Consider the following 68,896-nt stretch of genomic DNA (forward strand, 5'->3'; position numbering starts at 1 on the left):
AGGACCAGTTCCCCTCTGCCTGGCTATCCTGGTGAGGGTGGGGGTTGCCCGGGCAATTGCCCAAGGGCATCAGAGCGCAGGGGTGCAACAAACACGCTTTGCGACCAGCCGCCGCTTCCTCGGAGCGCTTTGGTACCTTGTGTTGGCCTGACGGTGTCCCAGGAGCATTTGTGGTTCGGCAACAAAAAAACCCAGCGGGGGAGACACAGGAGCAGGTGGGAACACTGGTCCCGTAGTCCCAGAGCGAGCACGTGTCAGTCCCAGAGCACGTACGTGTCAGTCCCGAAGCGTGCGCGTGCACCGCTGTGCTGGGATCAGAGGGATGTGCAGCCCGGAGCCCTCTCCCAGGCGGGTACAAGAGAGACCAACTGTCCCGTGCTCCCTGGCATGAGTGCTCTGGCAAAGTCAGAGCCAGGACAGCTTGTCTTGAAGGGCTGGAGGAGAAGGGTCAGGTATTTTTCCTTCTTCTTGGGCACTGATTGGTTCAAGTTTGTATCACAGTGAAGTCTGAGCAGTGGGGAAGAAACCCAAACCACCTTCCCTGAGAGAGAAAGCGTTGATTGCCCGCCTCGCTCAGGCTGGAGAGGACAGCCGCTCACAGCCAGGCACGTCCGATCCGCTGCTGACCACGGAGACGTCCATCGCTCGGTAGCAGACTCTGGACCTTTGCCGTCCAGCCAGCAGTCATGCCACAGGAAAGCAGGCGGACAAACCAGCCCCGTCCCACCACCCGCCCGCGACACCACCAGAGCCCATCCCCAAACACAAGTAAACAGAAGGAGAAACTAAGAGGCACTAATAACGCAGATATGGGGAGACTCAGGCTTGCTACCATCAAGCCTGGCTCCAGACGACTTCGTCCAGCTGGAGAAAAGCCGAGTCCCTGTTTCAGATCTCCTGCAGCGAGTAGCCAGGGTCGCTGCGTTCCCGTTTCACCAGCGGCTCCCCCATGCTCCGGGATTCTGTGTCCACCTCGCTGCCCAGGTCACTCATGTCATCTGTAAGGGACAGGTCTCGGCATGAGAACGGCGACCGGAGGGGAAGAGCTCCTTTCTCCTAACAGAGCAGGGTGGAGGGGCCAGCACGAGGTTCCCCCTCCCACAGTGATTCAACCCTGACCCAGCAGGATTCCCCTTGAGGGAGAGGAGGTACCTTTGTCCAGCGGTGTTGGAGACAGAGGTGTGAGGTCACCAAACTGAAAGACAAAGGCATTACAAGGTGAGTGAGGCTTATGGAGACCAGACCTGAAGTTGGCATCTATTTCCAAGCAATTTTAACAAGCAGCCTAAGTGCTCCAGAGGAAGCACGAGCATCAGCAGTGCCGGCGGTGAAAAGCAGAAAGCAAAACCAACCACATATTTTGGGGAAAAGTCTGCCGCTGGCATTGAAGCCTCTGGGCAAACGCCACACGCAACAATCCAAGGCAGGATGGAGTTGTGGAACGAAGGGAGAAATTTTTCTGTCTGCCATGTCAGGGCCAAGTGCTGCCACAGACTGAAGGATGGTGCCTTTTCTCCAGCCCTCTGCATCTCTCGGGCAGCTGCTCAGGCATGCCAGCTATTCCCCTCTCCTGGGGCTCTACCATCGCTCCACCCTGCGCAACTCTGTGCAAAGCCTTCGCATTCGCGTCACGGAAGTGCTTTGCCTTGCAAGGCCGCCGTGTCAAGTGTAACCAGAGAGCTGGGGATATATTGGGTTCTGGAGACGTGTTGTCTCCCTCTATGACGAGGTCTGAAACACTAAATTGCTATAACAGTAGTGTTGAAAAGTCATGCAAAGTTGGGCAGCGGAAGGCACTGAGGAGAGCAGGAGTTTAAAAGTGAGCGATGGAAATGGAAGGACACGATTCATCCTCTCTTGCTGGGAAGATCCAGCCTCCTCCTGGAGAACAGAAATATTGCAAGAGTTGAAAGAAGGCAAAACCTGACGGATGAAAGCCTGCCACAGCTGGGTCTTGCTGGAAGCCACTCTCTGCCTTTCATGTTCCTTGAATACCAATAAAGACAGAGGTTTTGCAGGGAATAGCAGGAACTTACAGCGCTGCTGACTTGGGGCAACAGCATGGGCCTAAAGGGGGTGGGGGGGAAGGGACAGGCAGGCAGTTGATTTGCCTGGCTCCCCTACATGAGCTCCAGGGAAGGAAGAAAACAGGTATGAGCTTCAAGGAGCAAATGAGATCAGTTTCAAACTAACAGTAGTTGCTATATTGCTATCACAAGTTGATGAGGGCTTTTTAAATCTAGGCATTTTTCAGAGGGAAAGAGCAGAAGTGACCTCAGCTAGGCAGGACAGGACCTGCCTGCAAGCCAGGCACCGGATTTACTGGCTGATTGGTTAAAAGAAAACTCCAATCCCCACACACCCCCCAACACAAACAACCCACCGTTTCTCTTCTTCAAGTCAAAGACAGAGAGAGGGGCTGACTGTGCGTGTAACTGGAGCTTGCAGAGGCCTGAGCAAGTTCCGTGAACAGTACCACCGAAAGCTGCAGGGAAAGTACCTTTTGGACCTTTCTTTGCTTGGTTTAGTTTTTTTGATGGGTCTTTGCCCTGGCAGGAATCCCGCCATCAGGGTTGGTGCCCACAGGTAACGGAGAGAAGTAGGGAGATCCTTTTCCTCCCTCCTCCAGGCCGCCAAAGGCCAGCTGATGCTCAGCTGCCCCCAAACCCACCAGCTCAGCTATTAGCAAGCCAGGATGGAAGGGGCTCAAGGAGCTGGATTCTTGTGACAGGCACTCAAAAAGCTCATACCTGCTTTGGCAATGATGGCTACAAAAACACATTCAGGGCACAGCGCTGTTTGTGAAACACACGAGTTCCAACCTCTTAAAGAGCTGCGTAGTATGGGTTTGTTTCTAGGGAATTAACAATTCTCACCTCTCCCATTACAGCAGTCGGCCTCTCCCCTGTTGCCTGGGCAACACGATGCTCTACCAGATAAAACATATATTCATCATAGAGCAGGCGAATCAGGTGGAAGGAACCAAAGCTGGCAGCACTGCGCAAGGTGAGGTCCCGGATAACCATGGAGCTGGAAAACGGCCGGGAAACAAAATATTTGCATTGTGTTTTATACGTGCATCACGGCTGATGTGAATTCTGGACCCTGAAGGCACTGTGGGACACAGTGCTCTGTTCCTACCTCGAACCCAAGAGTATCAAAGCACTTTCAGAAATTAGTCCTATCCCCATCCTGAAAGGATGCAGGAGACACAACGCTCTGTTCAGATACCAGAGCAGATCAATAATTAACCAGAGTTGCACGGGAATAAAGAACTTGGCCTTGGCTTTCCAAGGAGCTATTGACGTGCCCTGAGCCCGATGCAGAAATATCTCCAAAGTGAGAAAGAAAATGTACCTATAGAAAGACCATCTCAGCAAGACCTGTCTGGCTGCTTTGGGGAAGCTGGGAGTGCCCTCGTGATGCTTCAGGACTTGAGTAACAACATTATCCAGCCAGCTAGCCCACTGGTCCAGAGAACTCTGCTGCTGCAGAGTGAGCTTGAAATCCCGCTCCAGCTTCTGTACCATGCCTTCCTCGCACTGGCACACCCACGAGGCTTGCTCCTGCTCGGGAAGAAGGGCTGACAGTTACTCACGCCAAGCCTGCATGGTTGGTCCATCCCAACCTAGGAATTCAGCTGCATTTCTAGTAGACAAGGACCCCAGACCAGCTCTGAATCATGTCTCCTCCGAGCTGCCCTGACCACAATATTATTATGAGAACTATATTATTATTGGTAGCACTGCTTCTTACAGAAGCTCCTTAGTACCTTCTCCACTACTCACAGTGAGATGGCAGACTTACCCGGGAAAGTAACACCCAAACCATTTAATTGTCCATTTAATTGCCTTTTAGTACTGGCAATAAGATGCTGGTTACCAGCAGACAACCTCATTAGAGACTCCCAGTTCTAGACAACACGACCGAGGAGCAGATACCGTAAGTTACCTGCACGTTGGTGAAGTCGACCCGATTGAGATCGCCGAGCATCTGGTTTATCTGGGAAGTGTTCTGCAGCACCGCACGGGCGGCCTGAGCCAGGCGGTTCAGCGATGCGTAGCTCCGTAACGTCTGCGCAAAGGCACTCACTACCCCCACCTGCAACACAGCAACGCAGGGCTCCGCGAGCAGGAGGCCACGGGGCTGGAAGGCAAACTCTTCTCAATGCTGAGCTCAAGCACACGGTGCGCATCAGCTGGGATCACCTGCACAGTCCCACCCACGCTGCTGCCCAAAGCATACCCGAGTGCTCCAGAGCACCACTTTTGCACCACCTATCGTGTCTCGCAAAGCAGCCTCTGCATTTCTTTTCTTTAAACTAAGAGGTTTCCTCACTCTGCCTCTAGCAGTGACCGGCAAGGTGAGAACCGGCTGCAAGAATCCATGGCTTCAGGAGAGGGGCAGTAGGAGCCTGAGGTCCAATCTCTGCAATGCCATTCAGTCCATGGGGTGTCCTGCAATTTTTAGTAGGACAGCTTCATGCCATGCAGAGATTTTCTTCCAGAAATCTTATCTGCAATCCCGGGACATGGGAACAGCTCAACGGACAGAGCACCATCAGCCTCTGGTACAAAGGGATTGCCCTGCCTGTCCTCCCACTCCTTGCCGATTTGCATGGATAATTATTCATTATATGGTGCTAGTCTGGAGTACATGTGGCCAAACCCCAGCAGTGATTTCCAGTCCCTGCGGAAAACTGCAACGCGCACACACTCAGTTCCTACCCCGGACCTGCCCCGTGCTCCCTCTGCTTACCTTGGCCCGGACAATCTCGGGGGGAAGTTCACTCATTGCGTTCATCAGCCACCCTTCCAAACTCTTGGCAAAATTACCAACTGCTTGTGTAAGCGTGCCTGCAAAGAAGTCTGCAGAGTTAGAAAAGCTGCTCCATGTCGTCTTGGGACACCACTTTCTAGCTGAGAGCTGCTGTGGAAAGCACAGCCGCTGATCTGGGTAGCTGTGAGCTCAACTTAGCGTCAGGGAAACCAGCTGCGTCCTGAGATGCACTCAAACTTCTTATTCTCTAATGTTGTAACTCAAACTTTTCTTACCCTTACTCTTCTGCTCATTTTTATTCTTACTCTGACTCTCATTTTCTTAGTCATCTTCTTTCTTATCCTTTTCTTATCCATAGTCCTTCTGAGTGTTTTCCAAGGGTGAAATATGCTCTGTAAAGATACCCATGTCCCCCAGCATGGAGACTGACAGCAGCAGCCCAGAGGGACGTGGCTTTCCAGAGCTATCGTGGAGGCCTCGGGGAGGCTGACGCACGCGCTTTGCTGAGGAGGAGCCCAATCAGACAGAAAACCCTCAGTATCCCATCGCTAATCTCCCAAACAAAAGTTGACCCCAGATTTCCAGGAGGTGCAGTAGGGGACAGGATGGTTCTACACAAACAAAGGTACGATCTCCAAGGAAACACCTCGCAAGGATTAGCCGCGCTTCACTGTGCATTAAGCTTATGCCTTTACCTTGACTCCGAGCCAACGTCAGAAGTGATACGCAATCAACCAAACTTTAAAAAGCATGGAATTTCCAGGGGTCACAAAGTACCATCGACGTAGAGCAACGCGGCAGGAGAACTTCTGCTGTTGCCATCATATTTTAGCCTGCATTCAAATCAAAACCCTCTACTTCAGCTTTTACAATGGAAACCCTCGTGGCAAGCGGTAGCCAGACCGAGTGAGTCACGGATCGCTGCTTCTCACACGCAACATCCCGTGACTCAGCCCAGCGAGGAGCAGGAGCCGAGCCGAGGTTGGGACCACCCGTGTCCTCCCAGCCACGCCGCAGGGTACTCACTGGGCACCGGCCTGAGCACGTCTGGGATGAGAATCTCCACCAGGGCCTGGTACAGGATGTGATCACAGTCTCTCATCCGTTTGAGGATGGGTTCGTATTTGCACAGAGTGATCAGCTGATCTCTTGGGAGGGTCCCTTTGTGTTCTTCATCGCTGTGGGAGGATGAGGAGGGAGGCAGCGTTAGCAGCAGGTTTGCCTTCAGGGCATTCACCCTTCCTCTTGATTTCTAACCCTGGTTTTCAGCAGAAGAAAATCAGCTCGTCATGTTTCTTTCAAAAGGAAACGTTTGATCGCTTGTACAAGTCTCTGCCGACTCTGCAGCGCCTCTCTGTCCACGGGGTCAGAGCCCTGACCACAGCTTTCCCTCAAATCCCTAGCAACCAGTGCTTGGCCTTTGCTCCTTCCAGCTTTAGCTTGAGTTGCCTTTCACACACTCACGTTCATGTGCACCTGGGCGTTGTACTTCACTAGAGTCGTTTCAGCAAGCAAAGGCTTAGCTGGTTCTTCCTCACGGACCCAGCTCTTTCCAAAACCTTCACACTCTCTCCTCTGCCCTCAACCTCCTCACCTGTAGCAGCAGGGACAAAATGTGTGCGGCGAATGGTTTTTGAGCAGATTAGCCGGTGTTGACAGATCCTACAAATAGCTTTGAGGTGTTTAACACCTTCAAATGCTGAATGTTTTCAGAAGGAAAAAGGTTTTGTGTTTTGATGAGAACAACGCATATTGTCTCTTAACCGAATGAGGTCAAACAAGCTGGTGTTATTTTCACTTTATAGGGGTACGGAAACTTATTCTGCATGATTAAGGCATAAGCTATTTGGTTAAACTGCAAGCAGAGAAAATTTAAGGCTTAAGCACTGCCAGAGCATCAAAGCAGGATTTTCACATCATTCGGGGTGACCCCTTCTTGTAAGAGGATGTTACCTAGATTAGGAGCTGGGAACTCAGGAAAGACATGGGTTACATCCAGGGGATAAAAAGGGTGGGGAAAGACGGTGAGAGTTAGGCAGGACTCAGTGACACTGGACTACTGATGAGGGCAAGGTGCTGCTGTCTTTCATGTTTCAGCTGGGGATGAAACAGGAGAAAAGAAGCCAATAATCTAGTGCTGTCCCCATTCACGCTGCTATACTGGGCAAAAAGCAAACAATCGCAGCCTGCTTTATTCAGTGTGGAAAGGAAAATGTTTTCTTTCCCTTTGTAATAAAAGGAACAAGAATACGTTGTCCTCATCTACTGCGCCTCCCATTACATTTTCTCTGGAGCTTGAGAAATGTCTCTGTGGTAATTTGAGGGTACAATGGAAAATATAATTGGACAAAGACGTACCAGCAGCAGTTGTACTTCAGAGGAGGCTCGGAGATGGCCAGAACAGGCAGATAAACGCTGTTTCATAGAATCATAGAATAGTTTGGCTTGGAAAGGACTTTTAGAGGCCACCTAGTCCAACCCCCCCTGCCATGAGCAGGGACACCTTCCACCCGATCAGGTGGGAGGGAGGGGAGACGAGGTATTGGGGGAGTGGCAGGGCGGTGTTGGTGGGTGGCAGTGGGGGTATGGCAGGGATGTGGAGGAGATGGGGGGAGTGGGTGGTGGTTGAGTAGGGGTGGTGTGCTTTCGGGGTTGGTTGGGGCAGAAGGGGATGTCGTAGGTTTGCTGGTATCTGTTGTGTTGGTTTCTGTTTCCATGAAAAGCTGTTCCTGCAAATGGCTGTGTGCCTGCGTGGGAGGGGGAGGGAGCACAGGGGCCACCGGGAAAGGGCACCCAAGGGGTACAGAAGCCCTGCTGAGCCCCAAATCACAGCCAGCGAGCCCCAAAGGGCACCAAGACACAGCCAGGGCCGACTCACTGCCCACAGGGCAGGCAATGGCAGGGGGGACAGCACGGACACAGGCTTCCCCGGGCAAAGCAGCCCTTTGGTGGGGGAGCCACGACAGACAGCTCCTTGCAGGACTCACGGACACAGCCCCACGCAGAAAGCAGCACGGGGCCCCTGGGACAGGGACACAGCTCGGGGGCTGGGGAGGGCACAGACACGCCCCAACAAGGCCTGCAAGGCCTCCGTCTTGAGCACGACCAGCGTCCCCTCCAGCAGGGACAGGGCTCGCTGCAAAGGCCCTCAAAGCCAATCAAGGCAATCACACCCTTCCTCACTCCCACCTCACTCAGCTCCAGAGACTGGCTTTGCCTCCCTCACCCACCAAAATAACCCAAATCACCCCCAGAATGGGGAGGGAGGGAGCTGCAGGCCAGCCAGGGAACCCCCTCCCCTTCTCTGCCTCTACCGTGGGCAGCTGCAACACCAAATAGGATTGGGGGAGGTTTGGGGGTGAGAGGGTTTGGGAATAATAAAAAAACTCACTGCAGCAGCCAGAAAGTGCCTGGAAGATTCGTCCCTCTTTATTGCCTATTTCCCATCCGAGAGCCACAACGTGGGCCAGTGCAGCCAACGACGACTTCGGGGAGCCACCTCAGCTTTGCGGGTAGGGCTTGCAGAAGGTGCGGGGTGAGGTCCCGTCAGAGCAGCCCCAGCACCGGTGGTCGTAGGGGATAAGCCCCTTCCTTCGGGCATTGCCGTGATGCCACTGGGGTGCTGGGAGCCCCTCTGGAGCCTGCACAGGCACGCTCTCGGTGACACCAGCATGGTATGGTGCAGCTCCCGGGGTCACGGCTGCTCAGCATCTCGTCTCACATGCTGACCTGCTCTGAGCATCGTCATCAACCGATAACTGCCGTCCCCTGCACCAGCTGCACCACCACTGCCCGCAGCTCTCAGGGCCCACACAGAGTTATTCTGATCGAGTGAAGTGGAAACGAAAAGAAAGAAAAATCCCCAAACGCAAAGGTAAATGAGCCTCAGTGCCAGAGGGTGAGCTTTCCTCTCCCCGTGCTGCTGCTGAAGCCCTTGGTGCCATCAGGGCCATTGGGAGGCGAAGCACCCCACCCCGCAGGCCAAGGGGCTCAGGCACCCGATTTCCTGCCAGGGAATTTCTGGGAGGAGGTGTGGCATGCAGAGCAGGCCTGCTGCCCCTGGGTGCCCACGTATCCACCCCGCTCCCCCAGCCGCAGCCATGGGGCCACTCCCTCCTGGAGCGGAAGCCGTGGCAGCCACCGGTGCCCAAGCCCATCCCGAGTGGGGGGAAGACTTTCCTGGTAAGGAGCGATCTTGTAAAGGTGTTGCTGAAGTCCCTGGGCTGGAAGGTGCTGCATGGGCAGGTGGGTGCCGAGGGTTCCGTGTTCAGGAGCAGGGACGGTGACACTGGAGCATTGCCTGACTCCGGAGAGCGGTAGAGCAGGGAGCCCCCAATGCCATAGGGGAAGATCGTGGCCGCCGCCTGCACCTTCCAATCGCACTGGTGAACCAGCTTCTTCGCCACCTCCCTCTTGTTCTGAGGTTCCTTCTTGGAGACCTTCCAGCAGAGCCAGACCACCCTGATGCTCTCACCGCACCGGTGGCTTCGGCGGCCGAGGTGCTCAAAGGCCCTGCGGGCGCTCCCCAGCCTATCGTACTCCACCAGGGCACAGCGCTTTCTCAGCAGCTCGGGGAAGAGCGACGTGTATTTCCGCACATCCGAGGGCAGCTTGCGGCCCGGCCGCAGGATGCGGATGGATACAATGGCACCATAGGGGCTGAACATACTCACGATGGTCTCGATGAAGTTATTCTGGATCGGCGGCAGCAGCTCCCAGGCCAGCAGCAGTTTGCTGGGGGAGAAGCTCCGCAGGCACTCGGGCAGGGGGACCCGCCGCCTCACTTTGGTGCCCTCCTTGTTCACTTCCAGCAGCTCCGAGAACTGCAGGGCGTAGAGTGTGAGCCGCCAGTCACGCGTCAGGTATTTCATCTGTGGGAGACAGGGAGCCACTGCGTCCCCATGAGTGTCCCCAGGCAGGGACCACCCTCAATCCATCATCCAGGCACGCTGAAGTCACGGCAAGGCACCATCCCCCTTTCACATGAGCAGATGTGGGTCTGCAGCAGGTGGTCTCCAGTGCCCCTGGATTGCAGCAACAAGCTGCCGCTTCCCAGTACCTCACACCACCAGCACTTCACTGCGCTTCTTTGGTTAAGGGATGGTCTCTCCCAAAGCAGCGCGGGGGGACAACGGGCAGAAGAGGCAAATCCAGCACTGAGGACTGTTCACTGCTTCCCCAGCCACCCTCCCTGGTTGCAGAACTGCTGCAGCACATCGAGGGCAGGGAGCAGAGCCCAGCTCTGCACCACCAGCACTTCCCTGGGACACAGACAGCCTGAGGGGAGCCTGGACCTCCCCACACACCCCTCCAGAGACAGACAGAGCACACCCAGACACCCTCCACACAAAGGCCCTTTCCCACCCCAGCTGGCAGGTGCCATGGACTGCCTACCTTCTTGAAGGATGTCAGCAGTTTGATGCTGACAAAGCCCATCTTCTTCTTTTGGACATGTTTCAGAAGGAAAGCATCCTTGGCCAGGTTCTCATCAGAAAGGTAGAACTCCACCTGGGACACAATCCTGCGGACCAGCTGCGGGTCGGGGGTGGAGGAGCTGCAGTCCAACAGATCAGCCCCCCAAACATCACTTACATCAGAGAAGCTCCTGGCAGAGCAGCAGAGACAGGGGTGTGAGCTGGTGGCCTTTGGGACGCACAGCACTGCCTGGTCTCAGCTACAACAGTGCAGATGGCAGAGACACCGCAGAGACCCAGGGCCATCAGCTACAGGGGAGCAACGCCAGCCTGCACCCCGCGTGCCTCCCGATGCTGGGAGCACCAGTGCCAGACCGTGAACCCAATCCATCCCAGACAAGGGACACATTCCCCTGGGGACAAACACAAGGCAAGAGCAGGGCTCAGCCCCCCCACTCATCCCAGCGGCCACATACCCGTTGAAGCTTCTTAAGAAGTCCTCCTCTCTGATCAGGGTGAGCGAGCGGCTCTGCGGTGGAAGGAGATGCCGCGCCGGGAAGGAACTCCTTTGTTCCAGCTGAGGGGTGCTGCAGCTGGGCTGGGAAGCGAGCCCTGAGGCCACCCCAGAACTACCTGATGACATTGCCCTTCACCTGGGATATTACAAAGGAGAAGCACAGTGCTAGGAGGCTTCCCAACTGCAGCCAGCCCCAGGGCAGAGCCCTGCTCTGGGCTGCAGCCCCCAGCCCAGGGATGGGGGAGCAGACGCAGCTCATTGCTGTGCCCTTACCTGCTTAGCAGTGCTGAGAAAGGCAGAAAGAGCCGGCTTTACCTCCTAGAGACCTGCAAGCAGCAGGCCCCAAACCTCCCCTCCTCCAAACTAAGGCTCCTAAAAGACAAAGTGAAATGAAGAGAGGTAAAACCCTTAGAGCACCCAAGCTGCTGGCTTATAAAGGCAGCCACTCAGAATGAGCTGCAGCAGGCAGTTATGGGCCTGCCCCCTCTGAGACCCAGCAGGCTCCAGGTGAAACCTGTCTGCTGGTTAAACAGCCCCAGCTCAGCCCCGGGAGCAGCCATGATTGCTAAGCCAGGCCAGGTGGGCAGGGGAAGGGCAGAGCCACTGGCACTGGTACCGGTACCCAGTGGTACCCGGTGGTGCCCAGCAGGGTGGTGAACTGCTGCCATGAGGCATCTTGATCTGTGCCTCAGTTTCTGTGTCTTGTGCAGAGGCAGTAAGAGTGACCTGGAGGTGGAAGGAGGGTTGATTCCAGGGCACTCTTTGGGCTCCTGGTGCTGCCAGAGTGACAGGCAAAGGTCTTTCTTCCTGCAGCAATGTTCCTCATCCCAAGGAGAGGGAGCAGAAGAGCCCCAAGAATGGGCTGAAGCCCAGGGAAGGGCACAGGCCCCCTGGGAGGGGGTGACACTGTGGGGCAGGATGGCCCATAGCTTCAGTATGAGATGGGGAAGGAGGCCCGCGATGAAACTCATCCTTGATGCTTGACCCACCACCATGGGCAGCATGGAGATGGGGACATGGCTGTCAGAGCAGCGGGGGCTTGGGCAGGCAGGGTGGCCGTGCCAGGGCATGGTGGGCTGCCCAGGCGGCCGAGAACCGGAGCTGCCCATCTGTGCAGGCATGGGGTTTAGCCGATGTTGCTCTGTGCGCTGTGGCCACAAGGACCAGCCAAGGGCTCACCACGCGTCCACCCTGAGCTCTCAGAACCACCTGTCACCAGACTGTCAGCACCTCCCATGCGGGCAGCCTGGTCCCCGGCTGCAGCACTGCAGTCTCCCCTGCCCAAACACCCTGCCCCAGCCATGCAGGGCTGCTGCCGATGAACCCCTGGGCTGTGCCGCACTCTCCAGCTCAAAGCTCGTCCTTCTGGGATGACTCCCGGGGACCGGCAATGCCGAACCTCTTCTGGGGTGTCACAAGCCCCCCGTTTTCCCTGGGGGCGGTGCACTTGCTGTCACCCCCGTACCACCTCCTGCCACTCTCTGCTGGTTGGGAAGCGTGTGTCGGTGAGATGGTGGGTGGAGGAGAATGTCCTGGGGTGAGAGGTGGCCTGCCTGGCAGGGGAGCTGGCAACAGCCACGGTCCCTGAAGGGTGGTGGCACTTGGTGGCAGGGGACAACGAGGGCACACCTCACCTGAACTTGCAAAGGGTGGCAGGACACTACAGGGCCGAACTCCACCCCCCCCCCCAACCACGTTGCCTCTAGACTGGAAGTACCTGCTGCTGCCAACCAGCCTTTGCCCACGCGCGGGCACGGCCTGTCCCTGGCAGGCAGCAAGGGGCCGCGCAGGCAGCCCCGCTTCCCCCGCCCTTCGCTGGGGTCCCATTGCCGAGCCCGGCAGCTCCCCGGCCTGCCAGCCCAGCCCCGCAGCAACGCTCGCGCCGGAGTCTCTGCAGGGATTTGCCCCCCGGGGAGGGGCGATGGAGCCAGCAGCGAGCCGAACGGGGCCGGGGGCGCCTTCTAACGGCAGCATTCTGAGCTGCGCTTCGCTTTCCACCTGCAGCCGGGTACGCTCGGGGTCAGGAGGGGCTGCTCTGCTCCCCAGGGGGAAATAAGGCCCTCGTTCCCGCCCTGAGAGCTGGTATCCGAAGGAAGGTTCAGGCTGGTCCAGCCGTCCCCGCAAGATGGGATAATCCAGAGGGGGAGTGAAGCGAGCAAGGACACAGAGGGAGAGGTTGACGGTAAAGCTTCCCCTTCCCAAGGGGTGAGAGCAGGAATGACCTGTCAGCCGGCACACCCCTGTCTCGCTGCTCCCATCCTCCACACCTAGTCTGGAAGCATAATTAGAAAATGCTTCTTGTGGCCCTGTGCAGAGCAGCAGCCTGACCTTTCAGACGCTTCTCCCCTCCGTGAACTTTGGTGAAACGGGCATATTACCCCTTGTGCTGGTTTAGGCTGAGAAGGGGTTAATTCTCTCACTGTGGGGGGTCGGCTACCCTTCCAGCTTTCTGAGCTCTGCCTCGTGGCGGGGGACTGGGAGGGGCAGGGCCATGGTGGGGGTGGCTGACCCCGACTGGCCAACGGCATGTTCATGCCATACCATGTGACACCAGGAGCAGTATATGAAGGGGGAGCAGTTGGCGGCTCAGGAGCGGCGCGGCGTTGGGTCGGTGGGCGGTGAGCGGCTGCGGCACGTGCGGTTCGTTTGAGTGGTTCGTTCCCCCTCTCCCCTCCCTTCCCCCCTCCCCCGGGGTGTTGCGCCTCTCGTTGTTCTCCTTTACATTACATTTCTGTTGTTGTTTCTTTGAATTTTCATTATTAAACTGCTCTTATCCCAACCCACGAGTGTTACCCTTCTGATTCTCTCCCCCATCTACCGGTGGGGGAGTGAGCGAGCGACTGTGTGGGGTTGAGCTGCCGGCTAAACCACGACACCCCTGCAAACCGGCCGCTGTGCTGTGGTGAATCTGCCTCCCTGCAGACACCGGATCCCTGGCCAAAAGTGCTTTAACTGGACTGCAGTGGGCAGATCCTGCACCTCCCCCGGACACTGTGAGGCTGCAGCATCTGCCTGACACCTCCTTTCAATGACTAAAGAAGAAATGGGACCACAACAATTATTGTACAGGCCTGAGCATTTGATACGTGTTTATTGCTCTTCCCAGCTAAAGCTGGGAATTCTGTGCATGTCGGGTTTAGGTGGTTATCCAAGCTCCTTGCACGGTGCTGCAGAGCTCCAGAGCATCTTGTTTGCCCGTCCGTGGTAAGCAGAAGGTCACCGGGTTCGGTCGGTAGCGGCTGCAAAGAAGAGCCAATGCGCCAGCTGAAGTTAAGATCACGCTCAGTGGGAGCAGGGGAGTTTAAGGCTTGATTGCTCCGTTGTTTTTTTAGACCATCTAATCTCAACGGCAGGATCTGAAGTGCAGACTCTGACCCAGGGTGTATTCCTAGTCGTTATTTACAGATAAAACCAGCTTTCTCACTTGTCTCCTGCTGCTTCGATATGAGACATTTACAGACAAACATCACCCCGACGGACAACAGCACGGGACAGTAAGGGGGAAAGATGTGCCACTACACACACCTTCTTTTCACTTTCCACTAGCAATATTTTTCCAAGTGTCACAGCTACCTTAGTACCATTTGGAACGAGTAAATAATATCTTTGGATAGAATATGCTCTGCTATGCAAATGTACACGAGGCCCCTGGAAAAGCTCACATCAAATACTTCATCATTAGAAACAATAATCATAATAATAATAATCATAATAATAAAAGCTATTTATGACACGGCCTTTATTCACAGAAAGATTTGTCGCAGGGCTTTGTTTTTGCAGTTTGGCTCGGTGACAGATACCCCCCCACCCCTCTGCCCTGTAGTCCGCATCAGCCCACACCCCCAGGGCACAGAAAGGGAGAATAAAGCCCTGCTGGGGCAGAAGCTCCACCAGCTCAGCCCCGTCGGAGCCGCCACCTCAATGACCCTGCAGGAGAAGGCGATGCAATACAGCAAGGGGAAACGCCACCGTAGTGTTGAGCATACCCGGGGCCCGCGAGAGCCCCTCGCTGCTACATGGGATGGGCTGGTTTATTTCATCCGAGTCTGCGCAACAGGCACGGCTGTGCCGGCTGGCCCCGAGCGGGGGGGAAGCGGGCACGCCGGCCCACCCTAAGGCACTGCAGTCGCACACCCTCACCCACCTCCGGGCGCAGCCCCGCAGGCCGCTGCACCCTACCTTTAGCAGGACATCAAGCAAGAATTTGACAAAACCCAGGACGCAGGACCAGTTCCCCTCTGCCTGGCTATCCTGGTGAGGGTGGGGGTTGCCCGGGCAATTGCCCAAGGGCATCAGAGCGCAGGGGTGCAACAAACACGCTTTGCGACCAGCCGCCGCTTCCTCGGAGCGCTTTGGTACCTTGTGTTGGCCTGACGGTGTCCCAGGAGCATTTGTGGTTCGGCAACAAAAAAACCCAGCGGGGGAGACACAGGAGCAGGTGGGAACACTGGTCCCGTAGTCCCAGAGCGAGCACGTGTCAGTCCCAGAGCACGTACGTGTCAGTCCCGAAGCGTGCGCGTGCACCGCTGTGCTGGGATCAGAGGGATGTGCAGCCCGGAGCCCTCTCCCAGGCGGGTACAAGAAAGACCAACTGTCCCGTGCTCCCTGGCATGAGTGCTCTGGCAAAGTCAGAGCCAGGACAGCTTGTCTTGAAGGGCTGGAGGAGAAGGGTCAGGTATTTTTCCTTCTTCTTGGGCACTGATTGGTTCAAGTTTGTATCACAGTGAAGTCTGAGCAGTGGGGAAGAAACCCAAACCACCTTCCCTGAGAGAGAAAGCGTTGATTGCCCGCCTCGCTCAGGCTGGAGAGGACAGCCGCTCACAGCCAGGCACGTCCGATCCGCTGCTGACCACGGAGACGTCCATCGCTCGGTAGCAGACTCTGGACCTTTGCCGTCCAGCCAGCAGTCATGCCACAGGAAAGCAGGCGGACAAACCAGCCCCGTCCCACCGCCCGCCCGCGACACCACCAGAGCCCATCCCCAAACACAAGTAAACAGAAGGAGAAACTAAGAGGCACTAATAACGCAGATATGGGGAGACTCAGGCTTGCTACCATCAAGCCTGGCTCCAGACGACTTCGTCCAGCTGGAGAAAAGCCGAGTCCCTGTTTCAGATCTCCTGCAGCGAGTAGCCAGGGTCGCTGCGTTCCCGTTTCACCAGCGGCTCCCCCATGCTCCGGGATTCTGTGTCCACCTCGCTGCCCAGGTCACTCATGTCATCTGTAAGGGACAGGTCTCGGCATGAGAACGGCGACCGGAGGGGAAGAGCTCCTTTCTCCTAACAGAGCAGGGTGGAGGGGCCAGCACGAGGTTCCCCCTCCCACAGTGATTCAACCCTGACCCAGCAGGATTCCCCTTGAGGGAGAGGAGGTACCTTTGTCCAGCGGTGTTGGAGACAGAGGTGTGAGGTCACCAAACTGAAAGACAAAGGCATTACAAGGTGAGTGAGGCTTATGGAGACCAGACCTGAAGTTGGCATCTATTTCCAAGCAATTTTAACAAGCAGCCTAAGTGCTCCAGAGGAAGCACGAGCATCAGCAGTGCCGGCGGTGAAAAGCAGAAAGCAAAACCAACCACATATTTTGGGGAAAAGTCTGCCGCTGGCATTGAAGCCTCTGGGCAAACGCCACACGCAACAATCCAAGGCAGGATGGAGTTGTGGAACGAAGGGAGAAATTTTTCTGTCTGCCATGTCAGGGCCAAGTGCTGCCACAGACTGAAGGATGGTGCCTTTTCTCCAGCCCTCTGCATCTCTCGGGCAGCTGCTCAGGCATGCCAGCTATTCCCCTCTCCTGGGGCTCTACCATCGCTCCACCCTGCGCAACTCTGTGCAAAGCCTTCGCATTCGCGTCACGGAAGTGCTTTGCCTTGCAAGGCCGCCGTGTCAAGTGTAACCAGAGAGCTGGGGATATATTGGGTTCTGGAGACGTGTTGTCTCCCTCTATGACGAGGTCTGAAACACTAAATTGCTATAACAGTAGTGTTGAAAAGTCATGCAAAGTTGGGCAGCGGAAGGCACTGAGGAGAGCAGGAGTTTAAAAGTGAGCGATGGAAATGGAAGGACACGATTCATCCTCTCTTGCTGGGAAGATCCAGCCTCCTCCTGGAGAACAGAAATATTGCAAGAGTTGAAAGAAGGCAAAACCTGACGGATGAAAGCCTGCCACAGCTGGGTCTTGCTGGAAGCCACTCTCTGCCTTTCATGTTCCTTGAATACCAATAAAGACAGAGGTTTTGCAGGGAATAGCAGGAACTTACAGCGCTGCTGACTTGGGGCAACAGCATGGGCCTAAAGGGGGTGGGGGGGAAGGGACAGGCAGGCAGTTGATTTGCCTGGCTCCCCTACATGAGCTCCAGGGAAGGAAGAAAACAGGTATGAGCTTCAAGGAGCAAATGAGATCAGTTTCAAACTAACAGTAGTTGCTATATTGCTATCACAAGTTGATGAGGGCCTTTTAAATCTAGGCATTTTTCAGAGGGAAAGAGCAGAAGTGACCTCAGCTAGGCAGGACAGGACCTGCCTGCAAGCCAGGCACCGGATTTACTGGCTGATTGGTTAAAAGAAAACTCCAATCCCCACACACCCCCCAACACAAACAACCCACCGTTTCTCTTCTTCAAGTCAAAGACAGAGAGAGGGGCTGACTGTGCGTGTAACTGGAGCTTGCAGAGGCCTGAGCAAGTTCCGTGAACAGTACCACCGAAAGCTGCAGGGAAAGTACCTTTTGGACCTTTCTTTGCTTGGTTTAGTTTTTTTGATGGGTCTTTGCCCTGGCAGGAATCCCGCCATCAGGGTTGGTGCCCACAGGTAACGGAGAGAAGTAGGGAGATCCTTTTCCTCCCTCCTCCAGGCCGCCAAAGGCCAGCTGATGCTCAACTGCCCCCAAACCCACCAGCTCAGCTATTAGCAAGCCAGGATGGAAGGGGCTCAAGGAGCTGGATTCTTGTGACAGGCACTCAAAAAGCTCATACCTGCTTTGGCAATGATGGCTACAAAAACACATTCAGGGCACAGCGCTGTTTGTGAAACACACGAGTTCCAACCTCTTAAAGAGCTGCGTAGTATGGGTTTGTTTCTAGGGAATTAACAATTCTCACCTCTCCCATTACAGCAGTCGGCCTCTCCCCTGTTGCCTGGGCAACACGATGCTCTACCAGATAAAACATATATTCATCATAGAGCAGGCGAATCAGGTGGAAGGAACCAAAGCTGGCAGCACTGCGCAAGGTGAGGTCCCGGATAACCATGGAGCTGGAAAACGGCCGGGAAACAAAATATTTGCATTGTGTTTTATACGTGCATCACGGCTGATGTGAATTCTGGACCCTGAAGGCACTGTGGGACACAGTGCTCTGTTCCTACCTCGAACCCAAGAGTATCAAAGCACTTTCAGAAATTAGTCCTATCCCCATCCTGAAAGGATGCAGGAGACACAACGCTCTGTTCAGATACCAGAGCAGATCAATAATTAACCAGAGTTGCACGGGAATAAAGAACTTGGCCTTGGCTTTCCAAGGAGCTATTGACGTGCCCTGAGCCCGATGCAGAAATATCTCCAAAGTGAGAAAGAAAATGTACCTATAGAAAGACCATCTCAGCAAGACCTGTCTGGCTGCTTTGGGGAAGCTGGGAGTGCCCTCGTGATGCTTCAGGACTTGAGTAACAACATTATCCAGCCAGCTAGCCCACTGGTCCAGAGAACTCTGCTGCTGCAGAGTGAGCTTGAAATCCCGCTCCAGCTTCTGTACCATGCCTTCCTCGCACTGGCACACCCACGAGGCTTGCTCCTGCTCGGGAAGAAGGGCTGACAGTTACTCACGCCAAGCCTGCACGGTTGGTCCATCCCAACCTAGGAATTCAGCTGCATTTCTAGTAGGCAAGGACCCCAGACCAGCTCTGAATCATGTCTCCTCCGAGCTGCCCTGACCACAATATTATTATGAGAACTATATTATTGTTGGTAGCACTGCTTCTTACAGAAGCTCCTTAGTACCTTCTCCACTACTCACAGTGAGATGGCAGACTTACCCGGGAAAGTAACACCCAAACCATTTAATTGTCCATTTAATTGCCTTTTAGTACTGGCAATAAGATGCTGGTTACCAGCAGACAACCTCATTAGAGACTCCCAGTTCTAGACAACACGACCGAGGAGCAGATACCGTAAGTTACCTGCACGTTGGTGAAGTCGACCCGATTGAGATCGCCGAGCATCTGGTTTATCTGGGAAGTGTTCTGCAGCACCGCACGGGCGGCCTGAGCCAGGCGGTTCAGCGATGCGTAGCTCCGTAACGTCTGCGCAAAGGCACTCACTACCCCCACCTGCAACACAGCAACGCAGGGCTCCGCGAGCAGGAGGCCACGGGGCTGGAAGGCAAACTCTTCTCAATGCTGAGCTCAAGCACACGGTGCGCATCAGCTGGGATCACCTGCACAGTCCCACCCACGCTGCTGCCCAAAGCATACCCGAGTGCTCCAGAGCACCACTTTTGCACCACCTATCGTGTCTCGCAAAGCAGCCTCTGCATTTCTTTTCTTTAAACTAAGAGGTTTCCTCACTCTGCCTCTAGCAGTGACCGGCAAGGTGAGAACCGGCTGCAAGAATCCATGGCTTCAGGAGAGGGGCAGTAGGAGCCTGAGGTCCAATCTCTGCAATGCCATTCAGTCCAGGGGGTGTCCTGCAATTTTTAGTAGGACAGCTTCATGCCATGCAGAGATTTTCTTCCAGAAAGCTTATCTGCAATCCCGGGACATGGGAACGGCTCAACGGACAGAGCACCATCAGCCTCTGGTACAAAGGGATTGCCCTGCCTGTCCTCCCACTCCTTGCCGATTTGCATGGATAATTATTCATTATATGGTGCTAGTCTGGAGTACATGTGGCCAAACCCCAGCAGTGATTTCCAGTCCCTGCGGAAAACTGCAACGCGCACACACTCAGTTCCTACCCCGGACCTGCCCCGTGCTCCCTCTGCTTACCTTGGCCCGGACAATCTCGGGGGGAAGTTCACTCATTGCGTTCATCAGCCACCCTTCCAAACTCTTGGCAAAATTACCAACTGCTTGTGTAAGCGTGCCTGCAAAGAAGTCTGCAGAGTTAGAAAAGCTGCTCCATGTCGTCTTGGGACACCACTTTCTAGCTGAGAGCTGCTGTGGAAAGCACAGCCGCTGATCTGGGTAGCTGTGAGCTCAACTTAGCGTCAGGGAAACCAGCTGCGTCCTGAGATGCACTCAAACTTCTTATTCTCTAATGTTGTAACTCAAACTTTTCTTACCCTTACTCTTCTGCTCATTTTTATTCTTACTCTGACTCTCATTTTCTTAGTCATCTTCTTTCTTATCCTTTTCTTATCCATAGTCCTTCTGAGTGTTTTCCAAGGGTGAAATATGCTCTGTAAAGATACCCATGTCCCCCAGCATGGAGACTGACAGCAGCAGCCCAGAGGGACGTGGCTTTCCAGAGCTATCGTGGAGGCCTCGGGGAGGCTGACGCACGCGCTTTGCTGAGGAGGAGCCCAATCAGACAGAAAACCCTCAGTATCCCATCGCTAATCTCCCAAACAAAAGTTGACCCCAGATTTCCAGGAGGTGCAGTAGGGGACAGGATGGTTCTACACAAACAAAGGTACGATCTCCAAGGAAACACCTCGCAAGGATTAGCCGCGCTTCACTGTGCATTAAGCTTATGCCTTTACCTTGACTCCGAGCCAACGTCAGAAGTGATACGCAATCAACCAAACTTTAAAAAGCATGGAATTTCCAGGGGTCACAAAGTACCATCGACGTAGAGCAACGCGGCAGGAGAACTTCTGCTGTTGCCATCATATTTTAGCCTGCATTCAAATCAAAAACCTCTACTTCAGCTTTTACAATGGAAACCCTCGTGGCAAGCGGTAGCCAGACCGAGTGAGTCACGGATCGCTGCTTCTCACACGCAACATCCCGTGACTCAGCCCAGCGAGGAGCAGGAGCCGAGCCGAGTTTGGGACCACCCGTGTCCTCCCAGCCACGCCGCAGGGTACTCACTGGGCACCGGCCTGAGCACGTCTGGGATGAGAATCTCCACCAGGGCCTGGTACAGGATGTGATCACAGTCTCTCATCCGTTTGAGGATGGGTTCGTATTTGCACAGAGTGATCAGCTGATCTCTTGGGAGGGTCCCTTTGTGTTCTTCATCGCTGTGGGAGGATGAGGAGGGAGGCAGCGTTAGCAGCAGGTTTGCCTTCAGGGCATTCACCCTTCCTCTTGATTTCTAACCCTGGTTTTCAGCAGAAGAAAATCAGCTCGTCATGTTTCTTTCAAAAGGAAACGTTTGATCGCTTGTACAAGTCTCTGCCGACTCTGCAGCGCCTCTCTGTCCACGGGGTCAGAGCCCTGACCACAGCTTTCCCTCAAATCCCTAGCAACCAGTGCTTGGCCTTTGCTCCTTCCAGCTTTAGCTTGAGTTGCCTTTCACACACTCACGTTCATGTGCACCTGGGCGTTGTACTTCACTAGAGTCGTTTCAGCAAGCAAAGGCTTAGCTGGTTCTTCCTCACGGACCCAGCTCTTTCCAAAACCTTCACACTCTCTCCTCTGCCCTCAACCTCCTCACCTGTAGCAGCAGGGACAAAATGTGTGCGGCGAATGGTTTTTGAGCAGATTAGCCGGTGTTGACAGATCCTACAAATAGCTTTGAGGTGTTTAACACCTTCAAATGCTGAATGTTTTCAGAAGGAAAAAGGTTTTGTGTTTTGATGAGAACAACGCATATTGTCTCTTAACCGAATGAGGTCAAACAAGCTGGTGTTATTTTCACTTTATAGGGGTACGGAAACTTATTCTGCATGATTAAGGCATAAGCTATTTGGTTAAACTGCAAGCAGAGAAAATTTAAGGCTTAAGCACTGCCAGAGCATCAAAGCAGGATTTTCACATCATTCGGGGTGACCCCTTCTTGTAAGAGGATGTTACCTAGATTAGGAGCTGGGAACTCAGGAAAGACATGGGTTACATCCAGGGGATAAAAAGGGTGGGGAAAGACGGTGAGAGTTAGGCAGGACTCAGTGACACTGGACTACTGATGAGGGCAAGGTGCTGCTGTCTTTCATGTTTCAGCAGGGGATGAAACAGGAGAAAAGAAGCCAATAATCTAGTGCTGTCCCCATTCACGCTGCTATACTGGGCAAAAAGCAAACAATCGCAGCCTGCTTTATTCAGTGTGGAAAGGAAAATGTTTTCTTTCCCTTTGTAATAAAAGGAACAAGAATACGTTGTCCTCATCTACTGCGCCTCCCATTACACTTTCTCTGGAGCTTGAGAAATGTCTCTGTGGTAATTTGAGGGTACAATGGAAAATATAATTGGACAAAGACGTACCAGCAGCAGTTGTACTTCAGAGGAGGCTCGGAGATGGCCAGGGTTTGTGTCGTGGCTTAGCCGGCAGCTCAACCCCACCCAGTCGCTCGCTCACTCCCCCACCGGTAGATGGGGGAGAGAATCAGAAGGGTAATGCTCGTGGGTTGGGATAAGAGCAGTTTAATAATGAAAATTCAAAGAAACAACAACAGAAATGCAATGTAAAGGAGAGGTGCAACGAGAGGTGCAACACCCCGGGGTAGGGGGGAAGGGAGGGGAGAGGGGGAACGATCCGCTCAAACGAACCGCACGTGCCGCAGCCGCTCACCGCCCACCGACCCAACGCCGCGCCGCTCCTGAGCCGCCAACTGCTCCCCCTTCATATACTGCTCCTGGTGTCACATGGTATGGCATGAACATGCCGTTGGCCAGTCGGGGTCAGCCACCCCCACCATGGCCCTGCCCCTCCCAGCCCCCCGCCCCGCGGCAGAGCATGGGAAGCTGGAAAGGCAGCCGACCCCCCACAGTGAGGAGAATTAACCCCTTCTCAGCCAAAACCAGCACATTCTCCACCCCTTATTCCATACCATTTACACCATGCCCAGGTCCCATACGATGCAATACAACCGTACCAACCACCACCCTTCTCCTACCCATCCTTTAACATAATACACCGACATCATTCCCTTACTTCATGGACCTTCCCTGTAAGATGTCCATTAAAATGTCCATGGAGTTCACCCAGTCCATGACTCTGGGCTCCATCCGCCGTATCAGTCTTTGGGGGTGGGAGAGGTGGTGTGTGTGGCGTTGGGTTGCTGCATACCGAGTCAGTCATCCTTCCATCACTGCTGCACGGCTTGTTTCACAGTTGATCTTCCATGGGTTGGGAGGCTCGTACTCTGATGTCATTGATACAACACGGAGGTGACACACAATATTATATAGCAGTTCACATTGTGGCATTCAGTTCATTGCCTGTTTTTGCCCAAAATCAAATCCCCTTGAGGCACCCATCGGATTTCTCCATCCTCCCGCATCACCCACCAAGTGCACCCAGGTCCTCGAGCAAAAGCAATCCCACGCGTGGGTTTGCCTTTGCCTGAGGCAGGAAGGACCCAGACTCTTTTGCCCAGCATACTTTTTGCGTGCACTGCAGGGACTCTGTCCCCTTCCACAGTATGTAGGATTTCTGACTGGGCAGGGCCAGCTCGGTTGGCAGATCCCCTCGTGTTGACTAACCACGTGGCTTTTGCTGAATGTGTATCCCAGTGCTTGAATGTCCCACCCCCGCATTGCTCTCAGTGTCGTTTTTAAGAGTCCATTGTACCGTTCAATTTTCCCAGAGGCTGGTGTGTGACAGGGGATGTGACACACCCACTCAATGCCGTGCTCTTTGGCCCAGGTGTCTATGAGGCTATTCTGGAAATGAGTCCCCTTGTCTGACTCAGTTCTGTCTGGGGTGCCATGTCGCCACAGGACTTGTTGTTTGAGAGCCAGGAGAGTGTTCCGGGCAGTGGTGTGGGGGACAGGAGATGTTTCCAGCCAGCCCGTGGTTGCTTCTACCATGGTGAGCGCATGGCGCTTGCCTTGGCGGGTTTGTGGGAGTGTGATATAGTCAATCTGCCAGGCCTCCCCGTATTTATACTTCAGCCATCGTCTCCCATACCACAGAGGCTTTACCCGCTTCGCTTGCTTGATTGCAGCGCACGTGTCACATTCGTGGATAACCTGCGCAATAACGTCCATGGCCAAGTCCACCCCTCGATCACAAGCCCACCTGTATGTTGCATCTCTCCCTTGATGTCCTGACGTGTCATGGGCCCACCGAGCTAGAAATAGTTCACCCTTATGTTGCCAGTCCAGATCCACCTCAGCCACTTCAATCTTGGCAGCCTGATCTACCTGCTGGTTGTTCCGATGTTCTTCAGTGGCCCAACTCTTGGGGACGTGAGCATCCACATGCCGTACCTTTACAACCAGGTTCTCTACCCGGGCAGCAATATCTTGCCACATTGTGACGGCCCAGATGGCTTTGCCTCTGCGCTGCCAGTTGCTTTGATTCCACTGCTGCAGCCAGCCCCACAGGGCATTTGCCACCATCCAGGAGACAGTATAAAGATAGAGCACTGGCCACTTTTCCCATTCAGTAATGTCCAAGGCCAGCTGGATGGCCTTTACCTCTGCAAAGTGGCTCGATTCACCTTCTCCTTCAGCAGTTTCTGCTACTTGTCGTGTAGGACTCCATACAGCAGCCTTCCATCTCCGGTGCTTTCCCACAAGGCGACAGGACCCATCGGTGTACAGGGCATACTGCTTCTCCTCATCTGGCAGTTTGTTAGAGAGTGGGGCTTCTTCAGCACGTGTCACCTCCTCCTCTGGTGATATTCCAAAGTCTTTGCCTTCTGGCCAGTCCATAATCACTTCCAAGATTCCTGGGCGACCGGGGTTTCCTACTCGAGCCCGCTGGGTGATCAGCGCGACCCATTTACTCCGCGTAGCATCAGTTGCATGGTGTGTAGAGGGGAGGTTCCCTCTGAACATCCAGCCCAGCACTGGCAGTCGGGGTGCCAGGAGCAGCTGGGCCTCAGTACCAACCACTTCTGAAGCAGCTCGGACCCCTTCATATGCTGCCAATATCTCTTTTTCAGTTGGAGTATAGCGGGCTTCGGACCCTCTGTATCCCCGACTCCAAAACCCTAGGGGTCGACCCCGGGTCTCCCCATGTGCTTTCTGCCAGAGGCTCCAGGTAGGGCCATTCTCCCCGGCTGCAGTGTAGAGCACATTTTTTACATCTTGTCCTGCCCAGACTGGCCCAGGGGCTACTGCATGAACTATTTCTCGTTTAATCTGTTCAAAGGCTTGTCGTTGCTCAGGGCCCCATTTGAAATCATTCTTCTTCCGGGTCACTTGATAGAGAGGGCTTACGATCAGACTGTAATTTGGAATATGCATTCTCCAAAAACCCACAACGCCCAAGAAAGCTTCCGTCTCCTTTTTGCTAGTTGGTGGAGACATGGCTGCTATTTTCTTGATCACGTCCATTGGAATCTGACGACGACCATCTTGCCATTTGATTCCTAAGAACTGGATTTCTCGTGCGGGTCCCTTTCACCTTACTTTGTATTATGGCAAAACCAGCTTTCAGAAGGATTTGGACTATTTTCTCTCCTTTCTCAAAAACTTCTTCCGCTGTGTTGCCCCACACAATGATGTCATCAATGTATTGAAGGTGTTCTGGAGCTTCTCCCTGTTCCAGTACAGTCTGAATCAGTCCATGGCAAATGGTAGGACTGTGTTTCCACCCCTGGGGCAGTCGATTCCAGGTGTACTGGACGCCCGCCCATGTGAAAGCAAACTGTGGCCTGCACTCTGCTGCCAGAGGGATTGAGAAGAATGCGTTAGCAATATCGGTTGTGGCATACCACTTGGCCGCCTTGGACTCCAGTTCGTATTGAAGTTCTAGCATGTCTGGCACAGCAGCACTCAACGCTGGAGTGACTTTATTCAGGCCACGATAGTCTACTGTTAACCTCCACTCTCCATTAGACTTCCGCACTGGCCACATGGGACTGTTAAAGGGTGAGTGGGTCTTACTGATGACTCCTTGGCTCCTCAGTTGGTGAATGAGTTCATGGATGGGGATGAGAGAGTCTCTGTTGGTGCGATATTGCCACCGGTGTACAGCTGTGGTGGCAATTGGCACCTGTTGTTCTTTAACCTTCAGCAACCCCACAACAGAAGGGTCCTTCGAGAGGCCAGGCAAGGTAGACAGCTGTTTAGTTTCCTTCGTCTCCAAGGCAGCTACACCAAAAGCCCACCTGTACCCTTTTGGGTCCTTGACATACCCTCTCCTGAGATGGTCTATGCCAAGGATGCACGGAGCCTCGGGGCCAGTCACAATGGGGTGCTTCTGCCACTCATTGCCAGTTAGGCTCACTTTGGCCTCCAATACAGTTAGCTCTTGGGATCCCCCTGTCACTCCAGCAATGCTGATGGGTTCTGCCCCTTTCTAGTTTGATGGCATTAAGGTGCACTGTGTGCCGGTGTCCACTAAAGCTTTATGCTCCTGTGGGTCGGACGTGCCAGGCCATCGCATCCACACAGTCCAGTAAGCCCGGTTATCCCTTTCCTCCACCCGGCTGGAGGCAGGGCCCCTCTAGTCCTGATCGTGGCAGTCACAACTCACCTCTTGCAAATGTGAATCAGGAGTCCCTCTATTACGCTTAGAAATAAAACCAGCGCTTCTACTCCTCTGTCTGGGGACTTGCTCAATGGAAACTGGAGCAGCAGCTTTCCTGGAAGAGCCTCCCTGAGTGCCTGTTCTTCCTTGCAGTTCACGCACTCGTGCCTGTAGGGTCGAGGTAAGCTTGCCATCCCACCTCATCATGTCCTCTCCGTGGTCACGCAGGTAGAACCATAGGGTGGCCCGTGGTGTGTATCCCCTCCTTTGAGCCAAAGGACGCTTATTCCTAACAGCTGAGACACTACCCTGTCGAGGTGGGGAGTAGGACAGATCTTCTTTGAGTTGCTGGACCTCTTGGGATAGTTTCTCCACAGCAGAGACGAGCGAGGAAGAGAGATTTGTTTCATAATCCTGGAGTCTATCAATCACCTCCGCCACCGTTGGTGTCTCGTCACCTTTCCAGGACATCACTGCCAATGACTTTGCATGCGAAGATGGTGCGCTCCGTACAAACTTGCGCCACGTGGGTCGTGTGCACTCGGCTTCATCTGGATCTTTGGAGGACCATTGATCGTCCAGGTCACCATAAATCACCTCAAACACAGCTAATTCCCTTAGATGCTGGATGCCTTTCTCCACAGTTGTCCATTTTCCTGGGCGATATGTAACATCTTCTTTAAAGGGATACCTTTCCTTCACTCCGGGCAGGAGTCGCCTCCAGAGGCTGAGGGCTTGTGGTTTTTTCCCAGTTGCTTTGTCAACGCCCCCTTCCCCAGAAAGGGATCCCAGTTGTCTGGCTTCTTTTGCCTCTAGTTCCAGGCTACTGGCCCCATTATGCCAGCATCGGAGCAGCCAGGTGACAATGTGCTCACCTCAACGATGGCTATAATCTTTTTGCATATCTCGCAACTGGCTGAAGGACAGGGATCGGGTGGTCTCTATTTCATTTATGACTTCTTCCTCCTCTCCCCGTGACGGCCCTGGTTCTTCATCATCCCGTTTTAAACGAGTTGATGTCCGCCTCCAATATTTCATCTTGTGTATGGGGGCAACTGATACTGGTACGGGTTGATTCTCTGAGCCAGCTCCGGTACTTGTCGTGGGGGTTTGAGTGGCTGCAGTGCCTGTCCTCAGGGCTGGAGTGACTACAGTGCCAGTCACTTTGCATTTCAACCCAGAGACATTCTCTTCCCCCTGGGGGCACTGACTACTGTTGGGCAGGGCTCGGTATGCATGGGCCAGGCCCCAGCACCTTGCAGTTAGCTGTGTCTCTCTGGAGTTCCCAGCGTAACAACATACTTTCTCCAAATATTCTACTAGTTGTTTAGGATTCTGCACTTGCTCGGGGGTGAAACTCCAAAACACTGGGGGTGCCCACTGCCCTAGGTATTTGCCCATGCCCATGCTATCCCACATGCCCTGCCACTCGTAACTATCAAGCCTTGGGGCAGATTTCAGGGGTGATATTCTTCAGTTGCTTAGTCCAAACCAAAACAACGTGCCCAAAAACTAACAATAAGTGCACCTTAACCACCCAAGGATGGTCAAGATACAAAAAGGTTGTTGTAACAAAGGCACAGACATCATAGCACAAAGTTGCAAAGGTGCGGCTCTGTATTTCCTCCATATAAAGTCTCTCCGAGGAGGAGGTATAGTTGCTAAGTGCCTCAACAAGGTGGTATCCCAAGTACAGTAACCGTTTCAGCAAAAAACACCCAAATACCCGATAAAGCTGAAAATGAATGTTTGTGTAAGAAATCTCATAGGAAAAATGTTACTAATCACAGCAGAACACAGCAGACTAAACAAACCCACACCGATCTTTAACACCAACTGCAAAAAGAACAACATGGTGCTGTGACCAGCAGCTGTTATTATCTCCAACCCTTGAGCCCCACGTTGGGCGCCAAAAAGACTGTCGTGGTTTAGCCGGCAGCTCAGCCCCACCCAGTCGCTCGCTCACTCCCCCACCGGTAGATGGGGGAGAGAATCAGAAGGGTAACGCTCGTGGGTTGGGATAAGAGCAGTTTAATAATGAAAATTCAAAGAAACAACAGAAATGCAATGTAAAGGAGAACAACGAGAGGCGCAAAGCCCCGGGGGAGGGGGGAAGGGAGGGGAGAGGGGGAACGAACCGCTCAAACGAACCGCACGTGCCGCAGCCGCTCACTGCCCACCGACCCAACGCCACGCCGCTCCTGAGCCGCCAACTGCTCCCCCTTCATATACTGCTCCTGGTGTCACATGGTATGGCATGAACGTGCCGTTGGCCAGCTGGGGTCAGCCACCCCCACCATGGCCCTGCCCCTCCCAGTCCCCCGCCACGAGGCAGAGCTCAGAAAGCTGGAAGGGTAGCCAACCCCCCACAGTGAGAGAATTAACCCCTTCTCAGCCTAAACCAGCACAAGGGGTAATATGCCCGTTACACCAAAGTTCACGGAGGGGAGAAGCGTCTGAAAGGTCAGGCTGCAGCTCTGCACGGGGCCACAAGAAGCATTTTCTAATTATGCTTCCAGACTAGGTGTGGAGGATGGGAGCAGCGAGACAGGGATGTGCCGGCTGACAGGTCATTCCTGCTCTCACCCCTTGGGAATGGGAAGCTTTACCGTCAGCCTCTCCCTCTGTGTCCTTGCTCGCTTCACTCCCCCTCTGGATTATCCCATCTTGCGGGGACGGCTGGACCAGCCTGAACCTTCCTTCGGATACCAGCTCTCAGGGCGGGAACGAGGGCCTTATTTCCCCCTGGGGAGCAGAGCAGCCCCTCCTGACCCCGAGCGTACCCGGCTGCAGGTGGAAAGCGAAGCGCAGCTCAGAATGCTGCCGTTAGAAGGCGCCCCCGGCCCCGTTCGGCTCGCTGCTGGCTCCATCGCCCCTCCCCGGGGGGCAAATCCCTGCAGAGACTCCGGCGCGAGCGTTGCTGCGGGGCTGGGCTGGCAGGCCGGGGAGCTGCCGGGCTCGGCAATGGGACCCCAGCGAAGGGCGGGGGAAGCGGGGCTGCCTGCGCGGCCCCTTGCTGCCTGCCAGGGACAGGCCGTGCCCGCGCGTGGGCAAAGGCTGGTTGGCAGCAGCAGGTACTTCCAGTCTAGAGGCAACGTAGATGGGGGGGGGGGGTGGAGTTCGGCCCTGTAGTGTCCTGCCACCCTTTGCAAGTTCAGGTGAGGTGTGCCCTCGTTGTCCCCTGCCACCAAGTGCCACCACCCTTCAGGGACCGTGGCTGTTGGCAGCTCCCCTGCCAGGCAGGCCACCTCTCACCCCAGGACATTCTCTTCCACCCACCATCTCACCGACACACGCTTCCCAACCAGCAGAGAGCGGCAGGAGGTGGTACGGGAGTGACAGCAAGTGCACCGCCCCCAGGGAAAACGGGGGGCTTGTGACACCCCAGAAGAGGTTCGGCATTGCTGGTCCCCGGGACTCATCCCAGAAGGACGAGCTTTGAGCTGGAGAGTGCGGCACAGCCCGGGGATTCATCGGCAGCAGGCCTGCATGGCTGGGGCAGGGTGTTTGGGCAGGGGAGACTGCAGTGCTGCAGCCGAGGACCAGGCTGCCCGCATGGAAGGTGCTGCCAGTCTGGTGACAGGTGGTTCTGAGAGCTCAGGGTGGACGCGTGTCGAGCCCTTGGCTGGTCCTTGTGGCCACAGGGCACAGAGCAACATCGGCTAAACCCCATGCCTGCACAGATGGGCAGCTCCGGTTCTCGGCCGCCTGGGCAGCCCACGATGCCCTGGCACGGCCACCCTGCCTGCCCAAGCCCCCGCTGCTCTGACAGCCATGTCCCCATCTCCACGCTGCCCATGGTGGTGGGTCAAGCATCAAGGATGAGTTTCATCGCGGGCCTCCTTCCCCATCTCATACTGAAGCTATGGGCCATCCTGCCCCACAGTGTCACCCCCTCCCAGGGGGCCTGTGCCCTTCCCTGGGCTTCAGCCCATTCTTGGGGCTCTTCTGCTCCCTCTCCTTGGGATGAGGAACATTGCTGCAGGAAGAAAGACCTTTGCCTGTCACTCTGGCAGCACCAGGAGCCCAAAGAGTGCCCTGGACTCAACCCTCCTTCCACCTCCAGGTCACTCTTACTGCCTCTGCACAAGACACAGAAACTGAGGCACAGATCAAGATGTCTCATGGCAGCAGTTCACCACCCTGCTGGGCACCACCGGGCACCACTGGGTACCGGTACCAGTGCCAGTGGCTCTGCCCCTCCCCTGCCCACCTGGCCTGGCTTAGCAATCATGGCTGCTCCCGGGGCTGAGCTGGGGCTGTTTAACCAGCAGACAGGTTTCACCTGGAGCCTGCTGGGTCTCAGAGGGGGCAGGCCCATAACTGCCTGCTGCAGCTCATTCTGAGTGGCTGCCTTTATAAGCCAGCAGCTTGGGTGCTCTAAGGGTTTTACCTCTCTTCATTTCACTTTGTCTTTTAGGAGCCTTAGTTTGGAGGAGGGGAGGTTTGGGGCCTGCTGCTTGCAGGTCTCTAGGAGGTAAAGCCGGCTCTTTCTGCCTTTCTCAGCACTGCTAAGCAGGTAAGGGCACAGCAACGAGCTGCGTCTGCTCCCCCATCCCTGGGCTGGGGGCTGCAGCCCAGAGCAGGGCTCTGCCCTGGGGCTGGCTGCAGTTGGGAAGCCTCCTAGCACTGTGCTTCTCCTTTGTAATATCCCAGGTGAAGGGCAATGTCATCAGGTAGTTCTGGGGTGGCCTCAGGGCTCGCTTCCCAGCCCAGCTGCAGCACCCCTCAGCTGGAACAAAGGAGTTCCTTCCCGGCGCGGCATCTCCTTCCACCGCAGAGCCGCTCGCTCGCCCTGCTCAGCCAGGAGGACTTCTTAAGAAGCTTCAACGGGTACGTGGCCGCTGGGATGAGTGGGGGGGCTGAGCCCTGCTCTTGCCTCGTGTTTGTCCCCAGGGGAATGTGTCCCTTGTCTGGGATGGATTGGGGTTCACGGTCTGGCACTGGTGCTCCCAGCATCGGGAGGCACGCGGGGTGCAGGCTGGCGTTGCTCCCCTGTAGCTGATGGCCCTGGGTCTCTGCGGTGTCTCTGCCATCTGCACTGTTGTAGCTGAGACCAGGCAGTGCTGTGCGTCCCAAAGGCCACCAGCTCACACCCCTGTCTCTGCTGCTCTGCCAGGAGCTTCTCTGATGTAAGTGATGTTTGGGGGGCTGATCTGTTGGACTGCAGCTCCTCCACCCCCGACCCGCAGCTGGTCGGCAGGATTGTGTCCCAGGTGGAGTTCTACCTTTCTGATGAGAACCTGTCCAAGGATGCTTTCCTTCTGAAACATGTCCAAAAGAAGAAGATGGGCTTCGTCAGCATCAAACTGCTGACATCCTTCAAGAAGGTAGGCAGTCCATGGCACCTGCCAGCCGGGGTGGGAAAGGGCCTTTGGGTGGAGGGTGTCTGGGTGTGCTCTGTCTGTCTCTGGAGGGGTGTGTGGGGAGGTCCAGGCTCCCCTCAGGCTGTCTGTGTCCCAGGGAAGTGCTGGTGGTGCAGAGCTGGGCTCTGCTCCCTGCCCTCGATGTGCTGCAGCAGTTCTGCAACCAGGGAGGGTGGCTGGGGAAGCAGTGAACAGTCCTCAGTGCTGGATTTGCCTCTTCTGCCCGTTGTCCCCCCGCGCTGCTTTGGGAGAGACCATCCCTTAACCAAAGAAGCGCAGTGAAGTGCTGGTGGTGTGAGGTACTGGGAAGCGGCAGCTTGTTGCTGCAATCCAGGGGGCACTGGAGACCACCTGCTGCAGACCCGCATCTGCTCATGTGAAAGGGGGATGGTGCCTTGCCGTGACTTCAGCGTGCCTGTATGATGGATTGAGGGTGGTCCCTGCCTGGGGACACTCATGGGGACACAGTGGCTCCCTTTCTCCCACAGATGAAATACCTGACGCGTGACTGGCGGCTCACACTCTACGCCCTGCAGTTCTCGGAGCTGCTGGAAGTGAACAAGGAGGGCACCAAAGTGAGGCGGCGGGTCCCCCTGCCCGAGTGCCTGCGGAGCTTCTCCCCCAGCAAACTGCTGCTGGCCTGGGAGCTGCTGCCGCCGATCCAGAATAACTTCATGGAGACCATCGTGAGTATGTTCAGCCCCTTTGGTGCCATTGTATCCATCCGCATCCTGCGGCCGGGCCGCAAGCTGCCCTCGGATGTGCGGAAATACACGTCGCTCTTCCCCGAGCTGCTGAGAAAGCGCTGTGCCCTGGTGGAGTACGATAGGCTGGGGAGCGCCCGCAGGGCCTTTGAGCACCTCGGCCGCCGAAGCCACCGGTGCGGTGAGAGCATCAGGGTGGTCTGGCTCTGCTGGAAGGTCTCCAAGAAGGAACCTCAGAACAAGAGGGAGGTGGCGAAGAAGCTGGTTCACCAGTGCGATTGGAAGGTGCAGGCGGCGGCCACGATCTTCCCCTATGGCATTGGGGGCTCCCTGCTCTACTGCTCTCCGGAGTCAGGCAATGCTCCAGTGTCACCGTCCCTGCTCCTGAACACGGAACCCTCGGCACCCACCTGCCCATGCAGCACCTTCCAGCCCAGGGACTTCAGCAACACCTTTACAAGATCGCTCCTTACCAGGAAAGTCTTCCCCCCACTCGGGATGGGCTTGGGCACCGGTGGCTGCCATGGCTTCCGCTCCAGGAGGGAGTGGCCCCATGGCTGCGGCTGGGGGAGCGGGGTGGATACGTGGGCACCCAGGGGCAGCAGGCCTGCTCTGCATGCCACACCTCCTCCCAGAAATTCCCTGGCAGGAAATCGGGTGCCTGAGCCCCTTGGCCTGCGGGGTGGGGTGCTTCGCCTCCCAATGGCCCTGATGGCACCAAGGGCTTCAGCAGCAGCACGGGGAGAGGAAAGCTCACCCTCTGGCACTGAGGCTCATTTACCTTTGCGTTTGGGGATTTTTCTTTCTTTTCGTTTCCACTTCACTCGATCAGAATAACTCTGTGTGGGCCCTGAGAGCTGCGGGCAGTGGTGGTGCAGCTGGTGCAGGGGACGGTAGTTATCGGTTGATGACGATGCTCAGAGCAGGTCAGTATGTGAGATGAGATGCTGAGCAGCAGCAACCCCAGGAGCTGCACCATACCATGCTGGTGTCACCGAGAGCGCGCCTGTGCAGGCTCCAGAGGGGCTCCCAGCACCCCAGTGGCATCACGGCAATGCCCGAAGGAAGGGGCTTATCCCCTACGACCACCGGTGCTGGGGCTGCTCTGACGGGACCTCACCCTGCACCTTCTGCAAGCCCTACCCGCAAAGCCGAGGTGGCTCCCCGAAGTCGTCGTTGGCTGCACTGGCCCACGTTGTGGCTCTCGGATGGGAAATAGGCAATAAAGAGGGATGAATCTTCCAGGCACTTTCTGGCTGCTGCAGTGAGTTTTTTTATTATTCCCAAACCCTCTCACCCCCAAACCTCCCCCAATCCTATTTGGTGTTGCAGCTGCCCACGGTGGAGGCAGAGAAGGGGAGGGGTTTCCCTGGCTGGCCTGCAGCTCCCTCCCTCCCCATTCTGGGGGTGATTTGGGTTATTTTGGTGGGTGAGGGAGGCAAAGCCAGTCTCTGGAGCTGAGTGAGGTGGGAGTGAGGAAGGGTGTGATTGCCTTGATTGGCTTTGAGGGCCTTTGCAGCGAGCCCTGTCCCTGCTGGAGGGGACGCTGGTCGTGCTCAAGACGGAGGCCTTGCAGGCCTTGTTGGGGCGTGTCTGTGCCCTCCCCAGCCCCCGAGCTGTGTCCCTGTCCCAGGGGCCCCGTGCTGCTTTCTGCGTGGGGCTGTGTCCGTGAGTCCCGCAAGGAGCTGTCTGTCGTGGCTCCCCCACCAAAGGGCTGCTTTGCCCGGGGAAGCCTGTGTCCGTGCTGTCCCCCCTGCCATTGCCTGCCCTGTGGGCAGTAAGTCGGCCCTGGCTGTGTCTTGGTGCCCTTTGGGGCTCGCTGGCTGTGATTTGGGGCTCAGCAGGGCTTCTGTACCCCTTGGGTGCCCTTTCCCGGTGACCCCTGTGCTCCCTCCCCCTCCCACGCAGGCACACAGCCATTTGCAGGAACAGCTTTTCATGGAAACAGAAACCAACACAACAGATACCAGCAAACCTACGACATCCCCTTCTGCCCCAACCAACCCCGAAAGCACACCACCCCTACTCAACCACCACCCACTCCCACCATCTCCTCCACATCCCTGCCATACCCCCACTGCCACCCACCAACACCGCCCTGCCACTCCCCCAATACCTCGTCTCCCCTCCCTCCCACCTGATCGGGTGGAAGGTGTCCCTGCTCATGGCAGGGGGGGTTGGACTAGGTGGCCTCTAAAAGTCCTTTCCAAGCCAAACTATTCTATGATTCTATGAAACAGCGTTTATCTGCCTGTTCTGTTTGCCAGCGGCTTGATCCAGCCCGCTGCTAGAGAGAATGCCACCGTATGTGCCGCTTTTCACTGCCTCCCTCTGACCAAACTGTCCTAGGACCTCAGCTATGGACTTGTTCTGCCAAATCAGTGTAAAAAGCTTGGGGGCTTGTGTTGTGCTTGGGTGGCTTTGGGGTTTTGTCTGGGGTTTTTGGTGTTTTTGTTTTTTTTTTTTGGTGCCACAGTGCAAGTTAAGTAGTGCTGTGGTTTGTCTTACGTCTGAGTAATTCTGAATATAAAAACACAACGTGCAAAGGAATTTGGAATTGTCTCCTGGAAGCACAGACACTTCTGGTTCTTGCTGGAGTGAAGAAGGAGCAGAAGAACTTATTTCTTCAGCTCCCAACCAGAGAGTAAATGCAAAAGTCAGCTCCCGAGATGGAGAGCCTGCGCTCCGGCACCCACTCCAGCTCTGCTTCTCTGTTTCTTCTTTTTTTGGTGTCACGTTGGGCAAACTTCCGAACCCCTTTCATTCTGTCTTGAGGAGTGCTTTTCAAAAGGAGTTTCTCATTTTGCCCCTCCACTTGACTAGATGCTATAAAGTGTCAACCCTCAAAATGCTGCCCTTGAATGTTAACCTCCTGTATGACATGAGAAACGCAAAAGTCTGCATGACTGTGTTGCAAATAATGTCTACGTGTTTGCTTGTGCCTCTGTAAATCCCAAGCCACGCTCTAAATTGAGGTATAGACCAGTGCAGAAGACGGGTGGCACGGCAGAGAGGGGGTCCAATAGTAACCCGCGCACTACGTCAGAGCAATCGGTTGCTGCTCAAAGTCAACATCATCAGCAATTCATAGGTGAGGAGGCTGCTCTCATGTGTTAGATACCTCACGTCTAGGCTTATAACTTTAAGAGGAAGGAAGGTCTTGCCCAGCAAGCTCCAGCTGTTCTGCATTTGTTTGCTTGGCTAATAAGTCTACAGTATTGTATATGATATAGATACTATATAGGATATATTGAAATAAGCTCTTGTAACATCACACTTGCTAAGTTTATTTACTGACTCCCACACCCACAGGAAGACTTTTCCCTTGTGCCCTCAGGCCTGTTGGTTCCCTCTAAGTATGTTTAAAATTAAAATCCATCAGGTTTTGTCCCAGTTGGATGGAAGGCGTGGAGGTCCTGAAGAGCCTTGCTAAGGCAGGCAGCCGGAGGGAGAAGAGCGAGTCTCTTCATTGCAAAGGCTGCAATATGTATCCGATGCAGATGACCCATAAGGATCTTCTCCTTAGGAGACAGGCTCTCTGGCTTTGCTGGTCGTGGATCTATGTGTCTCTGTCCTCTCCAGCAGAGGTACCAATCTGTGCTGGTTTTGGCTGAGAAGGGGTTAATTCTCTCACTGTGGAGGGTCGGCTACTCTTCCAGCTTTCTGAGCTCTGCCTCGTGGCGGGGGACTGGGAGGGGCAGGGCCATGGCGGGGGTGGCTGACCCCAACTGGTCAATGGCATGTTCATGCCATACCATGTGACACCAGGAGCAGTATATGAAGGGGGAGCAGTTGGCGGCTCAGGAGCGGCGTGGCGTTGGGTTGGTGGGCGGTGAGCGGCTGCGGCACGTGCTGTTCGTTTGAGCGGTTCGTTCCCCCTCTCCCCTCCCTTCCCCCCTCCCCCGGAGTGTTGTGCCTCTCGTTGTTCTCCTTTACATTGCATTTCTGTTGTTGTTTCTTTGAATTTTCATTATTAAACTGCTCTTATCCCAACCCACGAGCGTTACCCTTCTGATTCTCTCCCCCATCTACCGGTAGGGGAGTGAGCGAGCGACTGGGTGGGTCTGAGCTGCCGGCTAAACCACAACAGTCTTTTTGGCGCCCAACGTGGGGCTCAAGGGTTGGAGATAATAACAGCTGCTGGTCACAGCACCATGTTGTTCTTTTTGCAGTTGGTTTTAAAGATCGGTGTGGGTTTGTTTAGTCTGCTGTGTTCTGCTGTGACTAGTAACATTTTTCCTATGAGATTTCTTACACAAACATTCATTTTCAGCTTTATCGGGTATTTGGGTGTTTTTTGCTGAAACGGTTACTGTACTTGGGATACCACCTTGTTGAGGCACTTAGCAACTATACCTCCTCCTCGGAGAGACTTTATATGGAGGAAATACAGAGCCGCACCTTTGCAACTTTGTGCTATGATGTCTGTGCCTTTGTTACAACAACCTTTTTGTATCTTGACCATCCTTGGGTGGTTAAGGTGCACTTATTGTTAGTTTTTGGGCATGTTGTTTTGGTTTGGACTAAGCAACTGAAGAATATCACCCAGAAATCTGCCCCAAGGCTTGATAGTTACGAGTGGCAGGGCATGTGGGATAGCATGGGCATGGGCAAATACCTAGGGCAGTGGGCACCCCCAGTGTTTTGGAGTTTCACCCCCGAGCAAGTGCAGAATCCTAAACAACTAGTAGAATATTTGGAGAAAGTATGTTGTTACGCTGGGAACTCCAGAGAGACACAGCTAACTGCAAGGTGCTGGGGCCTGGCCCATGCATACCGAGCCCTGCCCAACAGTAGTCAGTGCCCCCAGGGGGAAGAGAATGTCTCTGGGTTGAAATGCAAAGTGACTGGCACTGTAGTCACTCCAGCCCTGAGGACAGGCACTGCAGCCACTCAAACCCCCACGACAAGTACCGGAGCTGGCTCAGAGAATCAACCCGTACCAGTATCAGTTGCCCCCATACACAAGATGAAATATTGGAGGCGGACATCAACTCGTTTAAAACGGGATGATGAAGAACCAGGGCCGTCACGGGGAGAGGAGGAAGAAGTCATAAATGAAATAGAGACCACCCGATCCCTGTCCTTCAGCCAGTTGCGAGATATGCAAAAAGATTATAGCCATCGTTGAGGTGAGCACATTGTCACCTGGCTGCTCCGATGCTGGCATAATGGGGCCAGTAGCCTGGAACTAGAGGCAAAAGAAGCCAGACAACTGGGATCCCTTTCTGGGGAAGGGGGCGTTGACAAAGCAACTGGGAAAAAACCACAAGCCCTCAGCCTCTGGAGGCGACTCCTGCCCGGAGTGAAGGAAAGGTATCCCTTTAAAGAAGATGTTACATATCGCCCAGGAAAATGGACAACTGTGGAGAAAGGCATCCAGCATCTAAGGGAATTAGCTGTGTTTGAGGTGATTTATGGTGACCTGGACGATCAATGGTCCTCCAAAGATCCAGATGAAGCCGAGTGCACACGACCCACGTGGCGCAAGTTTGTACGGAGCGCACCATCTTCGCATGCAAAGTCATTGGCAGTGATGTCCTGGAAAGGTGACGAGACACCAACGGTGGCGGAGGTGATTGATAGACTCCGGGATTATGAAACAAATCTCTCTTCCTCGCTCGTCTCTGCTGTGGAGAAACTATCCCAAGAGGTCCAGCAACTCAAAGAAGATCTGTCCTACTCCCCACCTCGACAGGGTAGTGTCTCAGCTGTTAGGAATAAGCGTCCTTTGGCTCAAAGGAGGGGATACACACCACGGGCTACCCTATAGTTCTACCTGCGTGACCACGGAGAGGACATGATGAGGTGGGATGGCAAGCTTACCTCGACCCTACAGGCACGAGTGCGTGAACTGCAAGGAAGAACAGGCACTCAGGGAGGCTCTTCCAGGAAAGCTGCTGCTCCAGTTTCCATTGAGCAAGTGTCCAGACAGAGGAGTAGAAGCGCTGGTTTTATTTCTAAGCGTAATAGAGGGACTCCTGATTCACATTTGCAAGAGGTGAGTTGTGACTGCCACGATCAGGACTAGAGGGGCCCTGCCTCCAGCCGGGTGGAGGAAAGGGATAACTGGGCTTACTGGACTGTGTGGATGCGATGGCCTGGCACGTCTGACCCACAGGAGCATAAAGCTTTAGTGGACACCAGCGCACAGTGCACCTTAATGCCATCAAACTAGAAAGGGGCAGAACCCATCAGCATTGCTGGAGTGACAGGGGGATCCCAAGAGCTAACTGTATTGGAGGCCAAAGTGAGCCTAACTGGTAATGAGTGGCAGAAGCACCCCATTGTGACTGGCCCCGAGGCTCCGTGCATCCTTGGCATAGACCATCTCAGGAGAGGGTATGTCAAGGACCCAAAAGGGTACAGGTGGGCTTTTGGTGTAGCTGCCTTGGAGACGAAGGAAACTAAACAGCTGTCTACCTTGCCTGGCCTCTCAAAGGACCCTTCTGTTGTGGGGTTGCTGAAGGTTAAAGAACAACAGGTGCCAATCACCACCACAGCAGTGCACTGGTGGCAATATCGCACCAACAAAGACTCTCTCATCCCCATCCATGAACTCATTCACCAACTGAGGAGCCAAGGAGTCATCAGTAAGACCCACTCACCCTTTAACAGTCCCATGTGGCCAGTGCGGAAGTCTAATGGAGAGTGGAGGTTAACAGTAGACTATCGTGTCCTGAATGAAGTCACTCCAGCGTTGAGTGCTGCTGTGCCAGACATGCTAGAACTTCAATACGAACTGGAGTCCAAGGCGGCCAAGTGGTATGCCACAACCGATATTGCTGACGCATTCTTCTCAATCCCTCTGGCAGCAGAGTGCAGGCCACAGTTTGCTTTCACATGGGCGGGCGTCCAGTACACCTGGAATCGACTGCCCCAGGGGTGGAAACACAGTCCTACCATTTGCCATGGACTGATTCAGACTGTACTGGAACAGGGAGAAGCTCCAGGACACCTTCAATACATTGATGACATCATTGTGTGGGGCAACACAGCGGAAGAAGTTTTTGAGAAAGGAGAGAAAATAGTCCAAATCCTTCTGAAAGCTGGTTTTGCCATAAAACAAAGTAAGGTGAAAGGGACCCGCACGAGAAATCCAGTTCTTAGGAATCAAATGGCAAGATGGTCGTCGTCAGATTCCAATGGATGTGATCAAGAAAATAGCAGCCATGTCTCCACCAACTAGCAAAAAGGAGACGGAAGCTTTCTTGGGCGTTGTGGGTTTTTGGAGAATGCATATTCCACACTACAGTCTGATCGTAAGCCCTCTCTATCAAGTGACCCGGAAGAAGAATGATTTCAAATGGGGCCCTGAGCAACGACAAGCCTTTGAACAGATTAAACGAGAAATAGTTCATGCAGTAGCGCTTGGGCCAGTCTGGGCAGGACAAGATGTAAAAAATGTGCTCTACACTGCAGCCGGGGAGAATGGCCCTACCTGGAGCCTCTGGCAGAAAGCACATGGGGAGACCCGGGGTCGACCCCTAGGGTTTTGGAGTCGGGGATACAGAGGGTCTGAAGCCCGCTATACTCCAACTGAAAAAGAGATATTGGCAGCATATGAAGGGGTCCGAGCTGCTTCAGAAGTGGTTGGTACTGAGGCACAGCTGCTCCTGGCACCCCGACTGCCAGTGCTGGGCTGGATGTTCAGAGGGAACCTCCCCTCTACACACCATGCAACTGATGCTACGCGGAGTAAATGGGTCGCGCTGATCACCCAGCGGGCTCGAGTAGGAAACCCCGGTCGCCCAGGAATCTTGGAAGTGATTATGGACTGGCCAGAAGGCAAAGACTTTGGAATATCACCAGAGGAGGAGGTGACACGTGCTGAAGAAGCCCCACTCTCTAAGAAACTGCCAGATGAGGAGAGGCAGTATGCCCTGTTCACCGATGGGTCCTGTCGCCTTGTGGGAAAGCACCGGAGATGGAAGGCTGCTGTATGGAGTCCTACACGACAAGTAGCAGAAACTGCTGAAGGAGGAGGTGAATCGAGCCACTTTGCAGAGGTAAAGGCCATCCAGCTGGCCTTGGACATTGCTGAATGGGAAAAGTGGCCAGTGCTCTATCTTTATACTGTCTCCTGGATGGTGGCAAATGCCCTGTGGGGCTGGCTGCAGCAGTGGTAGCAGAACTGGCAGCGCAGAGGCAAAGCCATCTGGGCTGCCACATTGTGGCAAGATATTGCTGCCCGGGTAGAGAACCTGGTTGTAAAGGTACGGCATGTGGATGCTCACGTCCCCAAGAGTCGGGCCACTGAAGACCATCGGAACGACCAGCAGGTAGATCAGGCTGCCGAGATTGAAGTGGCTGAGGTGGATCTGGACTGGCAACATAAGGGTGAACTATTTCTAGCTTGGTGGGCCCATGACACGTCAGGACATCAAGGGAGAGATGCAACATACAGGTGGGCTTGTGATCGAGGGGTGGACTTGGCCATGGACGTTATTGCGCAGGTTATCCACGAATGTGACACGTGCGCTGCAATCAAGCAAGCGAAGCGGGTAAAGCCTCTGTGGTATGGGAGACGATGGCTGAAGTATAAATACGGGGAGGCCTGGCAGATTGACTATATCACACTCCCACAAACCCGCCAAGGCAAGCACCATGCGCTCACCATGGTAGAAGCAACCACGGGCTGGCTGGAAACATCTCCTGTCCCCCACACCACTGCCCGGAACACTCTCCTGGCTCTCAAACAACAAGTCCTGTGGCGACATGGCACCCCAGAGAGAACTGAGTCAGACAAGGGGACTCATTTCCGAAATAGCCTCATAGACACCTGGGCCAAAGAGCACGGCATTGAGTGGGTGTGTCACATCCCCTGTCACACACCAGCCTCTGGGAAAATTGAACGGTACAATGGACTCTTAAAAACTACACAGAGAGCAATGCGGGGGTGGGACATTCAAGCACTGGGATACACATTCAGCAAAAGCCACGTGGTTAGTCAACACGAGGGGATCTGCCAACCGAGCTGGCCCTGCCCAGTCGGAAATCCTACATACTGTGGAAGGGGACAGAGTCCCTGCAGTGCACGCAAAAAGTATGCTGGGCAAAAGAGTCTGGGTCCTTCCTGCCTCAGGCAAAGGCAAACCCACGCGTGGGATTGCTTTTGCTCGAGGACCTGGGTGCACTTGGTGGGTGATGCGGGAGGATGGAGAAATCCGATGGGTGCCTCAAGGGGATTTGATTTTGGGCGAAAACAGGCTATGAACTGAATGCCACAATGTGAACTGCTATATAATATTGTGTGTCACCTCCGTGTTGTATCAATGACATCAGAGTACGAGCCTCCCAACCCATGGAAGATCAACTGTGAAACAAGCCGTGCAGCAGTGATGGAAGGATGACTGACTCGGTATGCAGCAACCCAACGCCACACACACCACCTCTCCCACCCCCAAAGACTGATACGGCGGATGGAGCCCAGAGTCATGGACTGGGTGAACTCAATGGACGTTTAAATGGACATCTTACAGGGAAGGTCCATGAAGTAAGGGAATGATGTCGGTGTATTATGTTAAAGGATGGGTAGGGGAAGGGTGGTGGTTGGTACGGTTGTATTGCATCGTATGGGACCTGGGCATGGTGTAAATGGTATGGAATAAGGGGTGGAGAATGTGCTGGTTTTGGCTGAGAAGGGGTTAATTCTCCTCACTGTGGGGGGGCGGCTGCCTTTCCAGCTTCCCACGCTCTGCCGCGGGGCGGGGGGCTGGGAGGGGCAGGGCCATGGTGGGGGCGGGTGACCCCAACTGGCCAACGGCATGTTCATGCCATACCATGTGACACCAGGAGCAGTATATGAAGGGGGAGCAGTTGGCGGCTCAGGAGCGGCGCGGCGTTTGGTCGGTGGGCGGTGAGCGGCTGCGGCACGTGCGGTTCGTTTGAACGGTTCGTTCCCCCTCTCTCCTCCCTTCCCCCCTCCCCCGGGGTTTTGCGCCTCTCATTGTTCTCCTTTACACTGCATTTCTGTTGTTGTTTCTTTGAATTTTCATTATTAAACTGTTCTTATCCCAACCCACGAGCGTTACCCTTCTGATTCTCTCCCCCATCTACCGGTGGGGGAGTGAGCGAGCGAGTGTGTGGGGCTGAGCTGCCGGCTAAGCCACGACACAAACCCTGGCCATCTCCGAGCCTCCTCTGAAGTACAACTGCTGCTGGTACGTCTTTGTCCAATTATATTTTCCATTGTACCCTCAAATTACCACAGAGACATTTCTCAAGTTCCAGAGAAAATGTAATGGGAGGCGCAGTAGATGAGGACAACGTATTCTTGTTCCTTTTATTACAAAAGGAAAGAAAACATTTTCCTTTCCACACTGAATAAAGCAGGCTGCGATTGTTTGCTTTTTGCCCAGTATAGCAGCGTGAATGGGGAAAGCACCAGATTATCGGCTTCTTTTCTCCTGTTTCATCCCCAGCTGAAACATGAAAGACAGCAGCACCTTGCCCTCTTCAGTAGTCCAGCGTCACTGAGTCCTGCCTAACTCTCACCGTCTTTCCCCACCCTTTTTATCCCCTGGATGTAACCCATGTCTTCCTGAGTTCCCGGCCCCTAATCTAGGTAACATCCTCTTACAAGAAGGGGTCACCCCGAATGATGTGAAAATCCTGCTTTGATGCTCTGGCAGTGCTTAAGCCTTAAATTTTCTCTGCTTGCAGTTTAATCAAATAGCTTATGCCTTAATCATGCAGAATAAGTTTCCGTACCCCTATAAAGTGAAAATAACACCAGCTTGTTTGACCTCATTCGGTTAAGAGACAATATGCGTTGTTCTCATCAAAACACAAAACCTTTTTCCTTCTGAAAACATTCAGCATTTGAAGGTGTTAAACACCTCAAAGCTATTTGTAGGATCTGTCAACACCGGCTAATCTGCTCAAAAACCATTCGCCGCACACATTTTGTCCCCGCTGCTACAGGTGAGGAGGTTGAGGGCAGAGGAGAGAGTGTGAAGGTTTTGGAAAGAGCTGGGTCCGTGAGGAAGAACCAGCTAAGCCTTTGCTTGCTGAAACGACTCTAGTGAAGTACAATGCCCAGGTGCACATGAACGTGAGTGTGTGAAAGGCAACTCAAGCTAAAGCTGGAAGGAGCAAAGGCCAAGCACTGGTTGCTAGGGATTTGAGGGAAAGCTGTGGTCAGGGCTCTGACCCCGTGGACAGAGAGGCGCTGCAGAGTCGGCAGAGACTTGTACAAGCGATCAAACGTTTCCTTTTGAAAGAAACATGACGAGCTGATTTTCTTCTGCTGAAAACCAGGGTTAGAAATCAAGAGGAAGGGTGAATGCCCTGAAGGCAAACCTGCTGCTAACGCTGCCTCCCTCCTCATCCTCCCACAGCGACGAAGAACACAAAGGGACCCTCCCAAGAGATCAGCTGATCACTCTGTGCAAATACGAACCCATCCTCAAACGGATGAGAGACTGTGATCACATCCTGTACCAGGCCCTGGTGGAGATTCTCATCCCAGACGTGCTCAGGCCGGTGCCCAGTGAGTACCCTGCGGCGTGGCTGGGAGGACACGGGTGGTCCCAACCTCTGCTCGGCTCCTGCTCCTCGCTGGGCTGAGTCACGGGATGTTGCGTGTGAGAAGCAGCGATCCGTGACTCACTCGGTCTGGCTACCGCTTGCCACGAGGGTTTCCATTGTAAAAGCTGAAGTAGAGGTTTTTGATTTGAATGCAGGCTAAAATATGATGGCAACAGCAGAAGTTCTCCTGCCGCGTTGCTCTACGTCGATGGTACTTTGTGACCCCTGGAAATTCCATGCTTTTTAAAGTTTGGTTGATTGCGTATCACTTCTGACGTTGGCTCGGAGTCAAGGTAAAGGCATAAGCTTAATGCACAGTGAAGCGCGGCTAATCCTTGCGAGGTGTTTCCTTGGAGATCGTACCTTTGTTTGTGTAGAACCATCCTGTCCCCTACTGCACCTCCTGGAAATCTGGGGTCAACTTTTGTTTGGGAGATTAGCGATGGGATACTGAGGGTTTTCTGTCTGATTGGGCTCCTCCTCAGCAAAGCGCGTGCGTCAGCCTCCCCGAGGCCTCCACGACAGCTCTGGAAAGCCACGTCCCTCTGGGCTGCTGCTGTCAGTCTCCATGCTGGGGCACATGGGTATCTTTACAGAGCATATTTCACCCTTGGAAAACACTCAGAAGGACTATGGATAAGAAAAGGATAAGAAAGAAGAAGACTAAGAAAATGAGAGTCAGAGTAAGAATAAAAATGAGCAGAAGAGTAAGGGTAAGAAAAGTTTGAGTTACAACATTAGAGAATAAGAAGAAAAGTTTGAGTGCATCTCAGGACGCAGCTGGTTTCCCTGACGCTAAGTTGAGCTCACAGCTACCCAGATCAGCGGCTGTGCTTTCCACAGCAGCTCTCAGCTAGAAAGTGGTGTCCCAAGACGACATGGAGCAGCTTTTCTAACTCTGCAGACTTCTTTGCAGGCACGCTTACACAAGCAGTTGGTAATTTTGCCAAGAGTTTGGAAGGGTGGCTGATGAACGCAATGAGTGAACTTCCCCCGAGATTGTCCGGGCCAAGGTAAGCAGAGGGAGCACGGGGCAGGTCCGGGGTAGGAACTGAGTGTGTGCGCGTTGCAGTTTTCCGCAGGGACTGGAAATCACTGCTGGGGTTTGGCCACATGTACTCCAGACTAGCACCATATAATGAATAATTATCCACGCAAATCGGCAAGGAGTGGGAGGACAGGCAGGGCAATCCCTTTGTACCAGAGGCTGATGGTGCTCTGTCCGTTGAGCCGTTCCCATGTCCCGGGATTGCAGATAAGCTTTCTGGAAGAAAATCTCTGCATGGCATGAAGCTGTCCTACTAAAAATTGCAGGACACCCCATGGACTGAATGGCATTGCAGAGATTGGACCTCAGGCTCCTACTGCCCCTCTCCTGAAGCCATGGGTTCTTGCAGCCGGTTCTCACCTTGCCGGTCTGTGCTGGGGGCAGAGTGGGGAAACCTCTTAGTTTAAAGAAAAGAAATGCAGAGGCTGCTTTGCGAGACATGATAGGTGGTGCAAAAGTGGTGCTCTGGAGCACTCGGGTATGCTTTGGGCAGCAGCGTGGGTGGGACTGTGCAGGTGATCCCAGCTGATGCGCACCGTGTGCTTGAGCTCAGCATTGAGAAGAGTTTGCCTTCCAGCCCCGTGGCCTCCTGCTCGCGGAGCCCTGCGTTGCTGTGTTGCAGGTGGGGGTAGTGAGTGCCTTTGCGCAGACGTTACAGAGCTACGCATCGCTGAACCGCCTGGCTCAGGCCGCCCGTGCGGTGCTGCAGAACACTTCCCAGATAAACCAGATGCTCGGCGATCTCAATCGGGTCGACTTCACCAACGTGCAGGTAACTTACGGTATCTGCTCCTCGGTCGTGTTGTCTAGAACTGGGAGTCTCTAATGAGGTTGTCTGCTGGTAACCAGCATCTTATTGCCAGCCCTAAAAGGCAGTTAAATGGGCAATTGAACAGTTTGGGTGTTACTTTCCCGGGTAAGTCTGCCATCTCACTGTGAGTAGTGGAGAAGGTACTAAGGAGCTTCTGTAAGAAGCAGTGCTACCAACAAAAATATAGTTCTCATAATAATATTGTGGTCAGGGCAGCTCGGAGGAGACATGATTCAGAGCTGGTCTGGGGTCCTTGTCTACTAGAAATGCAGCTGAATTCCTAGGTTGGGATGGACCAACCATGCAGGCTTGGCGTGAGTAACTGTCAGCCCTTCTTCCCGAGCAGGAGCAAGCCTCGTGGGTGTGCCAGTGCGAGGAAGGCATGGTACAGAAGCTGGAGCGGGATTTCAAGCTCACTCTGCAGCAGCAGAGTTCTCTGGACCAGTGGGCTAGCTGGCTGGATAATGTTGTTACTCAAGTCCTGAAGCATCACGAGGGCACTCCCAGCTTCCCCAAAGCAGCCAGACAGGTCTTGCTGAGATGGTCTTTCTATAGGTACATTTTCTTTCTCACTTTGGAGATATTTCTGCATCGGGCTCAGGGCACGTCAATAGCTCCTTGGAAAGCCAAGGCCAAGTTCTTTATTCCCGTGCAACTCTGGTTAATTATTGCTCTGCTCTGGTATCTGAACAGAGCGTTGTGTCTCCTGCATCCTTTCAGGATGGGGATAGGACTAATTTCTGAAAGTGCTTTGATACTCTTGGGTTCGAGGTAGGAACAGAGCACTGTGTCCCACAGTGCCTTCAGGGTCCAGAATTCACATCAGCCGTGATGCACGTATAAAACACAACCCAAATATTTTGTTTCCCGGCCGTTTTCCAGCTCCATGGTTATCCGGGACCTCACCTTGCGCAGTGCTGCCAGCTTTGGTTCCTTCCACCTGATTCGCCTGCTCTATGATGAATATATGTTTTATCTGGTAGAGCATCGTGTTGCCCAGGCAACAGGGGAGAGGCCGACTGCTGTAACGGGAGAGGTGAGAATTGTTAATTCCCTAGAAACAAACCCATACTACGCAGCTCTTTAAGAGGTTGGAACTCGTGTGTTTCACAAACAGCGCTGTGCCCTGAATGTGTTTTTGTAGCCATCATTGCCAAAGCAGGTATGAGCTTTTTGAGTGCCTGTCACAAGAATCCAGCTCCTTGAGCCCCTTCCATCCTGGCTTGCTAATAGCTGAGCTGGTGGGTTTGGGGGCAGTTGAGCATCAGCTGGCCTTTGGCGGCCTGGAGGAGGGAGGAAAAGGATCTCCCTACTTCTCTCCATTACCTGTGGGCACCAACCCTGATGGCGGGATTCCTGCCAGGGCAAAGACCCATCAAAAAAACTAAACCAAGCAAAGAAAGGTCCAAAAGGTACTTTCCCTGCAGCTTTCGGTGGTACTGTTCACGGAACTTGCTCAGGCCTCTGCAAGCTCCAGTTACACGCACAGTCAGCCCCTCTCTCTGTCTTTGACTTGAAGAAGAGAAACGGTGGGTTGTTTGTGTTGGGGGGTGTGTGGGGATTGGAGTTTTCTTTTAACCAATCAGCCAGTAAATCCGGTGCCTGGCTTGCAGGCAGGTCCTGTCCTGCCTAGCTGAGGTCACTTCTGCTCTTTCCCTCTGAAAAATGCCTAGATTTAAAAGGCCCTCATCAACTTGTGATAGCAATATAGAAACTACTGTTAGTTTGAAACTGTTAGTTTGAGACTTTTCCCCAAAATATGTGCTTGGTTTTGCTTTCTGCTTTTCACCGCCGGTACTGCTGATGCTCGTGCTTCCTCTGGAGCACTTAGGCTGCTTGTTAAAATTGCTTGGAAACAGATGCCAACTTCAGGTCTGGTCTCCATAAGCCTCACTCACCTTGTAATGCCTTTGTCTTTCAGTTTGGTGACCTCACACCTCTGTCTCCAACTCCGCTGGACAAAGGTACCTCCTCTCCCTCAAGGGGAATCCTGCTGGGTCAGGGTTGAATCACTGTGGGAGGGGGAACCTCGTGCTGGCCCCTCCACCCTGCTCTGTTAGGAGAAAGGACCTCTTCCCCTCCGGTCGCCGTTCTCATGCCGAGAACTGTCCCTTACAGAGGACATGAGTGACCTGGGCAGCGAGGTGGACACAGAATCCCGGAGCATGGGGGAGCCGCTGGTGAAACGGGAACGCAGCGACCCTGGCTACTCGCTGCAGGAGATCTGAAACGGGGACTCGGCTTTTCTCCAGCTGGACGAAGTCGTCTGGAGCCAGGCTTGATGGTCGCAAGCCTGAGTCTCCCCATATCTGCATTATTAGTGCCTCTTAGTTTCTCCTTCTGTTTACTTGTGTTTGGGGATGGGCTCTGGTGGTGTCGCGGGCGGGCGGTGGGACGGGGCTGGTTTGTCCGCCTGCTTTCCTGTGGCATGACTGCTGGCTGGACGGCAAAGGTCCAGAGTCTGCTACCGAGCGATGGACGTCTCCGTGGTCAGCAGCGGATCGGACGTGCCTGGCTGTGAGCGGCTGTCCTCTCCAGCCTGAGCGAGGTGGGCAATCAACGCTTTCTCTCTCAGGGAAGGTGGTTTGGGTTTCTTCCCCACTGCTCAGACTTCACTGTGATACAAACTTGAACCAATCAGTGCCCAAGAAGAAGGAAAAATACCTGACCCTTCTCCTCCAGCCTTTCAAGACAAGCTGTCCTGGCTCTGACTTTGCCAGAGCACTCATGCCAGGGAGCACGGGACAGTTGGTCTCTCTTGTACCCGCCTGGGAGAGGGCTCCGGGCTGCACATCCCTCTGGTCCCAGCGCAGCGGTGCACGCGCACGCTTCGGGACTGACACGTACGTGCTCTGGGACTGACACGTGCTCGCTCTGGGACTACGGGACCAGTGTTCCCACCTGCTCCCGTGTCTCCCCCGCTGGGTTTTTCGTTGCCGAACCACAAATGCTCCTGGGACACCGTCAGGCCAACGCAAGGTACCAAAGCGCTCCGAGGAAGCGGCGGCTGGTCGCAAAGCGTGTTTGTTGCACCCCTGCGCTCTGAAGCCCTTGGGCAATTGCCCGGGCAACCCCCACCCTCACCAGGATAGCCAGGCAGAGGGGAACTGGTCCTGCGTCCTGGGTTTTGTCAAATTCTTGCTTGATGTCCTGCTAAAGGTAGGGTGCAGCGGCCTGCGGGGCTGCGCCCGGAGGTGGGTGAGGGTGTGCGACTGCAGTGCCTTAGGGTGGGCCGGCGTGCCCGCTTCCCCCCCGCTCGGGGCCAGCCGGCACAGCCGTGCCTGTTGCGCAGACTCGGATGAAATAAACCAGCCCATCCCATGTAGCAGCGAGGGGCTCTCGCGGGCCCCGGGTATGCTCAACACTACGGTGGCGTTTCCCCTTGCTGTATTGCATCGCCTTCTCCTGCAGGGTCATTGAGGTGGCGGCTCCGACGGGGCTGAGCTGGTGGAGCTTCTGCCCCAGCAGGGCTTTATTCTCCCTTTCTGTGCCCTGGGGGTGTGGGCTGATGCGGACTACAGGGCAGAGGGGTGGGGGGGTATCTGTCACCGAGCCAAACTGCAAAAACAAAGCCCTGCGACAAATCTTTCTGTGAATAAAGGCCGTGTCATAAATAGCTTTTATTATTATGATTATTATTATTATGATTATTGTTTCTAATGATGAAGTATTTGATGTGAGCTTTTCCAGGGGCCTCGTGTACATTTGCATAGCAGAGCATATTCTATCCAAAGATATTATTTACTCGTTCCAAATGGTACTAAGGTAGCTGTGACACTTGGAAAAATATTGCTAGTGGAAAGTGAAAAGAAGGTGTGTGTAGTGGCACATCTTTCCCTCTTACTGTCCCGTGCTGTTGTCTGTCGGGGTGATGTTTGTCTGTAAATGTCTCATATCGAAGTAGCAGGAGACAAGTGAGAAAGCTGGTTTTATCTGTAAATAACGACTAGGAATACACCCTGGGTCAGAGTCTGCACTTCAGATCCTGCCGTTGAGATTAGATGGTCTAAAAAAACAACGGAGCAATCAAGCCTTAAACTCCCCTGCTCCCACTGAGCGTGATCTTAACTTCAGCTGGCGCATTGGCTCTTCTTTGCAGCCGCTACCGACCGAACCCGGTGACCTTCTGCTTACCACGGACGGGCAAACGAGATGCTCTGGAGCTCTGCAGCACCGTGCAAGGAGCTTGGATAACCACCTAAACCCAACATGCACAGAATTCCCAGCTTTAGCTGGGAAGAGCAATAAACACGTATCAAATGCTCAGGCCTGTACAATAATTGTTGTGGTCCCATTTCTTCTTTAGTCATTGAAAGGAGGTGTCAGGCAGATGCTGCAGCCTCACAGTGTCCGGGGGAGGTGCAGGATCTGCCCATTGCAGTCCAGTTAAAGCACTTTTGGCCAGGGATCCGGTGTCTGCAGGGAGGCAGTTTCACCACAGCACAGCGGCCGGTTTGCAGGGGTGTCGTGGTTTAGCCGGCAGCTCAGCCCCACCCAGTCGCTCGCTCACTCCCCCACCGGTAGATGGGGGAGAGAATCAGAAGGGTAACGCTCGTGGGTTGGGATAAGAGCAGTTTAATAATGAAAATTCAAAGAAACAACAACAGAAATGCAATGTAAAGGAGAACAACGAGAGGCACAACACCCCGGGGTAGGGGGGAAGGGAGGGGAGAGGGGGAACGAACAGCCGAAACAAACCGCACGTGACGCAGCCGCTCACCTGCCGCTGACCCAACGCCGCGCCGCTCCTGAGCCGCCAACTGCTCCCCCTTCATATACTGCTCCTGGTGTCACATGGTATGGCATGAACATGCCGTTGGCCAGTTGGGGTCAGCCACCCCCACCATGGCCCTGCCCCTCCCAGCCCCCCGCCCTGCGGCAGAGCGTGGGAAGCTGGAAAGGCAGCCGCCCCCCCACAGTGAGGAGAATTAACCCCTTCTCAGCCAAAACCAGCACATTCTTCACCCCTTATTCCATACCATTTACACCATGCCCAGGTCCCATACGATGCAATACAACCGTACCAACCACCACCCCTCCCCTCCCCATCCTTTAACATAATACACAGACATCATTCCCTTACTTCATGGACCTTCCCTGTAGGATGTCCATTAAAACGTCCATTGAGTTCACCCAGTCCATGACTCTGGGCTCCATCCGCCGTATCAGTCTTTGGGGGTGGGAGAGGTGGTGTGTGTGGCGTTGGGTTGCTGCATACCGAGTCGGTCATCCTTCCATCACTGCTGCACGGCTTGTTTCATAGTTGATCTTCCATGGGTTGGGAGGCTCGTACTCTGATGTCATTGATACAACACGGAGGTGACACACAATATTATATAGCAGTTCACATTGTGGCATTCAGTTCATTGCCTGTTTTTGCCCAAAATCAAATCCCCTTGAGGCACCCATCGGATTTCTCCATCCTCCCGCATCACCCACCAAGTGCACCCAGGTCCTCGAGCAAAAGCAATCCCACGCGTGGGTTTGCCTTTGCCTGAGGCAGGAAGGACCCAGACTCTTTTGCCCAGCATACTTTTTGCGTGCACTGCAGGGACTCTGTCCCCTTCCACAGTATGTAGGATTTCTGACTGGGCAGGGCCAGCTCGGTTGGCAGATCCCCTCGTGTTGACTAACCACGTGGCTTTTGCTGAATGTGTATCCCAGTGCTTGAATGGCCCACCCCCGCATTGCTCTCAGTGTCGTTTTTAAGAGTCCATTGTACCGTTCAATTTTCCCAGAGGCTGGTGTGTGACAGGGGATGTGACACACCCACTCAATGCCGTGCTCTTTGGCCCAGGTGTCTATGAGGCTATTCTGGAAATGAGTCCCCTTGACTGACTCAGTTCTGTCTGGGGTGCCATGTCGCCACAGGACTTGTTGTTTGAGAGCCAGGAGAGTGTTCCGGGCAGTGGTGTGGGGGACAGGAGATGTTTCCAGCCAGCCCGTGGTTGCTTCTACCATGGTGAGCGCATGGCGCTTGCCTTGGCGGGTTTGTGGGAGTGTGATATAGTCAATCTGCCAGGCCTCCCCGTATTTATACTTCAGCCATCGTCTCCCACACCACAGAGGCTTTACCCGCTTCGCTTGCTTGATTGCAGCGCACGTGTCACATTCGTGGATAACCTGCGCAATAGCGTCCATGGCCAAGTCCACCCCTCGATCACAAGCCCACCTGTATGTTGCATCTCTCCCTTGATGTCCTGACGTGTCATGGGCCCACCGAGCTAGAAATAGTTCACCCTTATGTTGCCAGTCCAGATCCACCTCAGCCACTTCAATCTTGGCAGCCTGATCTACCTGCTGGTTGTTCCGATGTTCTTCAGTGGCCCGACTCTTGGGGACGTGAGCATCCACATGCCGTACCTTTACAACCAGGTTCTCTACCCGGGCAGCAATATCTTGCCACATTGTGACGGCCCAGATGGCTTTGCCTCTGCGCTGCCAGTTGCTTTGATTCCACTGCTGCAGCCAGCCCCACAGGGCATTTGCCACCATCCAGGAGACAGTATAAAGATAGAGCACTGGCCACTTTTCCCATTCAGCAATGTCCAAGGCCAGCTGGATGGCCTTTACCTCTGCAAAGTGGCTCGATTCACCTCCTCCTTCAGCAGTTTCTGCTACTTGTCGTGTAGGACTCCATACAGCAGCCTTCCATCTCCGGTGCTTTCCCACATGGTGACAGGACCCATCGGTGAACAGGGCATACTGCCTCTCCTCATCTGGCAGTTTGTTAGAGAGTGGGGCTTCTTCAGCACGTGTCACCTCCTCCTCTGGTGATATTCCAAAGTCTTTGCCTTCTGGCCAGTCCATAATCACTGCCAAGATTCCTGGGCGACCGGGGTTTCCTACTCGAGCCCGCTGGGTGATCAGCGCGACCCATTTACTCCGCGTAGCATCAGTTGCATGGTGTGTAGAGGGGAGGTTCCCTCTGAACATCCAGCCCAGCACTGGCAGTCGGGGTGCCAGGAGCAGCTGTGCCTCAGTACCAACCACTTCTGAAGCAGCTCGGACCCCTTCATATGCTGCCAATATCTCTTTTTCAGTTGGAGTATAGCGGGCTTCGGACCCTCTGTATCCCCGACTCCAAAACCCTAGGGGTCGACCCCGGGTCTCCCCATGTGCTTTCTGCCAGAGGCTCCAGGTAGGGCCATTCTCCCCGGCTGCAGTGTAGAGCACATTTTTTACATCTTGTCCTGCCCAGACTGGCCCAAGAGCTACTGCATGAACTATTTCTCGTTTAATCTGTTCAAAGGCTTGTCGTTGCTCAGGGCCCCATTTGAAATCATTCTTCTTCCGGGTCACTTGATAGAGAGGGCTTACGATCAGACTGTAGTGTGGAATATGCATTCTCCAAAAACCCACAACGCCCAAGAAAGCTTCCGTCTCCTTTTTGCTAGTTGGTGGAGACATGGCTGCTATTTTCTTGATCACATCCATTGGAATCTGACGACGACCATCTTGCCATTTGATTCCTAAGAACTGGATTTCTCGTGCGGGTCCCTTTCACCTTACTTTGTTTTATGGCAAAACCAGCTTTCAGAAGGATTTGGACTATTTTCTCTCCTTTCTCAAAAACTTCTTCCGCTGTGTTGCCCCACACAATGATGTCATCAATGTATTGAAGGTGTTCTGGAGCTTCTCCCTGTTCCAGTACAGTCTGAATCAGTCCATGGCAAATGGTAGGACTGTGTTTCCACCCCTGGGGCAGTCGATTCCAGGTGTACTGGACGCCCGCCCATGTGAAAGCAAACTGTGGCCTGCACTCTGCTGCCAGAGGGATTGAGAAGAATGCGTTAGCAACATCGGTTGTGGCATACCACTTGGCCGCCTTGGACTCCAGTTTGTATTGAAGTTCTAGCATGTCTGGCACAGCAGCACTCAACGCTGGAGTGACTTCATTCAGGCCACGATAGTCTACTGTTAACCTCCACTCTCCATTAGACTTCCGCACTGGCCACATGGGACTGTTAAAGGGTGAGTGGGTCTTACTGATGACTCCTTGGCTCCTCAGTTGGTGAATGAGTTCATGGATGGGGATGAGAGAGTCATTGTTGGTGCGATATTGCCACCGGTGCACTGCTGTGGTGGCAATTGGCACCTGTTGTTCTTTAACCTTCAGCAACCCCACAACAGAAGGGTCCTTCGAGAGGCCAGGCAAGGTAGACAGCTGTTTAGTTTCCTTCGTCTCCAAGGCAGCTACACCAAAAGCCCACCTGTACCCTTTTGGGTCCTTGACATACCCTCTCCTGAGATGGTCTATGCCAAGGATGCACGGAGCCTCGGGGCCAGTCACAATGGGGTGCTTCTGCCACTCATTACCAGTTAGGCTCACTTTGGCCTCCAATACAGTTAGCTCTTGGGATCTCCCTGTCACTCCAGCAATGCTGATGGGTTCTGCCCCTTTCTAGTTTGATGGCATTAAGGTGCACTGTGTGCCGGTGTCCACTAAAGCTTTATGCTCCTGTGGGTCGGACGTGCCAGGCCATCGCATCCACACAGTCCAGTAAGCCCGGTTATCCCTTTCCTCCACCCGGCTGGAGGCAGGGCCCCTCTGGTCCTGATCGTGGCAGTCACAACTCACCTCTTGCAAATGTGAATCAGGAGTCCCTCTATTACGCTTAGAAGTAAAACCAGCGCTTCTACTCCTCTGTCTGGGGACTTGCTCAATGGAAACTGGAGCAGCAGCTTTCCTGGAAGAGCCTCCCTGAGTGCCTGTTCTTCCTTGCAGTTCACGCACTCGTGCCTGTAGGGTCGAGGCAAGCTTGCCATCCCACCTCATCATGTCCTCTCTGTGGTCACGCAGGTAGAACCATAGGGTGGCCCGTGGTGTGTATCCCCTCCTTTGAGCCAAAGGACTGGGTGGGGCTGAGCTGCCGGCTAAACCACGACACCCCTGCAAACCGGCCGCTGTGCTGTGGTGAATCTGCCTCCCTGCAGACACCGGATCTCTGGCCAAAAGTGCTTTAACTGGACTGCAATGGGCAGATCCTGCACCTCCCCCGGACACTGTGAGGCTGCAGCATCTGCCTGACACCTCCTTTCAATGACTAAAGAAGAAATGGGACCACAACAATTATTGTACAGGCCTGAGCATTTGATACGTGTTTATTGCTCTTCCCAGCTAAAGCTGGGAATTCTGTGCATGTCGGGTTTAGGTGGTTATCCAAGCTCCTTGCACGGTGCTGCAGAGCTCCAGAGCATCTCGTTTGCCCGTCCGTGGTAAGCAGAAGGTCACCGGGTTCGGTCGGTAGCGGCTGCAAAGAAGAGGCAATGCGCCAGCTGAAGTTAAGATCACGCTCAGTGGGAGCAGGGGAGTTTAAGGCTTGATTGCTCCGCTGTTTTTTTAGACCATCTAATCTCAACGGCAGGATCTGAAGTGCAGACTCTGACCCAGGGTGTATTCCTAGTCGTTATTTACAGATAAAACCAGCTTTCTCACTTGTCTCCTGCTGCTTCGATATGAGACATTTACAGACAAACATCACCCCGACGGACAACAGCACGGGACAGTAAGGGGGAAAGATGTGCCACTACACACACCTTCTTTTCACTTTCCACTAGCAATATTTTTCCAAGTGTCACAGCTACCTTAGTACCATTTGGAACGAGTAAATAATATCTTTGGATAGAATATGCTCTGCTATGCAAATGTACACGAGGCCCCTGGAAAAGCTCACATCAAATACTTCATCATTAGAAACAATAATCATAATAATAATAATCATAATAATAAAAGCTATTTATGACACGGCCTTTATTCACAGAAAGATTTGTCGCAGGGCTTTGTTTTTGCAGTTTGGCTCGGTGACAGATATCCCCCCCACCCCTCTGCCCTGTAGTCCGCATCAGCCCACACCCCCAGGGCACAGAAAGGGAGAATAAAGCCCTGCTGGGGCAGAAGCTCCACCAGCTCAGCCCCGTCGGAGCCGCCACCTCAATGACCCTGCAGGAGAAGGCAATGCAATACAGCAAGGGGAAACGCCACCGTAGTGTTGAGCATACCCGGGGCCCGCGAGAGCCCCTCGCTGCTACATGGGATGGGCTGGTTTATTTCATCCGAGTCTGCGCAACAGGCACGGCTGTGCCGGCTGGCCCCGAGCGGGGGGGAAGCGGGCACGCCGGCCCACCCTAAGGCACTGCAGCCGCACACCCTCACCCACCTCCGGGCGCAGCCCCGCAGGCCGCTGCACCCTACCTTTAGCAGGACATCAAGCAAGAATTTGACAAAACCCAGGACGCAGGACCAGTTCCCCTCTGCCTGGCTATCCTGGTGAGGGTGGGGGTTGCCCGGGCAATTGCCCAAGGGCATCAGAGCGCAGGGGTGCAACGAACACGCTTTGCGACCAGCCGCCGCTTCCTCGGAGCGCTTTGGTACCTTGCGTTGGCCTGACGGTGTCCCAGGAGCATTTGTGGTTCGGCAACGAAAAACCCAGCGGGGGAGACACAGGAGCAGGTGGGAACACAGGTCCCGTAGTCCCAGAGCGAGCACGTGTCAGTCCCAGAGCACGTACGTGTCAGTCCCGAAGCGTGCGCGTGCACCGCTGCGCTGGGACCAGAGGGATGTGCAGCCCGGAGCCCTCTCCCAGGCGGGTACAAGAGAGACCAACTGTCCCGTGCTCCCTGGCATGAGTGCTCTGGCAAAGTCAGAGCCAGGACAGCTTGTCTTGAAAGGCTGGAGGAGAAGGGTCAGGTATTTTTCCTTCTTCTTGGGCACTGATTGGTTCAAGTTTGTATCACAGTGAAGTCTGAGCAGTGGGGAAGAAACCCAAACCACCTTCCCTGAGAGAGAAAGCGTTGATTGCCCGCCTCGCTCAGGCTGGAGAGGACAGCCGCTCACAGCCAGGCACGTCCGATCCGCTGCTGACCACGGAGACGTCCATCGCTCGGTAGCAGACTCTGGACCTTTGCCGACCAGCCAGCAGTCATGCCACAGGAAAGCAGGCGGACAAACCAGCCCCGTCCCACCGCCCGCCCGCGACACCACCAGAGCCCATCCCCAAACACAAGTAAACAGAAGGAGAAACTAAGAGGCACTAATAACGCAGATATGGGGAGACTCAGGCTTGCGACCATCAAGCCTGGCTCCAGACGACTTCGTCCAGCTGGAGAAAAGCCGAGTCCCTGTTTCAGATCTCCTGCAGCGAGTAGCCAGGGTCGCTGCGTTCCCGTTTCACCAGCGGCTCCCCCATGCTCCGGGATTCTGTGTCCACCTCGCTGCCCAGGTCACTCATGTCATCTGTAAGGGACAGTTCTCGGCATGAGAACGGCGACCGGAGGGGAAGAGGTCCTTTCTCCTAACAGAGCAGGGTGGAGGGGCCAGCACGAGGTTCCCCCTCCCACAGTGATTCAACCCTGACCCAGCAGGATTCCCCTTGAGGGAGAGGAGGTACCTTTGTCCAGCGGTGTTGGAGACAGAGGTGTGAGGTCACCAAACTGAAAGACAAAGGCATTACAAGGTGAGTGAGGCTTATGGAGACCAGACCTGAAGTTGGCATCTATTTCCAAGCAATTTTAACAAGCAGCCTAAGTGCTCCAGAGGAAGCACGAGCATCAGCAGTGCCGGCGGTGAAAAGCAGAAAGCAAAACCAACCACATATTTTGGGGAAAAGTCTGCCGCTGGCATTGAAGCCTCTGGGCAAACACCACACGCAACAATCCAAGGCAGGAGGGAGCTGTGGAACGAAGGGAGAAATTTTTCTGTCTGCCATGTCAGGGCCAAGTGCTGCCACAGACTGAAGGATGGTGCCTTTTCTCCAGCCCTCTGCATCTCTCGGGCAGCTGCTCAGGCATGCCAGCTATTCCCCTCTCCTGGGGCTCTACCATCGCTCCACCCTGCGCAACTCTGTGCAAAGCCTTCGCATTCGCGTCACGGAAGTGCTTTGCCTTGCAAGGCCGCCGTGTCAATTGTAACCAGAGAGCTGGGGATATATTGGGTTCTGGAGACGTGTTGTCTCCCTCTGTGACGAGGTCTGAAACACTAAATTGCTATAACAGTAGTGTTGAAAAGTCATGCAAAGTTGGGCAGCGGAAGGCACTGAGGAGAGCAGGAGTTTAAAAGTGAGCGATGGAAATGGAAGGACACGATTCATCCTCTTTTGCTGGGAAGATCCAGCCTCCTCCTGGAGAACAGAAATATTGCAAGAGTTGAAAGAAGGCAAAACCTGACGGATGAAAGCCTGCCACAGCTGGGTCTTGCTGGAAGCCACTCTCTGCCTTTCATGTTCCTTGAATATCAATAAAGACAGAGGTTTAGCAGGGAATAGCGGGAACTTACAGCGCTGCTGACTTGGGGCAACAGCATGGGCCTAAAGGGGGTGGGGGGGAAGGGACAGGCAGGCAGTTGATTTGCCTGGCTCCCCTACATGAGCTCCAGGGAAGGAAGAAAACAGGTATGAGCTTCAAGGAGCAAATGAGATCAGTTTCAAACTAACAGTAGTTTCTATATTGCTATCACAGGTTGATGAGGGCCTTTTAAATCTAGGCATTTTTCAGAGGGAAAGAGTAGAAGTGACCTCAGCTAGGCAGGACAGGACCTGCCTGCAAGCCAGGCACCGGATTTACTGGCTGATTGGTTAAAAGAAAACTCCAATCCCCACACACCCCCCAACACAAACAACCCACCGTTTCTCTTCTTCAAGTCAAAGACAGAGAGAGGGGCTGACTGTGCGTGTAACTGGAGCTTGCAGAGGCCTGAGCAAGTTCCGTGAACAGTACCACCGAAAGCTGCAGGGAAAGGAACTTTTGGACCTTTCTTTGCTTGGTTTAGTTTTTTTGATGGGTCTTTGCCCTGGCAGGAATCCCGCCATCAGGGTTGGTGCCCACAGGTAACGGAGAGAAGTAGGGAGATCCTTTTCCTCCCTCCTCCAGGCCGCCAAAGGCCAGCTGATGCTCAACTGCCCCCGAACCCACCAGCTCAGCTATTAGCAAGCCAGGATGGAAGGGGCTCAAGGAGCTGGATTCTTGTGCAGGCACTCAAAAAGCTCAGTACCTGCTTCGGCAATGATGGCTACAAAAACACGTTCAGGGCACAGCGCTGTTTGTGAAACACACGTGTTCCAACCTCTTAAAGAGCTGCGTAGTGTGGGTTTGTTTCTAGGGAATTAACAATTCTCACCTCTCCCATTACAGCAGTCGGCCTCTCCCCTGTTGCCTGGGCAACACGATGCTCTACCAGATAAAACATATATTCATCATAGAGCAGGCGAATCAGGTGGAAGGAACCAAAGCTGGCAGCACTGCGCAAGGTGAGGTCACGGATAACCATGGAGCTGGAACACGGCCGGGAAACAAAATATTTGGGTTGTGTTTTATACGTGCATCACGGCTGATGTGAATTCTGGACCCTGAAGGCACTGTGGGACACAGTGCTCTGTTCCTACCTCGAACCCAAGAGTATCAAAGCACTTTCAGAAATTAGTCCTATCCCCATCCTGAAAGGATGCAGGAGACACAACGCTCTGTTCAGACACCAGAGCAGAGCAATAATTAACCAGAGTTGCACGGGAATAAAGAACTTGGCCTTGGCTTTCCAAGGAGCTATTGACGTGCCCTGAGCCCAGTGCAGAAATATCTCCAAAGTGAGAAAGAAAATGTACCTATAGAAAGACCATCTCAGCAAGACCTGTCTGGCTGCCTTGGGGAAGCTGGGAGTGCCCTCGTGATGCTTCAGGACTTGAGTAACAACATTATCCAGCCAGCTAGCCCACTGGTCCAGAGAACTCTGCTGCTGCAGAGTGAGCTTGAAATCCCGCTCCAGCTTCTGTACCATGCCTTCCTCGCACTGGCACACCCACGAGGCTTGCTCCTGCTCGGGAAGAAGGGCTGACAGTTACTCACGCCAAGCCTGCATGGTTGGTCCATCCCAACCTAGGAATTCAGCTGCATTTCTAGTAGACAAGGACCCCAGACCAGCTCTGAATCATGTCTCCTCCGAGCTGCCCTGACCACAATATTATTATGAGAACTATATTTTTGTTGGTAGCACTGCTTCTTACAGAAGCTCCTTAGTACCTTCTCCACTACTCACAGTGAGATGGCAGATTTACCCGGGAAAGTAACACCCAAACTGTTCAATTGCCCATTTAATTGCCTTTTAGTTCTGGCAATAAGATGCTGGTTACCAGCAGACAACCTCATTAGAGACTCCCAGTTCTAGACAACACGACCGAGGAGCAGATACCGTAAGTTACCTGCACGTTGGTGAAGTCGACCCGATTGAGATCGCTGAGCATCTGGTTTATCTGGGAAGTGTTCTGCAGCACCGCACGGGCGGCCTGAGCCAGGCGGTTCAGCGATGCGTAGCTCCGTAACGTCTGCGCAAAGGCACTCACTACCCCCACCTGCAACACAGCAACGCAGGGCTCCGCGAGCAGGAGGCCACGGGGCTGGAAGGCAAACTCTTCTCAATGCTGAGCTCAAGCACACGGTGCGCATCAGCTGGGATCACCTGCACAGTCCCACCCACGCTGCTGCCCAAAGCATACCCGAGTGCTCCAGAGCACCACTTTTGCACCACCTATCGTGTCTCGCAAAGCAGCCTCTGCATTTCTTTTCTTTAAACTAAGAGGTTTCCCCACTCTGCCCCCAGCACAGACCGGCAAGGTGAGAACCGGCTGCAAGAATCCATGGCTTCAGGAGAGGGGCAGTAGGAGCCTGAGGTCCAATCTCTGCAATGCCATTCAGTCCAGGGGGTGTCCTGCAATTTTTAGTAGGACAGCTTCATGCCATGCAGAGATTTTCTTCCAGAAAGCTTATCTGCAATCCCGGGACATGGGAACGGCTCAACGGACAGAGCACCATCAGCCTCTGGTACAAAGGGATTGCCCTGCCTGTCCTCCCACTCCTTGCCGATTTGCGTGGATAATTATTCATTATATGGTGCTAGTCTGGAGTACATGTGGCCAAACCCCAGCAGTGATTTCCAGTCCCTGTGGAAAACTGCAACGCGCACACACTCAGTTCCTACCCCGGACCTGCCCCGTGCTCCCTCTGCTTACCTTGGCCCGGACAATCTCGGGGGGAAGTTCACTCATTGCATTCATCAGCCACCCTTCCAAACTCTTGGCAAAATTACCAACTGCTTGTGTAAGCGTGCCTGCAAAGAAGTCTGCAGAGTTAGAAAAGCTGCTCCATGTCATCTTGGGACACCACTTGCTAGCTGAGAGCTGCTGTGGAAAGCACAGCCGCTGATCTGGGTAGCTGTGAGCTCAACTTAGCGTCAGGGAAACCAGCTGCGTCCTGAGATGCACTCAAACTTTTCTTCTTATTCTCTAATGTTGTAACTCAAACTTTTCTTACCCTTACTCTTCTGCTCATTTTTATTCTTACTCTGACTCTCATTTTCTTAGTCTTCTTCTTTCTTATCCTTTTCTTATCCATCGTCCTTCTGAGTGTTTTCCAAAGGGTGAAATATGCTCTGTAAAGACACCCATGTGCCCCAGCATGGAGACTGACAGCAGCAGCCCAGAGGGACGTGGCTTTCCAGAGCTGTCGTGGAGGCCTCGGGGAGGCTGACGCACGCGCTTTGCTGAGGAGGAGCCCAATCAGACAGAAAACCCTCAGTATCCCATCGCTAATCTCCCAAACAAAAGTTGACCCCAGATTTCCAGGAGGTGCAGTAGGGGACAGGATGGTTCTACACAAACAAAGGTACGATCTCCAAGGAAACACCTCGCAAGGATTAGCCGCGCTTCACTGTGCGTTAAGCTTATGCCTTTACCTTGACTCCGAGCCAACGTCAGAAGTGATACGCAATCAACCAAACTTTAAAGATCATGGAATTTCTAGGGGTCACAAAGTACCGTCAACATAGAGCAACGCGGCAGGAGAACTTCTGCTGTTGCCATCATATTTTAGCCTGCATTCAAATCAAAACCCTCTACTTCAGCTTTTACAATGGAAACCCTCGTGGCAAGCGGTAGCCAGACCGAGTGAGTCACGGATCGCTGCTTCTCACACGTAACATCCCGTGACTCAGCCCAGCGAGGAGCAGGAGCCGAGCAGAGGTTGGGACCACCCGTGTCCTCCCAGCCACGCCGCAGGGTACTCACTGGGCACCGGCCTGAGCACGTCTGGGATGAGAATCTCCACCAGGGCCTGGTACAGGATGTGATCACAGTCTCTCATCCGTTTGAGGATGGGTTCGTATTTGCACAGAGTGATCAGCTGATCTCTTGGGAGGGTCCCTTTGTGTTCTTCGTCGCTGTGGGAGGATGAGGAGGGAGGCAGCGTTAGCAGCAGGTTTGCCTTCAGGGCATTCACCCTTCCTCTTGATTTCTAACCCTGGTTTTCAGCAGAAGAATATCAGCTCGTCATGTTTCTTTCAAAAGGAAACGTTTGATCGCTTGTACAAGTCTCTGCCGACTCTGCAGCGCCTCTCTGTCCACGGGGTCAGAGCCCTAACCACAGCTTTCCCTCAAATCCCTAGCAACCAGTGCTTGGCCTTCGCTCCTTCCAGCTTTAGCTTGAGTTGCCTTTCACACACTCACGTTCATGTGCACCTGGGCATTGTACTTCACTAGAGTCGTTTCAGCAAGCAAAGGCTTAGCTGGTTCTTCCTCACGGACCCAGCTCTTTCCAAAACCTTCACACTCTCTCCTCTGCCCTCAACCTCCTCACCTGTAGCAGCGGGGACAAAATGTGTGCGGCGAATGGTTTTTGAGCAGATTAGCCGGTGTTGACAGATCCTACAAATAGCTTTGAGGTGTTTAACACCTTCAAATGCTGAATGTTTTCAGAAGGAAAAAGGTTTTGTGTTTTGATGAGAACAACGCATATTGTCTCTTAACCGAATGAGGTCAAACAAGCTGGTGTTATTTTCACTTTATAGGGGTACGGAAACTTATTCTGCATGATTAAGGCATAAGCTATTTGGTTAAACTGCAAGCAGAGAAAATTTAAGGCTTAAGCACTGCCAGAGCATCAAAGCAGGATTTTCACATCATTCGGGGTGACCCCTTCTTGTAAGAGGATGTTACCTAGATTAGGGGCCGGGAACTCAGGAAGACATGGGTTACATCCAGGGGATAAAAAGGGTGGGGAAAGACGGTGAGAGTTAGGCAGGACTCAGTGACGCTGGACTACTGAAGAGGGCAAGGTGCTGCTGTCTTTCATGTTTCAGCTGGGGATGAAACAGGAGAAAAGAAGCCGATAATCTGGTGCTTTTCCCATTCACGCTGCTATACCGGGCAAAAAGCAAACAATCGCAGCCTGCTTTATTCAGTGTGGAAAGGAAAATGTTTTCTTTCCCTTTGTAATAAAAGGAACAAGAATACGTTGTCCTCATCTACTGCGCCTCCCATTACATTTTCTCTGGAGCTTGAGAAATGTCTCTGTGGTAATTTGAGGGTACAATGGAAAATATAATTGGACAAAGACGTACCAGCAGCAGTTGTACTTCAGAGGAGGCTCGGAGATGGCCAGGGTTTGTGTCGTGGCTTAGCCGGCAGCTCAACCCCACCCAGTCGCTCGCTCACTCCCCCACCGGTAGATGGGGGAGAGAATCAGAAGGGTAACGCTCGTGGGTTGGGATAAGAGCAGTTTAATAATGAAAATTCAAAGAAACAACAACAGAAATGCAATGTAAAGGAGAGGTGCAACGAGAGGTGCAAAACCCCGGGGTAGGGGGGAAGGGAGGGGAGAGGGGGAACGAACCGCTCAAACGAACCGCACGTGCCGCAGCTGCTCACCGCCCACCGACCCAACGCCGCGCCGCTCCTGAGCCGCCAACTGCTCCCCCTTCATATACTGCTCCTGGTGTCACATGGTATGGCATGAACATGCCGTTGGCCAGCTGGGGTCAGCCACCCCCACCATGGCCCTGCCCCTCCCAGCCCCCGCCCCGCGGCAGAGCATGGGAAGCTGGAAAGGCAGCCGACCCCCCACAGTGAGGAGAATTAACCCCTTCTCAGCCAAAACCAGCACATTCTCCACCCCTTATTCCATACCATTTACACCATGCCCAGGTCCCATACGATGCAATACAACCGTACCAACCACCACCCTTCCCCTACCCATCCTTTAACATAATACACCGACATCATTCCCTTACTTCATGGACCTTCCCTGTAAGATATCCCTTAAAATGTCCATTGAGTTCACCCAGTCCATGACTCTGGGCTCCATCCGCCGTATCAGTCTTTGGGGGTGGGAGAGGTGGTGTGTGTGGCGTTGGGTTGCTGCATACCGAGTCGGTCATCCTTCCATCACTGCTGCACGGCTTGTTTCATAGTTGATCTTCCATGGGTTGGGAGGCTCGTACTCTGATGTCATTGATACAACACGGAGGTGACACACAATATTATATAGCAGTTCACATTGTGGCATTCAGTTCATAGCCTGTTTTCGCCCAAAATCAAATCCCCTTGAGGCACCCATCGGATTTCTCCATCCTCCCGCATCACCCACCAAGTGCACCCAGGTCCTCGAGCAAAAGCAATCCCACGCGTGGGTTTGCCTTTGCCTGAGGCAGGAAGGACCCAGACTCTTTTGCCCAGCATACTTTTTGCGTGCACTGCAGGGACTCTGTCCCCTTCCACAGTATGTAGGATTTCTGACTGGGCAGGGCCAGCTCGGTTGGCAGATCCCCTCGTGTTGACTAACCACGTGGCTTTTGCTGAATGTGTATCCCAGTGCTTGAATGTCCCACCCCCGCATTGCTCTCTGTGTAGTTTTTAAGAGTCCATTGTACCGTTCAATTTTCCCAGAGGCTGGTGTGTGACAGGGGATGTGACACACCCACTCAATGCCGTGCTCTTTGGCCCAGGTGTCTATGAGGCTATTCTGGAAATGAGTCCCCTTGACTGACTCAGTTCTCTCTGGGGTGCCATGTCGCCACAGGACTTGTTGTTTGAGAGCCAGGAGAGTGTTCCGGGCAGTGGTGTGGGGGACAGGAGATGTTTCCAGCCAGCCCGTGGTTGCTTCTACCATGGTGAGCGCATGGCGCTTGCCTTGGCGGGTTTGTGGGAGTGTGATATAGTCAATCTGCCAGGCCTCCCCGTATTTATACTTCAGCCATCGTCTCCCATACCACAGAGGCTTTACCCGCTTCGCTTGCTTGATTGCAGCGCACGTGTCACATTCGTGGATAAACTGCGCAATAGCGTCCATGGCCAAGTCCACCCCTCGATCACAAGCCCACCTGTATGTTGCATCTCTCCCTTGATGTCCTGACGTGTCATGGGCCCACCAAGCTAGAAATAGTTCACCCTTATGTTGCCAGTCCAGATCCACCTCAGCCACTTCAATCTTGGCAGCCTGATCTACCTGCTGGTTGTTCCGATGTTCTTCAGTGGCCCGACTCTTGGGGACGTGAGCATCCACATGCCGTACCTTTACAACCAGGTTCTCTACCCGGGCAGCAATATCTTGCCACAATGTGGCAGCCCAGATGGCTTTGCCTCTGCGCTGCCAGTTCTGCTACCATTGCTGCAGCCAGCCCCACAGGGCATTTGCCACCATCCAGGAGACAGTATAAAGATAGAGCACTGGCCACTTTTCCCATTCAGCAATGTCCAAGGCCAGCTGGATGGCCTTTACCTCTGCAAAGTGGCTCGATTCACCTCCTCCTTCAGCAGTTTCTGCTACTTGTCGTGTAGGACTCCATACAGCAGCCTTCCATCTCCGGTGCTTTCCCACAAGGCGACAGGACCCATGGGTGAACAGGGCATACTGCCTCTCCTCATCTGGCAGTTTGTTAGAGAGTGGGGCTTCTTCAGCACGTGTCACCTCCTCCTCTGGTGATATTCCAAAGTCTTTGCCTTCTGGCCAGTCCATAATCACTTCCAAGACTCCTGGGCGACCGGGGTTTCCTACTCGAGCCCGCTGGGTGATCAGCACGACCCATTTACTCCGCGTAGCATCAGTTGCATGGTGTGTAGAGGGGAGGTTCCCTCTGAACATCCAGCCCAGCACTGGCAGTCGGGGTGCCAGGAGCAGCTGTGCCTCAGTACCAACCACTTCTGAAGCAGCTCGGACCCCTTCATATGCTGCCAATATCTCTTTTTCAGTTGGAGTATAGCGGGCTTCGGACCCTCTGTATCCCCGACTCCAAAACCCTAGGGGTCGACCCCAGGTCTCCCCATGTGCTTTCTGCCAGAGGCTCCAGGTAGGGCCATTCTCCCCGGCTGCAGTGTAGAGCACATTTTTTACAACTTGTCCTGCCCAGACTGGCCCAAGGGCTACTGCATGAACTATTTCTCGTTTAATCTGTTCAAAGGCTTGTCGTTGCTCAGGGCCCCATTTGAAATCATTCTTCTTCCGGGTCACTTGATAGAGAGGGCTTACGATCAGACTGTAGTGTGGAATATGCATTCTCCAAAAACCCACAACGCCCAAGAAAGCTTCCGTCTCCTTTTTGCTAGTTGGTGGAGACATGGCTGCTATTTTCTTGATCACATCCATTGGAATCTGACGACGACCATCTTGCCATTTGATTCCTAAGAACTGGATTTCTCGTGCGGGTCCCTTTCACCTTACTTTGTTTTATGGCAAAACCAGCTTTCAGAAGGATTTGGACTATTTTCTCTCCTTTCTCAAAAAGTTCTTCCGCTGTGTTGCCCCACACAATGATGTCATCAATGTATTGAAGGTGTTCTGGAGCTTCTCCCTGTTCCAGTACAGTCTGAATCAGTCCATGGCAAATGGTAGGACTGTGTTTCCACCTCTGGGGCAGTCGATTCCAGGTGTACTGGACGCCCGCCCATGTGAAAGCAAACTGTGGCCTGCACTCTGCTGCCAGAGGGATTGAGAAGAATGCGTTAGCGACATTGGTTGTGGCATACCACTTGGCCGCCTTGGACTCCAGTTTGTATTGAAGTTCTAGCATGTCTGGCACAGCAGCACTCAACGCTGGAGTGACTTCATTCAGGCCACGATAGTCTACTGTTAACCTCCACTCTCCATTAGACTTCCGCACTGGCCACATGGGACTGTTAAAGGGTGAGTGGGTCTTACTGATGACTCCTTGGCTCCTCAGTTGGTGAATGAGTTCATGGATGGGGATGAGACAGTCTTTGTTGGTGCGATATTGCCACCGGTGCACTGCTGTGGTGGCGATTGGCACCTGTTGTTCTTTAACCTTCAGCAACCCCACAACAGAAGGGTCCTTTGAGAGGCCAGGCAAGGTAGACAGCTGTTTAGTTTCCTTCGTCTCCAAGGCAGCTACACCAAAAGCCCACCTGTACCCTTTTGGGTCCTTGACATACCCTCTCCTGAGATGGTCTATGCCAAGGATGCACGGAGCCTCGGGGCCAGTCACAATGGGGTGCTTCTGCCACTCATTACCAGTTAGGCTCTCTTTGGCCTCCAATACAGTTAGCTCTTGGGATCCCCCTGTCACTCCAGCAATGCTGATGGGTTCTGCCCCTTTCTAGTTTGATGGCATTAAGGTGCACTGTGCGCTGGTGTCCACTAAAGCTTTATGCTCCTGTGGGTCGGACGTGCCAGGCCATCGCATCCACACAGTCCAGTAAGCCCGGTTATCCCTTTCCTCCACCCGGCTGGAGGCAGGGCCCCTCTGGTCCTGATCGTGGCAGTCACAACTCACCTCTTGCAAATGTGAATCAGGAGTCCCTCTATTACGCTTAGAAGTAAAACCAGCGCTTCTACTCCTCTGTCTGGGGACTTGCTCAATGGAAACTGGAGCAGCAGCTTTCCTGGAAGAGCCTCCCTGAGTGCCTGTTCTTCCTTGCAGTTCACGCACTCGTGCCTGTAGGGTCGAGGTAGGCTTGCCATCCCACCTCATCATGTCCTCTCCGTGGTCACGCAGGTAGAACCATAGGGTGGCCCGTGGTGTGTATCCCCTCCTTTGAGCCAAAGGACGCTTATTCCTAACAGCTGAGACACTACCCTGTCGAGGTGGGGAGTGGGACAGATCTTCTTTGAGTTGCTGGACCTCTTGGGATAGTTTCTCCACAGCAGAGACGAGCGAGGAAGAGAGATTTGTTTCATAATTCCGGAGTCTATCAATCACCTCCGCCACCGTTGGTGTCTCGTCACCTTTCCAGGACATCACTGCCAATGACTTTGCATGCGAAGATGGTGCGCTCCGTACAAACTTGCGCCACGTGGGTCGTGTGCACTCGGCTTCATCTGGATCTTTGGAGGACCGTTGATCGTCCAGGTCACCATAAATCACCTCAAACACAGCTAATTCCCTTAGATACTGGATGCCTTTCTCCACAGTTGTCCATTTTCCTGGGCGATATGTAACATCTTCTTTAAAGGGATACCTTTCCTTCACTCCGGGCAGGAGTCGCCTCCAGAGGCTGAGGGCTTGTGGTTTTTTCCCAGTTGCTTTGTCAACGCCCCCTTCCCCAGAAAGGGATCCCAGTTGTCTGGCTTCTTTTGCCTCTAGTTCCAGGCTACTGGCCCCATTATGCCAGCATCGGAGCAGCCAGGTGACAATGTGCTCACCTCAACGATGGCTATAATCTTTTTGCATATCTCGCAACTGGCTGAAGGACAGGGATCGGGTGGTCTCTATTTCATTTATGACTTCTTCCTCCTCTCCCCGTGACGGCCCTGGTTCTTCATCATCCCGTTTTAAACGAGTTGATGTCCGCCTCCAATATTTCATCTTGTGTATGGGGGCAACTGATACTGGTACGGGTTGATTCTCTGAGCCAGCTCCGGTACTTGTCGTGGGGGTTTGAGTGGCTGCAGTGCCTGTCCTCAGGGCTGGAGTGACTACAGTGCCAGTCACTTTGCATTTCAACCCAGAGACATTCTCTTCCCCCTGGGGGCACTGACTACTGTTGGGCAGGGCTCGGTATGCATGGGCCAGGCCCCAGCACCTTGCAGTTATCTGTGTCTCTCTGGAGTTCCCAGCGTAACAACATACTTTCTCCAAATATTCTACTAGTTGTTTAGGATTCTGCACTAGATGGGGGACAGAATCAGAAGGGTAACGCTCGTGGGTTGGGATAAGAGCAGTTTAATAATGAAAATTCAAAGAAACAACAACAGAAATGCAATGTAAAGGAGAACAACGAGAGGTGCAAAGCCCCGGGAGAGGGGGGAAGGGAGGGGAGAGGGGGAACGAACCGCTCAAACGAACCGCACGTGCCGCAGCCGCTCACCGCCCACCGACCCAACGCCGCACCACTCCTGAGCCGCCAACTGCTCCCCCTTCATATACTGCTCCTGGTGTCACATGGTATGGCATGAACATGCCGTTGGCCAGCTGGGGTCAGCCACCCCCACC

The 68,896-nt window shown here is 53.9% G+C and overlaps 4 protein-coding genes across 4 annotated transcripts; 2 read left to right on the forward strand and 2 right to left on the reverse strand.

Annotated features, from left to right (window-relative positions):
• Positions 1–888: 888 nt before the first annotated feature.
• LOC142049723 (uncharacterized) lies at positions 889–10,836 on the reverse strand. The gene is made up of 10 exons (XM_075077656.1): positions 10,670–10,836; positions 10,174–10,384; positions 8,851–9,650; positions 5,806–5,957; positions 4,759–4,856; positions 3,952–4,101; positions 3,358–3,566; positions 2,877–3,030; positions 1,153–1,195; positions 889–998 (listed from the first exon to the last, which is right to left on the reverse strand). The coding sequence occupies exons 1-10, from the start codon at positions 10,834–10,836 to the stop codon at positions 889–891; spliced, it is 2,094 nt and encodes a 697-aa protein (XP_074933757.1).
• Positions 10,837–15,821: 4,985 nt separating this feature from the next.
• On the reverse strand, positions 15,822–28,460 carry LOC142049724 (DNA-binding protein RFX2-like). The gene is made up of 8 exons (XM_075077657.1): positions 28,384–28,460; positions 20,739–20,890; positions 19,692–19,789; positions 18,885–19,034; positions 18,291–18,499; positions 17,810–17,963; positions 16,086–16,128; positions 15,822–15,931 (listed from the first exon to the last, which is right to left on the reverse strand). The coding sequence occupies exons 1-8, from the start codon at positions 28,458–28,460 to the stop codon at positions 15,822–15,824; spliced, it is 993 nt and encodes a 330-aa protein (XP_074933758.1).
• A 2,438-nt stretch (positions 28,461–30,898) lies between these two features.
• Positions 30,899–33,072, forward strand: LOC142049725 (la-related protein 6-like). Its single transcript, XM_075077658.1, is given in 4 exon segments — positions 30,899–31,065; positions 31,352–31,562; positions 32,087–33,002; positions 33,005–33,072. Coding segments are annotated over 4 exon segments (1,362 nt in total).
• Positions 33,073–41,793: 8,721 nt separating this feature from the next.
• LOC142049726 (DNA-binding protein RFX2-like) lies at positions 41,794–47,972 on the forward strand. The gene is made up of 9 exons (XM_075077659.1): positions 41,794–41,798; positions 43,645–43,796; positions 44,751–44,841; positions 45,354–45,360; positions 45,505–45,654; positions 46,040–46,248; positions 46,576–46,729; positions 47,615–47,657; positions 47,812–47,972. The coding sequence occupies exons 1-9, from the start codon at positions 41,794–41,796 to the stop codon at positions 47,919–47,921; spliced, it is 921 nt and encodes a 306-aa protein (XP_074933760.1). The 3' UTR covers positions 47,922–47,972.
• The last annotated feature ends 20,924 nt before the right edge of the window (positions 47,973–68,896 follow it).

The sequence above is a fragment of the Phalacrocorax aristotelis genome, chromosome W (assembly GCF_949628215.1).
Source record: "Phalacrocorax aristotelis chromosome W, bGulAri2.1, whole genome shotgun sequence".
In the NCBI taxonomy this organism is placed as follows: domain Eukaryota; kingdom Metazoa; phylum Chordata; class Aves; order Suliformes; family Phalacrocoracidae; genus Phalacrocorax; species Phalacrocorax aristotelis.

Coding starts and splice junctions, on each gene's coding strand:
- LOC142049723 (XM_075077656.1), bottom strand. CDS start 10,836: ATGTCATCAGGTAGTTCTGGGGTGGCCTCAGGGCTCGCTTCCCAGCCC. Junction 9,651..10,173: donor TGCTGACATCCTTCAAGAAG/GTAGGCAGTCCA, acceptor TGTCTCCCACAG/ATGAAATACCTGACGCGTGA. Junction 5,958..8,850: donor TGGGGGAGCGGGGTGGATAC/GTGGGCACCCAG, acceptor ATCCTCCCACAG/CGATGAAGAACACAAAGGGA.
- LOC142049726 (XM_075077659.1), top strand. Junction 45,655..46,039: donor TCGACTTCACCAACGTGCAG/GTAACTTACGGT, acceptor CTTCCCGAGCAG/GAGCAAGCCTCGTGGGTGTG. Junction 46,249..46,575: donor CTGAGATGGTCTTTCTATAG/GTACATTTTCTT, acceptor GCCGTTTTCCAG/CTCCATGGTTATCCGGGACC.
- LOC142049724 (XM_075077657.1), bottom strand. CDS start 28,460: ATGAAGGGGGAGCAGTTGGCGGCTCAGGAGCGGCGTGGCGTTGGGTCG. Junction 19,790..20,738: donor CGTGCTCAGGCCGGTGCCCA/GTGAGTACCCTG, acceptor ACTTCTTTGCAG/GCACGCTTACACAAGCAGTT. Junction 19,035..19,691: donor CCGAGATTGTCCGGGCCAAG/GTAAGCAGAGGG, acceptor GCTGTGTTGCAG/GTGGGGGTAGTGAGTGCCTT.